The sequence below is a fragment of the Mus musculus genome, chromosome 7 (assembly GCF_000001635.26).
Source record: "Mus musculus strain C57BL/6J chromosome 7, GRCm38.p6 C57BL/6J".
In the NCBI taxonomy this organism is placed as follows: domain Eukaryota; kingdom Metazoa; phylum Chordata; class Mammalia; order Rodentia; family Muridae; genus Mus; species Mus musculus.
Genome location: NC_000073.6, coordinates 32,869,178 through 32,941,266, shown reverse-complemented (window position 1 = coordinate 32,941,266; position 72,089 = coordinate 32,869,178). Strand labels below are relative to the sequence as shown.

Sequence of the window (72,089 nt, the reverse complement as noted above, 5' to 3'; positions counted from 1 at the left end):
AACAGGTTCTCTTCCAAGAATCTTTCTGAGTTAACACGGAACTGTGATTTTCGCGAGTTCCCACTAAAAGGCTGAAGATATCTACTTGTAAGGAACTTCCTTGGCCAGGGACAGGCCTCCCCTTTTTTTTATAAAGTGTGTTTGCTGACATTAAAATTGAATCTTGAACAGAAAGCTTGTCTTGGTTCCTTCCTTATCTCGCACAGCCCAGCCCTTCTTCTCTTCCAGGTTTCCAAAATGCCTTTCCAGACTAGAACCCAGGTCTGAGATCTGCTGGCTGGTCACAACATTTGGCGAAACAACGCGGGACTGAGAAATGGTAGAGGACATTTGGAAGAGACACTGCTGGTTTGGAGCTCCATAGAAGAAGAAAATAATTAAAGAAAATTAATACTGGAGAAGGTCGGTATGGGCTAAGCTGAAACAGTGTTAAAACCAGAGCACTGGTTCACTTAGGCTCAGCAGTGAAGCTTAACAGGAGCTGGGAACTATAACAGGCGGTAGGCCGTGGATACCCAAAGCTACATTTTTAGGCGTGAAAAAAGAAACAGTTTATTAAAAGGAAATTAATAATCAGGCAGATTGCATCATGAGGGAGGAAATTGTCCCAAAAAGCAGAGAGAAATTTCAGGAGTGCCATATTTTGTTCTCTCTGGGCCTTATAGCAGGAGTACTCTGTCCCCTTTTGTGTCTTGTCTAATGTCTGGTACACCAATCTTTTCTCATGTTCAATTCATGTATGTTCGTGTCCAGTCTGTATGAATGAATGTTCTATGTTTTATTTTGGACAATAAAGATGGTATAAAAAACTTTATCTATAAAGCTGAGAGCTGCAACATGCTTCATCCAGGAATCAGATACATGGCAGGAGGGTCCCTGCTGGAAAAACTGTTCATTTTAGGAAAAAAGGGCAAGTCTACAGCCTGTTAGTTTCAGGGTAAAAAAGCTGATAAATGGTTCATGATTAATGTGTTTGACAAATGTTAAAGTGCCTTTTATTCTATGATTGTAGCTACAAAAATTAATATTCTCTGATTGGTCTAAATGTAATTGCTTCATTTGGTTCCTTTTTATTGGTAATATGCTCTGCATGTTTTCACATTCAGCTCATAAGTTGTTGGTTGAGATTATTAATTGTTACATTGCTACAGATGGTTAGTGTTAAATTTGATAATTCAAGTTTAGAGTCCTTCTGACACGTGGCATAAGGCAGGCCAAGAGGCTGGGTCTCTAAAGATATTTCTAGTTTAGATAATAGTTAATGTGGTTCCTATCCTAAAAAGTAAAAATTTAAGGTAAGATTTAAAGCAATGCCTCTTTATTAAAGTATTAAAGCTTACAGGTATTCATAAATATTAATTGGTAGCTGAATTTCATAATATGATAATGCTTCTAATATTGATTTTAAAGATGATAAATTGTTTTAAATTTGGGTTTTGCTTTCCCAAGGTTGTAGATATTATCCTAACATTACAAAAGAAACTTGAAAATTATGGTTAAAACTGCCAGTGTTCCATTGACTGCAGCTTGCAGTTTGATTGCAAATTTAAGATTTTCTACTCATCCTTATATTGTTAATTAAGATTATTACAAGACTAATCAACTTATGAGAGCGCTAATACAGCTCACTTCATACAAAACTATGAAAGAATTATCTAGTTATGTTTGTCTTTGTGCATAAATTAGACCCTCAAACAATCAGTTTGGCTATAACTGGCAAGAAACTGCAATACGGGCAATTTTTTCACAACACTAAAGTTGTGAAGAACGTTTTAACTGTAAGTTATCCTAAAAAAGAGTATCAAAAATTAGAAACATAGACAGTTGGATTGTTCCTCTAGAATCAGTCCTTATTGCAAGGAGGGCCAAGATGCTCAGATTAAAAAATATTTTACATTTGAATCAATACAGGGCTCAGGGGAGCCCCAGAGGGGCTTGTGGCCTTTCTTTTGTTTTGCAAACAGTACCTAAGAAGGTTTTTCCCTGTGTTCAAGGAAATTTCTTTTTAAGAGTTACAGATCTATTCAGATGTTTAAATTAATGGTCAAATTCAAAGAATTTTGCTTCTAGTAAACTGATAATCACTAGAAAATTTTGCCTCTAGGTATGGCTAATATAGCTTTACATTATGTAAGAATTTTTATCATTTCTGCTTCTATACAAGAAGCCAAGAGTTTTAATCTTTCAATGTATATTTTTTTCCTAAGTGAAAAATGTTTTATTAGCTAATGCCCCTCAAGAGAAGTTTACTTAAAACCTTAACTAACCCTAGACAGAGCCACTTTATCCTTACTGTAAACATTTATCTGGCTCCTGTTAATTCTTTTGAAGTCATTCCTTTGTTTCCTGTCAGGTAACTTCTAGTATTTTGCATGCTGTGACTTCCTACCCCCTTTTATTATCTGTATTCTTTGGCTCCAGCATCTGCTGGGGGCTGTGGGGCAGAGCCTTGAGACACACAGTTTCCCCTGTTTCAGTACAAATAATCTAGTTGTGTGCTGTAGATGGTTTTTTAAAATACTAACAATCAAACCTTAATTTGTATACTAATAGTCAATGCTATGTCTCTGAGCTCATAATTGCTTAAGATTGTTCGTCCCTCAGATGCAATTAATTCTCAAATTTGCAATTGCTTATGTGTATACAACTCATAGAAATAATGCTGTTGTTTTAAGAAGGTGGTTTTTAGACATTTATTAAATTGTCCTAATTGCCTGGACATGTTTAAAACAATGCCAAAAATAAATTTATATCTCAGACAGTCCAAAGGTCATCCATATAAATAGGTTGGATATATAACCTTGTTCTTTATATATTCATAACATTTATGGTTTAAGATAATATTTTCGAATTCTTCTTTAGTATATTTTAGTATTCTATTGTGCATATATAATTCCTTTTAGTGTCCTAAAACACATGGAGCAGAGACAGCCAGATCAATAGTAACATGTAAGTATCTCGGGGAATGTTATTGAAAGGTAGGCATTTTAGCTTAAAGAAATAGAGCAGATCAATAGCTACCCACTTTTTCTGCTATGCTTGATTAAATAAATAGAATGGTTTCTGTCTCAATTATTTGGAAGATAGCCAAGATATACAAGAAACAGCTCCATTAAAGATTGCATTAACAAAAAGCCCAACTTCCTTGGTTCTGAAGAATTCAGTAATTCTCTTATTTACCCATGAGCTTATCTCCCTGCCCAAGTTCAGATCTCCACATCCCACTCAGGGTCACCACAACAGTATGGAGAATATTCACAGGTATAGGGCCTTGCCTCACAGTCACCTGCTTCACAGTCACTGTCACCTGCCTCCCATTCACCTATCTTACAGTCACCTACCTCACAGCCCCTGTTACCTGCCTCACAGTTAGTCACATGCCTCAGACTCACTGTCATCTACCTCACAGTTATCTTCATCACAGTCCCTGTCACTTGCCTCACAGTCACCTGCCACACAGTTAGTCACCTGACTGAGACTCATTGTCATCAACCTCACAGTTATCTTCATCATAGTCCCTGTCACTTGCCTCACAGTCACCTGCCTCACAGTTAGTCACCTTCCTCACCATTCATTACCTGCCTCACAATTAGTCACCTACATCATTGCCACCGACCATTATGACTGTTCTGATTCATACTCAACCCAGGGCCAGTGTCTCTTGGCAGCCCTGGTCCCTTGCCAAACATCATTCTAACACATATACTTGATAAAACCTCATATGTCATTGTGACAGCCATCTCAGTCTAAGAGAGGAGTCCAGTGTTATTAAGTGGACCACCCCCTTCCTTAAAATTAGCACCACTGCCATATCCTATGATTGTTTCCTTCCCTAAAAATAACCAACTTCTACTTCCATCCTATAATACATCACCAAAATATCCAGTTGGTCTTTATTTGGAATCTTGGTCCTGAATTTCTCCAGACTTGTGTCCAGACTCATGGCCTTCATTCAGACTTCTCTAGGACTGTTCAGATTCAACAAAGCTCTAAACCTATTTCTTAACATTCCTTATAAAAAATTATGCAACTGATCTCTCCACATCAGCAGACAACATTTTCTTCTGTTTAGCTATAGACATCAAAAGCCTCAGGTGGGCTGTGTCCCCTCTTTGCCTCTAATCCCATTGGACTCTCCCAGACCAACAGAAGATATTCCTTTTCTCTATACCTGAAATCACAATGATGATCCATCCAGAGCCCTGGACTTTGGCCTTCACTGGCACTGTCCCAGAAGCTACTGTTTTAAGCCTATCTTCTGCTCTCCACTCCTGAGCCAGTGAATATATGCTGTTCCAACTCTGTTCACCTATAATGGTGGGAACGTTTGATGTGTGTATATGTGTGAGAGAGGAGGGAAGGAGAGGAAGAAAGTGAGAGAAACCTCAAGCAGCAGTGAATACATTGAGAACACTCTTGGAAGACATGCTTCCCTGAGACAGGCCATTTAATTGGGTGGGAAAACAGGTATTGAAATATTTGGGGGTGAGAGATGGCTTCGATGGTGAATGTATATCACTGGTTGGAGCCATGGTGCTAGAAATGCCTCATATGCAGATGCTGTTGAACTTGATCTTGTAAGGGGGAACAACGACCTCTAACCTGGTTACTGGGCTATGTTACATCCTCTGATGGGGCAAAGGTGGAGGCCCAAGTCTAGACAGTCTAGGACATGCAGTCCTAGTACTGCTCATTTCAGGACAATACTCCGAGGATTTGTACATGCCTTGATCCCACTCTTGCTCCAAGTTTGCTTCTCACATCTCCAGAGTTCCATTGGTCGCAAAGATGTCCAGTAAAACATGATTCTGAAGACCTTCCCCACAAACTCTAAAGCTTCCACAGTCACTAAAACCCCATAACCAACTCAGCTGCCACTCTAGTCCTGGGTCCTGGATCTTAGCTCTCTGATCCTGCAAGACATGGTACTGAAGTACAACCTACTGCCAGCTGTCTCACCTCAGGATGTGCACACATCAATTCAGGTACCTGTTATACTTCCTAAATGACATGCTACTGGTAGTCAGATACTGGGATATGTCCATACATCTGGTGTTGTGGATTGAGTATCTATGTCTGATCAGAATACAGGTCTAATAATCAGAGATAAAGGCAAGTTATTTCAAGACTAATTTCTAGTTAACATACGAGTGGGATATTTATGGCAAGATAACATGAGATACCCTCTCATTATATCTGCTTAGCTCATGAGTGTCTGAAGCTATAGAAACCTGTGATGGAGTGACATTGTGAAAGAACCCATACTTGTTGCAGGATATCTGATCACACTGTGAACAAGACTGAATTTTTTAAAATTCTGTTTCTTGTTTTGGTGTGGTTCAGCTCTAGCATACATCTTTAAACCAAGAGCATTCTGTAAGCAAGAGCTAAATTATGTCAACAATAGGTGAAGAGGCAGTAAGAGCAACCAGTTGTCAGGGAGTAAACATAAGAAAACTCAGGAAAGATGAAGGAGCATCTTTGAGTTGAAGGAGATTTAAGAGAGCAAGGGAAAGGAGATGGTGAGTTTTCCTTCTGGGATATCAGTGGAGTATGAAGGTCAGCTGGCTGCTTTCTCTGCTACTAGGAAGCAGGTTTCCACTACAGTGACTGGCTCCCAAGTCAGAAAATTTGGAATTTTATAAAATTCTGTGGTAGAAGAGAGATTGTGAGAGTACAACCACCCGCTGAGGGGCAACAAAAGTCCTGGTGTACCTCCATCCCTGCCCTGCAGCACAGTAGCCTAACTTCTGTGTTTTACATATACATCTATACATAGATGAACAAAACATATAAAACCATATACTTGTAAAAATCTCATAACTAGAATAATGATAATAATAAATTTAAAAATAAAGTTCACAAAACTACCTCCACAGTGGAGGCCTCCCTCACACTCAATTCCAAGTCCTTTTTCCCTCTGAGCAAACTCTAAAGATATTTTCCAACCCTGTCTAGGAAGAAGTCTCCTCAGCTCATCGTGATGGCACCTGCTCCCTCAGAATTAAAGTCCCTCTGCTCAAAAGCTCAGTTTCCATCACTCTTCACATGAATCTTCAAGTATCTCCACATGAAACTCTCTTGCTGCAGAGAAAACTTCTCAGGCCCTACTTGCACTTGGTGACAGAAACAATGAAACTTACTCAAGGGAGTCTCCCTGGTCCTGATCATCTGGGCAGAGTTTAAAAGACCTGGGCAGGCACAGCTCTGACTTCTAATGTGCACTTGTCTGCAGTCAAGTGCTTCCTGGGGCCACAGCACCTTCCCAGGTAGTATGTCCACATGGCAGCCACCTACATACCAGAGACTGAGCAAGTATTTTCAGGCTGTGTCCCAAACGAAGCACTGTCAGCCTGTACAGCAGGCACTTATGCAGCATCCTCCTGAAACTGACCTACATAATATTGTTGAGTTTCTGATTTCCTTAACTCTGTGCAGTAGCCCAAACTCAGGTTCTTCAAATTCCATACATACAAAGCCTCAGCCTGACAAAAACTTGAAGTTTCACCCTCGGACGTCAAGCTGAGTCTTATGGGCAATGAAGTTCACAAGGCGTGACCTTCATAGGCATGAACACCATCATGTTGCAAAACAGATACATACTTGGCGGCCATACTTGCTGGTGTTCCAAAGTTCTGTTTCTTCTCCTGCTACAGTGGTGTGCAGAGATTAACATAGAATGGACTGAAACAATGCACAGGAAACCTTATTTCTGATATTTTTCAATGCTATGAGACCATATGAAAAAGGAAAATATATGCTCACCCAAAGAAATTGAAATTAGTACTATACCCTTACTTCTATTCATATGCATGTGGGCTGACCTTTTAATATGTCAGCTGTGGGATTGGTACTGTGGATCAATAGCTAACGGCACTTGTTCCCCAATGTGGCAACCTGAGTTTAAACATTAAGACCTATGTGGTAGAAGAGGACCAAACCTACTCCTATAGGTTTTCATTTGACCTTTACTCATGACCTTAGGAAGAAAGAAAGAAAGAAAGAAAGAAAGAAAGAAAGAAAGAGAGGGAGAGAGAGGGATGGGGAGGAGGAGGAGAGAAAGACAGAGAAAGAAAGAAAGAGAGGAAGAGAGAGGAGGGAAGGAGAGAGAGAGAGAGAGAGAGAGAGAGAGAGAGAGAGAGAGAGAGAGAGAGAGAGAGAGATTAAAGGCAGTTGTGTAGGGTATTGTATGTTAGTGCAATGAAAAAAAATTCCAAGTAGAATCATGATTTTATGATTGGAAAGACTGGGGGAAAGCTGTTGAGTTGAGGAGATGGAGACACCAACTCTAAGCAATCTTAGATTCCCATAGAAAACATGTCTCTGTAGTCAGTCATTTTCAAAGTAACAGGTATTCATATGAGTTGCTGATGCAGAATGTTTGCAAAGCAGTAAGTTTTTACTGTGAGAGTGTAGATTTGTGTTAAATGCTATTTAAAAAGTACATTTATTTTAATTCTATATTATGTTTGCATGAATGTCTGGTTACCATGAGACTGTCTCTGTGAGCTAGAGACCAGAAGAGGGTCTCCTTGGATCCTCTGGAACTGGACATAAAGACAGTTATAAGCTGTAGTAGGTACTGAGAATCCTTGTCCTCCGGTAGACCTCTTAGTCACTGATGCATCTCTGCATACCAGGATATTTTCCCCACTAGAAAGTGACTATACATTCACTGGCAATTGTGGTTGAAAGAATCTATATCAGGAGTAAAGCTTATCTAAGAAAATCAGTTGTGCAATACAAAGTAACTAGAAACAAAGTTATTCACTCAGTTATGCCCAGTATGGTCCTGAGACAACATTATTGGTGAAATGTATAAAAATCTAGAATCTCCATATTGTAATCAAGGGGCTCTGATATAGAAAAAGTGCAAGAAAAGTTGGTGGCATAAGGGTGAACCCTGGTTAGCTGGCTTGCAATGACTGTAAAACTTGTTCTCTTCTGGCCTCTCAAGTACATAACCCTTCCATCTCTATACCTATAACTAATGGTAAAACAACCATTTGAATAAAAATACAACAGAACTTTTGACTTTATCTTCTGAGTTACTGGTTAAAAGTAAAAGGATCTTTTTACTATGCCAGACCACATGAATTCATGTTTTATGACCCCATTCCTTGGTTGGTCTGCACTAAATTACGATTCAGCCATAGATGTGATAACTTACTCTGAGGGACAGTCTACGAGTCAGTTCTGAGCTCCACTGAGAGATACTTGCCCATCATAGCTTCTGTGTTTTACTCTCATGAAGCAATCTGAGCTACATGGTAAATGTACTTGCAAGTTACATGGAAATACACCTTCTAGCATAAATTGTGTGATCAGATATTGTAGCACTGTATATTTCAGGAGGCTTCAACCTTGGTTTAAGTGTGGGGGTTTGTTGAGGTTTGGTCTTTCTGTCAATAGCTGAGCATAACAGGCATAGATGGAGTATAGGTTTCTCAGGCTTGGGGTCAGAAGAGGACCATGAGAAGAAAGTGCAGGAGGAAGAAGGAGAAAACACCATGGCATTTGTGAACCAGAAAAATGTGGTCTTGAGGGCTGGCCAATTGGTGAGCCCAAAAGAAACACACTAAGTAGTAGTTAATGATTCAGGAACGTAGATTCTAATAACATAGAGGATAGTTATCTGTCCAGTTCTAATGTTGACTAAAGCTTATGGTAAATATACAGATTGTGTGTGTATTTTATCCAGGAACTAAAGAATCAAAGCCTGGGTGGAAACCCCAGGTTGAAATTAAAATTTTCTATAACTTATTGGAACATCAATATCTAGCAAAAATTCACTTTTAAAAAAATTAGTGTCAGATTGCCAAACGGAAAACATACACTGTTATCTTTAGATTAGGTGGTGGGGAGAATTGGTTTTTTAGCTGTTTGGTTTTCCTTGAAGCTCTGTTAGGGATGGGAGGACTAGGACAAAAATACAAAATTGGCATGTGTGATTCTAAGTTAGGATGAAGTTGAGCCTCCCAAACCTAACTAAACAGCATGCTAATGTGCAGGCTTATTCTCCCATCTAACGTCTCTCAATGCTTCTCTGCTTTCTTGGAGATGCTGCTAATTCCAAAGATACTAAAGACCTTGCAGTGCAATGAAGCAGGAAAAGTCCTGCTGATCAGAGGAGAGAATACAAGGCTACATGTCTTCCAAAATGAAAAAAATTATAGAAAATAAATGGAAATGTGAGATTTCAATGCCATCTTATCATAATAATCATACACACACATTCTTTTCTCTGTCAGGCCTTGTCAGGGTACGGACTTTGGCCACATCAATGTCATAGAGTTTCTTCACGGCCTCTTTGATCTGCTGCTTGATGGCCTTAAAATCCACACTTTATCCACAGAGATATTAAACTTCATAAAATTGAGAAATAAATTAAAATTACTGTAAATTAGAAGAAATAGCCTTTTCACCAAGATGGCACCAAAAGCGAAGAAGGAAGCCATGGCCCTTCTCAAAGATGAAGCCAAAGCAACGGCCTTGAAAGCTAAGAAGGCAGTGCTGAAAGGCATCCACAGCCACAAAAAGAAGATCAGAACTTCACCTATCTTCTGGCAGCCCAAGTCCCTGTGGCTCCAGAGAAAGCCAAAATATCTTCAAAATAGTGAGCCCAGGAGAAACAAGCTTGACCACTATGCTGTCATCAAATTGCCTCTGACCACTGAGTCAGCCATGAAGAAAATAAAGGATAACAACATGCTTGTGTTCATTGTGGATGTCAAGACCAACAAGCACCAGATCAAAAAGGCCGTGAGAAAACTCTATGACATTGATGTGGCCAAAGTCCATACCCTGACAAGGCCTGACAGAGAGAACAAGGCGTGTGTTTACTTAGCTCCTGATTGTGAGGCTCCAGATGTTGTCAACAAGATTAGGGTCATCTAAACTGAGTCCAGATGGATAATTCTAAATATACACTTTTTTCATCATAAAAAAGAAGGGAGAAATAATAGAAATGTAAGATGTCAATGCTGTCTTAAGCAACTGGATTCTTTCAATGTGGGATCCAGGGGAACACTGGGACAGGTTATCCTAGCACATGAATATATCTATATATATCTATATATATTTATATATATATATCTATATATATTTATATATATATCTATATATATTCCTTAAAATAGGCTTATACCATAAATATAAAGAAATTAAAATGAAGTGAATTTTAGGAAAAATATTAATTAAATTTATATAGAGGTAAAGGGGATATTTGTATTTCTGAAAAAATAAGATAAAGTGGAAAGTGTACCTTTCCTGGGCATATATCCAGAAGATGTTCCAACAGGTAAGAAGAACACATGCTCCACTATGTTCATAGTACCCTTATTTATAATGGCCAGAAGCTGGAAAGAACCCAGATGTCTCTCAACAGAGAAATGGATACAGAAAATGTGGTACATTTACACAATGGGGTACTAATCAGCTATTAAAAAGAATGAATTTATAAAATCTCTAGGCAAATGGATGGATCTGGAGGGTATCATCCTGAGTAAGGTAACACAATAACAAAAGATCTCACATGATATGTACTCACTGATAAGTGGATATTAGCTCAGAGACTTAGAATACCCAAGACATAAGATACAAGTTGCAAAACACATGAAACTCAAGAACAAAGACCATAGTGTGGACACGTTGCCCCTTCTTAGAAATGGGAACAAAACACCCATGGAAGAAGTTACAGAGACAAAGTTTGGAGCTGAGATGAAAGGATGAACCATCTAGAGACTGCCACACCCGGGTATCCACCCCATAATCAGCCTCCAAACTCTGACACCATTGAATATGCCAGCAAAATTTTGCTGAAATGACCCTGATATAGCTGTCTTTTGTGAGGCTATGCCGGTGCCTGGCAAACACAGAAGTGGATCCTCACAGTCAGCTATTGGATGGAACAGAGGGTGTCCAATTATTGGAGCTAGAGAAAGTACCCAAGGAGCTAAATGTGTCTGCAACCCTATAGAACAAAAATATGAACTATTCAGTACCCCCGGAGCTATTGTCTTTAGCTGCATATGTATCAGAAGATTGCCTAGTCTGCCATTATTGGGAAGCAAGACCCTTGGTCTTGCAAACTTTATATGCCTCAGTACAGAGGAACACCAGGGCCAAGAAGTGGGAGTGGGTGGGTAGGGGAGTGGGGAGGAGGGTATGGGGGACTTTTGGGATAGCATTTGATATGAAAATGAAGAAAATACCTAATTAAAAATAATCTCACTTTACACAAACACACACAAAAAAAACAATTACTGGATAAGAAGTGACTGAAGGAACTCAGACAAACAGCCTTTCTTCATGCATGGAAGTGTTTAAGAAGAGCATTTGGCGATTTTGGATGGACTCAGCAATCTGTATTTTGTTCAACAAAAATAATTGTAAATATTTTTACAAGTATGTATAATTAAATATACATATTTACATAAAATAAACAGCAACATTCTCTGTTACTATGAATTATTCATTGCATATTATTGGCCATTATGCCTCTTTGTGTATGAGGTACTAGGAGACCCCGACTTAAAGTGTTTCTCCCTGGAATGTAAAGCCGCTGAATGTTCCCCCAAGCCTGTTTTTCCCGATCTCTACAAATACAGCCAGAAAGAAGCTCTTTGTTCTCTATAGCCAGCAAAAAGCTTTTTTTTTGTTTCAATACCTTACAATCAGAGATGTGATAATTGTAAAAAAGACCTAGCCAGGGGCTTGCCTGGATTCCTGTGCTAAGGACAACCCTCCCTCCCCTGCCAGAGAAGAGTGGTAGCCAGACTCCTCCCAACTCCTCCCAATTCCTCACTTTACCTTTAAAAGCCCCCTGCTGTTGCCAATGGGGGTCAAACTCCCCAGCCCTGCATGGTGAAAGGAGGTCCTCCTCAGCTATCTGACAATAAAGCCTCTTGCAGTTTGCATCAGGTGTGATTTTCTCTCCAGTTATTGGGGTGCAGGCCAGCTCATCCCGGGATTTGAGCAGAGGACTCCACAGTTTCGGGGGTCTTACAGTACATGGCTACTTTGTCTTTTTCTTTTTTTTTCTTTCCATTTTTTATTAGGTATTTAGCTCATTTACATTTCCAATGCTATACCAAAAGTCCCCCATACCCACCCACTCCCACTCCCCTACCCGCCCACTTCCCCTTTTTGGCCCTGGCGTTCCTCTGTTCTGGGGCATATAAAGTTTGTGTGTCCAATGGGCCTCTCTTTCCAGTGATGGCTGACTAGGCCATCTTTTGATACATATGCAGCTAGAGTCAAGAGCTCCGGAGTACTGGTTAGTTCATAATGTTGTTCCACCTATAGGGTTGCAGATCCCTTTAGCTCCTTGGGTAATTTCTCTAGCTCCTCCATTGGGAGCCCTGTGATCCATCCATTAGCTGACTGTGGGCATCCACTTCTGTGTTTGCTAGGCCCCGGCATAGTCTCACAAGAGACAGCTACATCTGGGTCCTTTCGATAAAATCTTGCTAGTGTATGCAATGGTGTCAGCGTTTGGATGCTGATTATGGGGTGGATCCCTGGATATGGACCATCCTTTCATCTCAGCTCCAAACTTTGTCTCTGTAACTCCTTCCAAGGGTGTTTTGTTCCCACTTCTAAGGAGGGGCATAGTGTCCACACTTCAGTCTTCATTTTTCTTGAGTTTCATGTGTTTAGGAACTTGTATCTTATATCTTGGGTATCCTAGGTTTTGGGATGATATCCACTTATCAGTGAGTACATATTGTGTGAGTTCCTTTGTGAATGTGTTCCCTCACTCAGGATGATGCCCTCCAGGTCCATCCATTGGGCTAGGAATTTCATAAATTCATTCTCTTTAATAGCTGAGTAGTACTCCATTGTGTAGATGTACCACATTTTCTGTATCCATTCCTCTGTTGAGGGGCATCTGGGTTCTTTCCAGCTTCTGGCTATTATAAATAAGGCTGCTATGAACATAGTGGAGCATGTGTCCTTCTTACCAGTTGGGGCATCTTCTGGATATATGCCCAGGAGAGGTATTGCTGGATCCTCCTTTAGTACTATTTCCAATTTTCTGAGGAACCGCCAGACCGATTTCCAGAGTGGTTGTACAAGCCTGCAATCCCACCAACAATGGAGGAGTGTTCCTCTTTCTCCACATCCTCGCCAGCATCTGCTGTCACCTGAATTTTTGATCTTAGACATTCTGACTGGTGTGAGGTGGAATCTCAGGGTTGTTTTGATTTGCATTTCCCTGATGATTAAGGATGTTGAAAATTTTTTCAGGTGCTTCTCTGCCATTCGGTATTCCTCAGGTGAGAATTCTTTGTTCAGTTCTGAGCCCCATTTTTTAATGGGGTTACTTGATTTTCTGAAGTCCACCTTCTTGAGTTCTTTATATATGTTGGATATTAGTCCCCTATCTGATTTAGGATAGGTAAAGATCCTTTCCCAATATGTTGGTGGTCTCTTTGTCTTATTGACGGTGTCTTTTGCCTTGCAGAAACTTTGGAGTTTCATTAGGTCCCATTTGTCAATTCTCTATCTTACAGCACAAGCCATTGCTGTTCTGTTCAGGAATTTTTCCCCTGTGCCCATATCTTCAAGGCTTTTCCCCACTTTCTCCTCTATAAGTTTCAGTGTCTCTGGTTTTATGTGAAGTTCTTTGTTCCATTTAGATTTGACCTTAGTACAAGGAGATAAGTATGGATCGATTCGCATTCTTCTACATGATAACAACCAGTTGTGCCAGCACCAATTGTTGAAAATGCTGTCTTTCTTCCACTGGATGGTTTTAGCTCCCTTGTCGAAGATCAAGTGACCATAGGTGTGTGGGTTCATTTCTGGGTCTTCAATTCTATTCCATTGGTCTACTTGTCTGTCTCTATACCAGTACCATGCAGTTTTTACCACAATTGCTCTGTAGTAAACCTTTAGGTCAGGCATGGTGATTCCACCAGAGGTTCTTTTATCCTTGAGAAGAGTTTTTGCTATCCTAGTTTTTTTTTTATTCCAGATGAATTTGCAAATTTCTCCTTCTAATTCGTTGAAGAATTGAGTTGGAATTTTGATGGGGATTGCATTGAATCTATAGATTGCTTTTGGCAAGATAGCCATTTTTACAATGTTGATCCTGCCAATCCATGAGCATGGGAGATCTTTCCACCTTCGGAGATCTTCTTTAATTTCTTTCTTCAGAGACTTGAAGTTTTTATCATACAGATCTTTCACTTCCTTCGTTAGAGTCACTCCGAGATATTTTATATTATTTGTGACTATTGAGAAGGGTGTTGTTTCCCTAATTTCTTTCTCAGCCTGTTTATTCTTTGTGTAGAGAAAGGCCATTGACTTGTTTGAGTTAATTTTATATCCAGCTACTTCACCGAAGCTGTTTATTAGGTTTAGGAGTTCTCTGGTGGAATTTTTAGGGTCACTTATATATACTATCATATCATCTGCAAAAAGTGATATTTTGACTTCCTCTTTTCCAATTTATATCCCCTTGATCTCCTTTTGTTGTCGAATTGCTCTGGCTAATAATTCAAGTACTATGTTGAAAAGGTAGGGAGAAAGTGGGCAGCCTTGTCTAGTCCCTGATTTTAGTGGGATTGCTTCCAGCTTCTCTCCATTTACTTTGATGTTGGCTCCTGGTTTGCTGTAGATTGCTTTTATCATGTTTAGGTAAGGGCCTTGAATTCCTGATATTTCCAGAACTTTTATCATGAATGGGTGTTGGATCTTGTCAAATGCTTTTTCTGCATCTAACGAGATGATCATGTGGTTTTTGTCTTTGAGTTTGTTTATATAGTGGATTACATTGATGGATTTTCGTATATTAAACCATCCCTGCATCCCTGGAATAAAACCTACTTGGTCAGGATGGATGATTGCTTGAATGTGTTCTTAGATTCGGTTATCGAGAATTTTATTGAGGATTTTTGCATCGATATTCATAAGAGAAATTGGTCTGAAGTTCTCTATCTTTGTTGGATCTTTCTGTGGTTTAGGTATCAGAGTAATAGTTGCTTCATAAAATGAGTTGGGTAGAGTACTTTCTACTTCTATCTTGTGAAAAAGTTTGTGCAGAACTGGAATTAGATCTTCTTTGAATGTCTGATAGAACTCTGCACTAAACCCGTCTGGTCCTGGGCTTTTTTTGGCTGGGAGACTATTTATAACTGCTTCTATTTCTTTAGGGGATATGGGACTGTTTAGAAGGTCAACTTGATCCTGATTCAACTTTGGTACCTGTTATCTGTCCAGAAATTTGTCCATTTCGTCCAGGTTTTCCAGTTTTGTTGAGTATAGCCTTTCGTAGAAGGATCTGATGGTGTTTTGGATTTCTTCAGGATCTGTTGTTATGTCTCCCTTTTCAGTTCTTGATTTTGTTAATTAGGATTTTGTCTCTGTGCCCTCTAGTGAGTCTAGCTAAGGGTTTATCTATCTTGTTGATTTTCTCAAAGAACCAACTCCTCGTTTGGTTAATTCTTTGAATAGTTCTTCTTGTTTCCACTTGGTTGATTTCACCCCTGAGTTTGATTATTTCCTGCCGTCTACTCCTCTTGGGTGAATTTGCTTCCTTTTTTTCTAGAGCTTTTAGATGTGTTGTCAAGCTGCTAGTATGTGCTCTCTCCCGTTTCTTCATGGAGGCACTCAGAGCTATGAGTTTCCCTCTTAGAAATGCTTTCATTGTGTCCCAAAGGTTTGGGTACGTTGTGGCTTCATTTTCATTAAACTCTAAAAAGTCTTTAATTTCTTTCTTTATTCCTTCCTTGACCAAGGTATCATTGAGAAGAGTGTTGTTCAGTTTCCACGTGAGTGTTGGCTTTCTGTTATTTTTTTTGTTATTGAAGATCAGCCTTAGTGCATGGTGATCTGATAGGATACATGGGACAATTTCAATATTTTTGAATCTGTTGAGGCCTGTTTTGTGACCTATTATGTGGTCAATTTTGGAGAAGGTACCATGAGGTGCTGAGAAGAAGGTATATCCTTTTGTTTTAGGATAAAATGTTCTGTAGATATCTGTCAGATACATTTGTTTCATCACTTCTGTTAGTTTCAGTGTGTCCCTGTTTAGTTTCTGTTTCCATGATCTGTCCATTGGTGAAAGTGGTGTGTTGAAGTCTCCCACTATTATTGTGTGAGGTGCAATGTGTGCTTTGAGCTTTACTAAAGTTTCTTTAATGAATGTGGCTGCCCTTGTATTTGGAGCATAGATATTCAGAATTGAGAGTTCCTCTTGGAGGATTTTACCTTTGATGAGAACGAAGTGCCCCTCCTTGTCTTTTTTGATGACTTTGGGTTGGAAGTCAATCTTATCAGATATTAGGATGGCTACTCCAGCTTGTTTCTTCATACCATTTGCTTGGAAAATTGTTTTCCAGCCTTTTATTCTGAGGTAGTGTCTATCTTTTTCTCTGAGATGTGTCTCCTGTAAACAGCAAAATGTTGGGTCTTATTTGTGTAGCCAGTTTGTTAGTCTATGACTTTTTATTGGGGAGTTGAGACCATTGATGTTAAGAGATATTAAGGAAAAGTAATTGTTGCTTCCTGTTATTTTTGTTGTTAAAGTTGGCATGCTGTTCTTGTGGCTGTCTTCTTTTAGGTTTGTTGAGGGATTACCTTCTTGTTTTTTCTAGGGCATTGTTCCCGTTCTTGTATTGGTTTTTTTCTGTTATTAACCTTTGAAGGGCTGGATTCGTGGAGAGATAATGTGTGAATTTGGTTTTGTCGTGGAATACTTTGGTTTCTCCATCTATGGTAATTGAGAGTTTGGCTGGGTATAGTAGCCTGGGCTGGAATTTGTGTTCTCTTAGTGTCTGTATAACATCTGTCCAGGCTCTTCTGGCTTTCATAGTCTCTGGTGAAAAATCTGGTGTAATTCTGATAGGCTTGCCTTTGTATGTTACTTGACCTTTTTCCCTTACTGCTTTTAGTATTCTATCTTTATTTAGTGCATTTGTTGTTCTGATTATTATGTGTCGGGAGGAATTTCTTTTCTGGTCCAGTCTATTTGGAGTTCTGTAGGCTTCTTGTATGTTCATAGGTATCTCTTTCTTTATATTTGGGAAGTTTTCTTCAATAATTTTGTTGAAGATGTTTGCTGGTCCTTTGAGTTGAAAATCTTCATTCTCATCCACTCCTATTATCCGTAGGTTTGGTCTTCTCATTGTGTCCTGGATTTCCTGGATATTTTGAGTTAGGATCTTTTTGCATTTTCTATTTTCTTTGATTGTTGTGCTCTATGGAATCTTCTGCACCTGAGATTCTCTCTTCCATCTCTTGTATTCTGTTGCTGATGCTCAAATATATGGTTCCAGATTTCTTTCCTAGGGTTTCTATCTCCAGTGTTGCCTCACTTTGAGTTTTCTTTATTGTTTCTACTTCCCTTTTTAGGTCTAGTATGGTTTTGTTCATTTCCATCACCTGTTTGTATGTTTTTTCCTCTTTTTCTGTAAGGACTTCTACCTGTTTGATTGTGTTTTCCTGTTTTTCTTTAAGGACTTGTAACTCTTTAGCAGTGTTCTCCAGTATTTCTTTAAGTGATTTATTAAAGTCCTTCTTGATGTCCTCTACCATCATCATGAGATATGCTTTTAAATCTAGGTCTAGGTTTTCGGGTGTGTTGGGGTACCCTGGACTGGGCGAAGTGGGAGTGCTGGGTTCTGATGATGGTGAGTGGTCTTGGTTCCTGTTAGTAGGATTCCTACGTTTACCTTTCACCATCTGGTAATCTCTGGAGTTAGTAGTTATAGTTGACTCTGTTTAGAGATTTTTCTTCTGGTGATTCTGTTACCGTCTCTCAGCAGACCTGGGAGACACTTTCTCTCCTCTGAGTTTCAGTGCTCAGAGCACTCTCTGCTGGCAAGCTCTCTTACAGGGAAGGTGCGCAGATATCTTGTTTTTGGACCTCCTCCTGGTCGAAGAATAAGGCCCAAAACAGGGCCTCTCTCAGAAGCTGTGTTGCTTTAGCAGTTCCCCGAAGCTGTCAGCTTCTGTGGCAGACTCTCACCTGTGCAGACTAAATTCCTAAGTTCCAGGGAGTCTTGGAACCAACATGGCGACCACTGTTCCTGAGGCTGAGGCCGCCTCCCGAGCCAGGCGGACACCTGTCCTCTGGTCTGGATGGTGGCCGGCTGTCTGCAGCCTGCAAAGGGTACTGCCTCAGCGGCTCTGTGCTTCCGCCTGTCCCAGAAGCTGTCCGGTTCTCTGGCGCACCCTCTAACCTGTTCAGACTAATTTCTTAGGTCCCGCGGAGTCCCGGAACCCAGATGGTGACCGTTGGTGCTGAGGCTGAGGCCGCCTCCCAAGCCAGGCGGACACCTGTCCTCTGGTCCGGATGGTGGCTGGCTGTCTGCGGCCCGCCAAGTGTGCTGCCTCAGCGGCTCTGTGCTTCTGCCCATCCCAGAAGCTGTCCGGTTCTCTGGCGCACCCTCTAACCTGTTCAGACTAATTTCCTAATTTCTCACTTTGTCTTTTTCTAAATTGCACCATTGATAAAAGCTAAATTTCTCCTTATATCTACTGTTAAAAGATTTGTAGAACAGAATTTTAAAATAAACATTAGTTTCAGATTCAAATTAAAAAGAAAAAGAAAAAGAAAACATACCAATATAGCTACCCCATATTTAATTAAGATTCCCATAGTATACATCAGAGAAAAGGCAGGCTCTTCAACAAGGGCATCTTCTTGATTAATGATTAATATGTGTGAGACCAACCCACTGTGAGTTTGCGTTGCTACACTTGGGCAGGTGGTTCTGTGTTGTACAAAAAGTAGGCTGAACAAACCATGCATAGCAAGCCAGAAAGTATTTTCCCTCTTCACCCTCTGCTTTAGTTCCTTCCCTGAATTCCTCAACCTGAATTTGAGCCAGCTGAAAGTTGAACTCCTTTAACCCTGAGTTGCTTATGGTTATGGTCTGTACCACTGCAAATAAAAAACAAACTAAGATCAAAAGGTAGCCAGTGAATTTTGAATTTCTTGTACTTTGACATTGAACTAGGTATGTAGCCTGGACCAATTCTAGGGTGGGTTTTCCAATGGGGTATCATTCACTCAGGTTGATGATCAAACAAGATAATGCTACTCAAATTCACTACTGTATCTCTAATAATGTAAGGCCCGAATCAACACAAATCCTCAATGGGTTCTATGTGGTATTAGGAGAATAAAGAACTAACATGGATGCATATGTTGTAGTCCTTCAGCTTCATAACACAAGAGCCCCGATGGAGCAAAAACCTTCAAGGTTGGGGCATGTCCCTCCTTCCAAGCCAATCATCTAGCCACCTCAGCATAATGCCTTACAGAAGCTGTCCCATTGGCAGCTCCTGTTAAAATGAAGCCACCATACCATTTCTTTATTTTCAGGCCTCATAGTAGTTGCAGAAGATGTATGCAAAAAATTGACATAGTAACTTGCTAGGGTCAGCTAGAGCAGCACAGGAGCTATCCAAGATTACAGCAATTTCTTTCAGGGCTTAGGTTTCAGCTTTCATGAAACACCACTGCCGGAGCTGTACTATAGGAGCTGTCTAAAGCAGCATAACCTCCTGTCCAACCTCTCCCTCATCCCACCCCCACCAAAGCCTCAAAGAGATGGCACATAAGACAAAGTAGTCTGCAGACAGGAACGACTTCCCACTCTAACCCATAGGCCTATTGCAGGGAGAATATAAACCCATAGTTCCAGGAAAACGAAAGTCCACCAATCACTGGGCTTACCACAAAAACTCATTAATCCCAAAACAGGAAAGCTACAAAACCCTGAGCTCGCCAAGCTTAGAACTTGAAATACCATCAATCCTTATTCCTGGAAACCTCTGCCCTTAGAAGCTTCACCACCTCAGAAATCCCATATAGGCATGGTAACTTTGCCTGGAATAGAGGGCAGCTGTCCAGGCTTTATGCCTCCACAACACGGACCCTAAAATAAATTTATTTTATGAGATTTTCTGCCTGGCATGACTCTCATCAGAAGAAGGAATGAAGAAAAAAAAAAAAGCAAAGAAGAGAAAAAGCAAAGACATGGAACAGAGCTTAGTCTCCTGAGCCCCTCAGCCCAGCTGGGGATACCTTTCCCTGGCTGTAATGCCTCTGCTGAGACTTCCTTTTAAAGCTATGTGGTTCTTGACCTCCCATGTCTCAGGATGCCTTTCCATGGGCATACATTTTCCCTATGGCTCCTAGGCTTCCTAGTGCCAGGATACCCAACTATGCTAGCAGAAGCACTTATCACCCCCTCTACCATAGCAACTTGCATTTACACTCAACAATCAGACATGTTTGGAAAATATTTACCTATTGCCTGCTTCTCTTATCACTTTCCAGAGTTTCATCTCCTAAAGTCTTTCTACACTTGGGTGTGTGTGTGTGTGTGTGTGTGTGTGTGTGTGTGTGTGTATGTTTGCAGTATCAAGGGTCCGTAACTGAGTGAAATCATTCAGTATTTGTCATTCTGAGTCTGATTTATACACTGTTAAAACAGGGCATGCATACACAATAGACTTCTGTAAACCATGAATAAGAAAGTTATCTCATTTGCAGAAAATAAGTGAAACTACAGATCACACTGAATCTGGTAAGCTGTTTTATCTGTCTAGCCTATTTACTCATTTCTAAAGTATGCTTTGGAATTCATCTATATTATTTTTTATTATTTTTTGTGTACAGGTGTTTACCCAGCATGTATGTATGTGCACCCTTTGATGTTTGTTGACTGTGGAAGAAAGGAGAGGCCATCAGATTCAGTGGAACTGGAGCTATAGTTGGATTGGTAAATGTTGCTTTGGTAAATAAGAACAAAGTGTACCCATTTTGTGCTAGCTTTCTGATGCTCAGTGCAAGATGGACGACTCCCTTCATTTGAGTGGCTTTTCATTTTCTGACCTTTGTCTTGGAAATTCAAACCTCAACAAAAACGTCTACTTGCATAATTCCACATAACAATGGTTAAGATTGTAAGTTCAACTTCCTTCTGATAAAATCCATTCATGTAGCACCTGAGATTCCTGAAATTATTCCCCATGCTATGAGGTATTTAGTACCTTCAGCCTTCCACCACTGACATTTTCCCATGCTGGATGTTTCTGCCCCTCTCTCTTCTAAAACTATGAAATCCTTAAATAACCCCAAGTAATATTGATCTACTTCCTGGCAGTTGGTCCTGGTATTTTTCCACTACGAAACACATTCACAGAACTTCTGAACACCTCAGTCTGCCACATCTGCACCTTTTGCCCTCATGGACCAATATCAGCCTAAATCCCCATGGGCAGAGGGAGTCAAAATTATATATTATCTATTATTGTGTATTATGATGTATTATATCAACTTTTTCACAGTAGGTGGTAAGCTGCCATGTGAGAGCTGGGAATCAAACTGAGTCCTCTGAATGACCAGCCAGTATCCTTAACCATGAAGCCATCTCCTTAAATTCATGAACTGAGGTTTCTAAGAATTACATTTTTATGACAAGTTGCTCCAGCACAGGGTAGCCTCTAAATTACTACGTGGCTGAGGATGACACTGAATTTTTTTATCTTCCTTTTTCCACCTCTAAGTGCTGATTATTCTGGTGTATACCACCATCATCACAGTTTTGTGCACTGCAGAGCATCAAATCCAGGGTCTCAAAAATGCTCAGCAAGCACTTTATCCATCTAGTTACATTTCCATCCCAAGAGTTAAATAACATCTGATGTTAAATATATTATAGTTTATCTAATAGTTGAATATAACATTGTTATATTTATAACTGATAATAAATAAGAGTTAAATCATATATATATACATATATATATATGTATATATATATATGTATATATATAAATACATGTACACATGAACATATACATAAATACACACAAATGTGTGTGTGTGTTTGTGTGTGTCTCTCTGTGTGTGTGTGTGTGTAATGTCAGGCTCATCTCCACCAAAACATAAAGTAATATGGATGTCCATAGGCAGAGAATATGGTTTCCTTCATTTAAGGCCACCAATACATTCAGGGGACTTTAGTTCAACTCCCCTCAATATCCATTAATATCAAGTAGCATTTGCTCTTTAATACTGCTTACTGAGGGTTCTGTCCCAATTGTATAACTCGGTATCATGGTTGCTTTTGCAAAGGTGGACAAGGATATGCAGGGTTCAATTGTGCTGCATTTATGAGGAAATTAAGAACACAGACACCTCCAATGAAATACATTCTTTTTAGGTTTAGTGCCCATGTCTTTCAGGAGACCTCCAATGCTCAGTTCTAATCTTTATGAGTTTTGCTGGCATCCACATCTTTTTATTTCACAAAGAAATATAACAACATCTGTGTCCCTGATGCAAAACTTTTGAGGAACTTCATTCTGATGTTAACACATCTTTATAGCATATAAAATGATTTAATTTCACTATTTTTCCTATAACTCGTTGTCTCTTGGGTACTGTTGTTTCTTTCTCATTAATATTGAAAACTTTTTATTTGAGAAAGCACTATATATTCTGTCTCTGAGGAACTTTATTCTTTTTTGTTTTATAATCATTCATTAAGGTGTGATTAAATCTTTCTACAACTGCTTGTACTGTATGGTTGTATTGTGAACCACCAATATGCATATTATAATAAGCAAAGAATTGCTTCATCTTATTGGGGGATATTTGTCAGCCTCTATTGTACAGGTAATTTCACAATAGCCTTACTTGCTGTAATGTACAATTACAGAATCAGCCTTCTCAGAACAGTTACTCATTGAAACCCTGAATACGCATCAATGGTACACAACAACATAATTTAGTTATTTAAATTCTGAAAAATAAAAAAACATCCATGTGCATGATTTTATTTTATTTTATTTTACTTTATTTTATTTTATTTTATTTGGTACCTGTATGGTTACTCCTGGCAGAACATCTGCTGATGTCCACTCTCCTTAGGTGGTTCTACATTGTATCAAGTTGACACCTGAAGCTGACAATGACACCACCCTCCAATGCAACTTCATCAAGCACAAAGGCACCCCACCTCCTGTTGCTATTGTCAAATAATTTCTTCTCTAATCAACCCGTTGGTGATGGTGGCAGCAGCTTTGGATGTGGTGGTGACAGCAGCTATTGCCACTTAATTTCTTCTCTGCAGAGAATACTCTGACCACTGAGATTCAGGAGAGAACAGGACTCCAGGACTGCTGACAGAGGCTAACAAAATCACAGGAGAAAACAACTCCAACAAGAGACAACTCTAAGAACTAACACCAGAGATTACCAGATGGCAAAAGGCAAACATAAGAATTTAACCAACAGAAACCAAGACCACTCACCATCACAAGAACCCAGCACTCCCACCTCAGCCAATTCATGGATACCCAACCCACCCGAAAAGCAAGACTCAGATTTAAAATCATATCTCATGATGCTGATAGAGGACATCAAGAAGGGCATTAATTACCTATGGATAATAGGAGTAGATGAGAATGAAGATTTTCAACTTAAAGGGCCAGCAAATATCTTCAACAAAATTATAGAAGAAAACATCCCAAAACTAAAGAAAGAGATGCCCATGAACATACAAGAAGTCTACAGAACTCCAAATAGACTGGACCAGAAAATAAATCCCTCCCGATACATAATAATCATAACAAAAATTGCACTAAATTAAGATAGAATATTAAAAGCAGTAAGGGAAAAAGGAAAAGTAACATATAAAGGCAGACCTATTAGAATTACACCAGATTTCTCACCAGAGACTATGAAAGACAGAAGATCCTGGACAGATGTTATGCAAACCCAAAGAGAACACAATGCCAGCCCAGGATAGTATATCCAGCAAAACTCTCAATTACCATAGATGGAGAAACCAAAGTATTCCATGATAAAACCAAATTCACACAAACTCCTTCCATGAATCCAGCCTTTCAAGGGGTAATGTATTAGTCAGGGTTCTCTAGAGTCACAGAACTATGGATAGTCTCTAGATAGTAAAGGAATTTATTGATGACTTACAGTCGGCAGCCCAATTCCCAACAATGGTTCAGTCACAGCTGTGAATGGAAGTCCAAGGATCTAGCAGTTACTCAGTCTCACGCAGCAAGTAGGCAAAGGAGCAAGAGCTAGACTCCCTTCTTCCAATGTCCTTATATTGTCTCCAGCAGAAGGTGTAGCCCAGATTAAAGGTGTGTTCCTTAAACTCGGAGATTCAATCTTCTGGAATCCATAGCCACTGTGGCTCAACATCTTCAAACCAAGATCCAGATAAGGATCTCCAAACCTCCAGATAAGGGTCACTGGTGAGCCTTCCAATTCCGGATTGTAGTTCATTCCAAATATTGTCAAGTTGACAACCAGGAATAGCCACTACAATCCACCCCTTGTCAACTTGACACAAATAATACCTCATGTTCACATGAAACAATAACAAGGTTGTAAATATGCCTAACATGATATAACTATCCCTCGTACAATCTCAAACACATTAGTAAATTTACAGTGGGTATTCATAGTACTTTATAATCCTCGTTTCTGCAACTGGTTATGTGGCCTTATTTGGTATTTATAACTACCTTCCTCTACTACCCATTCTGTATTTCCTTCTCCTTCAGCCAGCACCTCAGCAGGTCTTGGCTCTTTTCCTGGAGGATTGACCCATACCTTCATTCCTGATGGGTCTGCGTCCTTTGTCATCCTGCTTGGATTAGGCTGTTGTAGTTTCCCATTGACTTTAATCACAGGACATGGTAGTACTAAGAGATGCCCTAAGGGATCTCCTACACTCCAGACATAATCTTGCTTACCACCATTGTAAAGAGGTAATCCAATTTCCCCAAGGTAACTGGATCTATCACCCCTCCTAACACTGTTATTCCTTTTTTAGCCTGTTGGTTTAAGGGCATTAGAAGCCCAAAATGACCAGGGGGAAGTCTGAGCTTCCAGTTCAATGGAATGTTTCTTGTAGCTCCTGGTAGGAGCATTCCCCTCTCTGGAGCCAAAACTTCTAGGCCAGCAGAACCTAGAGTTATGGGGACAGGAAGCAAAAATTTTCCTAGAGGGTCACAAGGAGTGATAATAAGTGGAACTATTCCCTTTTTCACCCCTTGATTTCTGGACCCATGAATCCTGGCTATGGGTGAAACTGTACCATATATCGAGCGCTGCTTCAAAGCATATACTGCCTTCTGAAGAACTCTGCCCCAGCCTTCCAAGCTGTTACCACCTAATTGGTGCTGTAACTGTGTCTTCAAAAGGCCATTCCATCTTTCTATCAGCCCAGCTGCTTCAGGATGATGGGGAATGTGGTAAGACCAGTGAATTCCATGATCGTGGGCCCACTGTCGTACTTCTCTGGCTGTGAAGTGAGTTCCTTGGTCAGAAGCAATACTGTGTGGAATACCATGATGATAGATAAGGCATTCTGTCAGTCCGTGAATGGTGGTTTTAGCAGAGACATTACGTGCAGGAAAGGCAAATCCATAACCAGAATAAGTATCTACTCCAGTAAGAACAAAATGCTGTCCTTTCCATGAAGGAAGTGGTCCAATGTAGTCAACCTGCCACCAGGTTGCTGGCTGGTCACCTCGAGGAATGGGGCCATATCTGGGGCTCAGTGTTGGTTTATCAGACTCCGCAAAATTAATTTCCGCATGTGGGGAAGGCATTATTTCAAGGGGTGGGGCTGAGGGTACTACTTCCTCAGGTGGGGCAAACCCTTGAGAATCTGAAGATTCAAAATTCTCAGCTTCAACATGGTCTTCCCACACATCCCCGTCCCATGTTGTAGGATCCCATTCTTTGCCAATTAGAGCCCTTACTTTAACTGTCGACACACTCTGAGGCTGAGACTTGAATTTTCGCTGTAGTTCAGCCAACCTTACAATGAGAGTTTCTGTTTGATTTTCTGCAACTTGAGCTCTATTGCTACAAGAGAGAAGATTTTCTTGAAGGACACACTTAGCAACTTTTACATCGTTTACTTGTGTCTGGAGCCTTTCGATTTTATCACACAACTCCTTCCTTTCATTCATCATTCTTTCCACAGATACTAAGAGCAGCCAGCCAGTAAAATCATTTTCCGATTTTTTCCCCATCTTGTAGAAAGCTTTGTGCACTGAATCACCTAATTCATTAAGAAAATCAAGGGCATTAGCTTCTTTAAGTTCGGAATATAGTTTCAACCATGGGTCTTCAAAATTCTCTGAGCTCCCAGGAGGGAGAGAATCTGGAGAGGTTTCATTAGTTGAAAGTGCTGGTGGATCAACAAGCCAATTCCAGTATTTTAAAAGATTCATCCTTGTACTTCTGTTACTCTAGAACCACTCCTGGTACCAATTTCTGTATTAGTCAGGGTTCTCTAGAGTCACAGCACTATGGATAGTCTCTAGATAGTAAAGGAATTTATTGATGACTTACAGTCGGCAGCCCAATTCCCAACAATGGTTCAGTCACAGCTGTGAATGGAAGTCCAAAGATCTAGCAGTTACTCAGTCTCACGCAGCAAGTAGGCGAAGGAGCAAGAGCTAGACTCCCTTCTTCCAATGTCCTTATATTGTCTCCAGCAGAAGGTGTAGCCCAGATTAAAGGTGTGTTCCTTAAACTCGGAGATTCAATCTTCTGGAATCCATAGCCACTGTGGCTCAAGATCTTCAAACCAAGATCCAGATAAGGATCTCCAAACCTCCAGATAAGGGTCACTGGTGAGCCTTCCAATTCTGGATTGTAGTTCATTCCAAATATTGTCAAGTTGACAACCAGGAATAGCCACTACAGGTAATAAAGGGAAAATACCAACACAAGGACAGAAACTACACCCTAGAAAAAGCAACAAACCTAATATAAGACAGCTGCAAGAACAGAATCCCAACTTTAACAACAAAAATAACAAAAAGTAAAAATTACTTTTCTTTAGTTTCTCTTAACATCAGTGGACTCAATTCCCCAGTAAAAAGACATAGAATAATATACTGGCTACACAAACAGGACTCAACATATTACTGCTTACAAGAAACTCACCTCAGGGAAAAAGACAGACTCTACCTCTGAGTGAAAGGCTGGAAAACAATTTCCAAACAAAAGGTCCTAAAAAACAACCTGCAGTAGCCATTCTAATATCGAAGAAAATTGACTTCCAACCCAAAGTTATCATAAAAGACAATGAGGGGTACTTCATACTCATCAAAGGTGAAATGTACCAAGATGAACTCTCAATTCTGAATATTTATGCTCCAAATACAAGGGCAGCCACATTCATTAAAGTCACTTTGGTAAAGCTCAAAGCACACATTACACCTCACAAAATAATAGTGGGAGTCTTCAACACCCAACTTTAACAAATGGACAGATCCTGAAAACAGAAATTAAAGAGAGACAGATGAACACTAGAAGAAGTTATCTCTGGGCATCTTCCCTGCAACAAGAGACCTTGCCTGCAGGGAGTGCTCTGACCACTGAAACTCAGGAGAGAGCTAGTCTCCAAGGTCTGCTGATAGAGGCTAACAGAATCACAAGAGGAACAAGCTCTAACCAGAGACAACTATAACAACCAACTCCAGAGAATACCATATAGCCAAAGGCAAACGTAAGAATCTTACTAACAGAAACCAAGACCACTCACCATCATCAGAACGCAGCATTCCCACCTCACGAGTCCTGGGCACCCCAACACACCCGAAAACCTAGACCTGGATTTAAAAGCAGAATTCATGATGATGGTAGAGGACATCAGTTGGGACTTTCATAACTCACTTAAAGAAATACAAGAGAACACTGCTGAAGAGTTACAAGTCCTTAAAGAAAAACAGGAAAACACAACCAAACAGGTAGAAGTCCTTAGAGAAAATCTGAAAACACATCCAAAGAGGTGATGGAAATGAACAAAACCATAATAGACATAAAAAGGGCAGTAGACAAATGCAAAGTGAGGCAATACTGGAGATAGAAATCCTAGGAAAGAAATATGGAAACATAGATGTGAGCATCAGCAACAGAATACAAGCGATGGACGAGAGAATCTAAGGTGCAGAAGATTCCACAGAGAACGTCAGTAAAACAAGCAAAGAAAAATGCAAAATGCAAGAAGATCCTAACTCAAAACATCCAAGAAGGCCAGGACACAATGAGAAGACCAAACCTACAGATACTAGGAGTAGATGAGAATGAAGATTTTCAACTTAAAGGGCCAGCAAATATCTTCAACAAAATTATAGAAGAAAACTTCCCAAACCTAAAGAAAGAGATGGCCATGAACATACAAGAAGCCTACAAAACTCCAAATAGACTGGATCAGAAAAGAAATTGCTCCTGACACATAATAATCAGAACAACAAATGTACTAAATAAAGATAGAATATTAAAAGAGGTAAGGGGGAAAAGGTCAAGTAACATATAAAGGCAGCCCTAACAGAATTACACCAGACTTTTCACCAGAGACTATGAAAGCCAGAAGTTCCTGGACAGTTGTTATACAGACTCTAAGAGAACACAAATGCCAGCCCAAGCAACTATACCCAGCCCACCACACAATTACCATAGCTGGAGAAACCAAAGTATTCCACGAAAAAACCAAATTCACACATTATCTCTCCATGAATTTAGCCCTTCAAAAGATAATAACAGAAAAAAAAAAAAACAAAACAACAACAACAAAAAAAACAATACAAGGATGGAAACCATGCCCTAGAAAAAGCAAGAAAGTAATCATCAAAAAACCAAAAAGGAGACTGCCAAAAGAACAGAATGCCAACTCTAACAACAAAAATAATAGGAAGCAACAATTACTTTTCATTAATATCTCTTAGTATCAATGGACTCAATTCCCCAATAAAAAGACATAGACTAACACACTGGCTACACAAACAGGACCCAACATCTTGCTGCTTACAGGCAACCCATCTCAGGGAAAAAGACAGACACTACCTCAGAATGAAAGGCTGCAAAACATTTTCCAAGCAAATGGTCTGAAGAAACAAGCTGGAGTAGCCATTTTAATATATAATAAAATCAAATTCCAAACTAAAGTTATCAAAAAAGACAAGGAGGTACACTTCATACTCATCAAAGGTAAAATCTTCCAAGAGGAACTCTCAATTCTGAATATATATGCTCCAAATGGAAGGGCAGCCACATCCTTTAAAGAAACTTTAGTAAAGTTCAATTCATGCATTGCACCTCACACAATAATAGTGGGAGACTTCAACACACCACTTTCATCAATGAACACATCGTGGAAACAAAACTAAACAGGGACACAGTGAAACTAACAGAAGTTATGAAACAAATGGATTTAAAAGATCTACAGAACATTTTATCCTAAAACAAAAGGATATACCATCTTTTCAGCACCTCATGGTACCTTCTTCAAAATTGACCATATAATTGGTCACAAAACACGACTCTACAGACACAAAAATATTGAAATTGTCCAATGCATCCTATCAGATCACCACGGACTAAGGCTGATCTTCAATAACAGCATAAATAATAGCCAACATCATTCACATGGAAACTGAACGACACTCTTGTCAATGATACCTTGGTCAAGGAAGGAATAAAGAAAGAAATTAAAGACTTTTTAGAGTTTAATGAAAATGAAGCCACAACATACCCAAACTTATGGGACACATGAAAGCATTTCTAAGAGGTAAACTCACAGCTCTGAGTGACTCCAAAAAGAAACTAGAGAGAGCACACTCTAGCAGCTTGACAACACACCTAAAAGCTCTAGAACAAACAGAAGCAAATTCACCCAAGAGGAGTACACAAGAGGAAATAATCAAACTCAGGGGCGAATTCAACCAAATGGAAAGAAGAATTATTCAAAGAATCAACCAAACGAGGAGCTGGTTCTTTGGGAAAATCAACAAGATAGATAAACCCTTAGCCAGACTCAGTAAAGGGCACATGGACAGCATCATGATTAACAAAATCAGAAATGAAAGGGAGACATAACAACAGAGCCTGAAGAATTCCAAAACACCATCAGATATTTCTACAAAAGACTATACTCAACAAAACTGGAAATCCTGGATGAAATGAACAAATTTCTAGAGAGATATGAGGTGCCAAAGTTAAATCAGGATCAGGTTAATGATCTAAACACTCCTATATCCCCTAAAGAAATAGAAGCAGTCATTAATTGTCTCCCAACCAAAAAAAGCCCAGGACCAGATAGATTTAGTGCAGAGTTCTTTTACAACTTCAAAGAAGATCTAATTCCAGTTCTGCACTAACTGTTCCACAAAATAGAAGCAGAAGGTACTCTACCCAATTCATTCTATGAAGCCACAATTACTCTGATAGCTAACCCACAGAAAGATCCAGCAGAGATAGCGAACTTCAGACCAATTTCCCTTATGAATATCGATGCAAAAATACTCACTAAAACCGAATCCAAGAACACATTTAAACAATCATCCATCATGACCAAGTAGGTTTTATTCCAGGGATGAAGAGAAGGTGTAATATATGGAAATCCATCAACATAATCCATTATATAAACAAACTGAAGTACAAAAACCACATGAACATCTCATTACATTTAGAGAAAGCATTTGACAACATTTAACACCCATTCATAATGAAAGTCTGGGAAAGAGGAGGAATTCCAGGCCCATACCTAATCATAATAAAAGTAATCTACAAAAAACAGTAGCCAACATCAAAGTAAATGTTGAGAAGCTGGAAGCAATCCCACTAAAATCAGGGACTAGACAAGGCTGCCCATTTTCTCCCTACCTATTCAACATTACTTGAAGTCCTAGCCAGAGCAATTCGACAACAAAAGGAGATCAAGGAGATACAAATTGGAAAGGAAGAAGTCAAAATATCACTTTTTGCAGATGATATGTTGTATATATAAGTGACCCTAAAAATCCCGCCAGAAAACTCTCTTAAACCTGATAAAAAGCTTCGGTGGAGTAGCTGGGTATAAAATTAACTCAAACAAGTCAATGGCCTTTCTCTACACAAAGGATAAACAGGCTGAGAAAGAAATTAGGGAAACAACACCCTTCTCAATAGTCACAAATATTATAAAATACATTGGCATGACTCTAACTAAGGAAGTGAAAGATCTGTATGATAAGAACTTCAAGTCTCTGAAGAAAGAATTTAAAGAAGTTCTCAGAAGATGGAAAGATCTCCCATGCTCATGGATTGGCAGGATCATTATAGTAAAAATGGCTATCTTGCCAAAAGCAATCTACAAATTCAATGTAATCCCCATTAAAAATTCCAACTCAATTCCTCGATGAATTAGAAAGAGCAATCTGCAAATTCATCTGGAATAACAAATAACGTAGGATAACAAAAAAAAATTTTCAAGGATAAAAGAACCTCTATTGGAAACACCATGACTACCCTAATGATGTTCTATATCGCAATTGTGATAAAAACTTCATGGTACTGGTATAGGGACACAAAAGTAGAACAATGGAATAGAAATGAAGACCCAAAAATGAACCCACAGACCTATGGTCACTTGATCTTTGACAAGGGAGCTAAAACCATCCAGTGGAAAAAGACAGCATTTTCAACAAATGGTACTGGCACAACTGGTGGTTATCCTATAGAAGAATGTGAATTGATCCATTCCTATCTCCTTGTACTAAGGTCAAATCTAAGTGGATCAAGGAACTCCAACTAAAACCAGAGACAGTGAAACTTATAGAGGAGAAAGTGGGGGAAAACCTTGAAGATACGGGCACAGGTGAAAAAATTCCTAAATAGAGCAGCAACGGCTTGTGTTGTAAGATGGAGAATTGACAAAGGGGACCCCATAAGATTGAAAAACTTCTGTAAGGCAAAAAGACACCGTCAATGAGACAAAAAGCCCACAAAAGGATTGGGAAAGAATCATTACCTATCCTAAATCAGAGAGGGAAATAATATCCAATATATATAAAGAACTCAAGAAGGTGGACTCCAGAAAATCAAATAACCCCATTTAAAATAGGGAGCTAAACAAAGTATTCTCACCTGAGGAATACTGAATGGCTGAGAAGCACCTGGAAAAATGTTCAGCATCCTTAATCCTCAGGGAAACGCAAATCAAAACAACCCCGAGATTCCATCTCACACCAATCAGAATGGCTAAAATGAAAAATTCAGATGACAGCAGTTGTTGGTGAGGATGTGAAGAAAGAGGAACACTCCTCCGTTGTTGGTGGGATTGCAAGCTTGTTTAATCAATCTGAAAATTGTTCTGGCAGTTCCTCAGAAAATTGGACATAGAACTACTGGAGTATCCCGCAATACCTCTCCTGGACATATATCTAGAAGATGTTCCAACTGGTAAGAAAGACACATGCTCCACTATTTTCATAGCAGCCTTATTTATAATATCCAGAAGCTGGAAAGAACCCAGATGCCCCTCAACAGAGGAATGGATACAGAAAATTGGTACATTTACACAATGGAGTACTACTCAGGTATCAAAAACAATGAATTTATGAAATTTCTATGCAAATGGATGCACCTGGAGAGCATCATCCTGAATGAAGTAACCCAGTTACAAAAGTACTCACATGCTATGTACTCACTGATAAGTGCATATTCGCCCAAAAGTTAGAATACGCAAGATATAAGATACAATTTGCAAAACACATGAAACTCAAGAAGAACGAAGACCAAAGTGTGGATACTTTGTCCCTTCTTAGAATTGGGGACAAAACACCCATGGAAGAAGTTACAGAGACAAAGTTTGGAGCTGAGACAAAAGGATCGACCATCTAGAGACTTCCTTATTAGTGGATCCATCACATAATCAGCCTCCAAACCTAGACACCATTGCATACACTAGCAAGATTTTCCTGAAATAACCCTGATATAGCTCTGTCTTTTGAAACTATGCTGGGGCCTAGCAAACACAGAAGAGGATGCTCACAGTCAGCTATTTGATGGATCACAGGGCCCCCAATGGAGGAGCTAGATAAATTACCCCAGGAGCTAAAGGGATCTGCAGCACTATAGGTAGAACACCAATATGAACTAACCAGTACCCCCGGAGCTCGTGTTTCTAGCTGCATTTGTATCAGAAGATGGCCTAGTTGGCCATGAATGGAAAGAAAGACCCATTGGTCGTGCAAAATTTATATGCCTCAGTACAGGGGAATGCAAGGGCCAAGAAGTGGAAGTGGTTGGGTAGGGGAGTTGGGGGAGGGTATGGGGGATTTTGGAATTGCATTGGAAATGTAAATGTGGAAAATACCTAATATAAAAAAAAAAGCCAACATTCACGTGGAAACTGAACAACACTCTACTCAATGACTTCTTGGTCAAGGATGAAATAAAGAAAGAAATTAAAGACTTTTTAGAGTTTAGTGAAAGTGAAGCCACAACATACCCAAACTTATGGGACACAATGAAGGCAGTCCTAAGAGGAAAACTCATAGTTCTGAGTGCCTCCAAAAGGAAACTAGAGAGACCATACACTACCAGCCTGACAGCACACCTGGAAGCTATATAAGTAAAGGTAGCAAATTCAACCAAGAGGAGGAGACGGCAGGAAATAATCAAACTCAGGGCTAAAATCAACCAAGTGGAAACAAAAAGAACTTATAAAAGAATCAACCTAATCAGGAGCTGGTTCTTTGAGTAAATCAACAACATAGATAAACTCTTAGCCAGATTCACTAGAGGGCACAAGGAGAGTATCCTAATTAACAAAATCAGAAATGAAAAAGTTGACATAACAACAGAACCTTAGGAAATCCAAAACATCATCAGATCCTATTACAAAAGGCTATACTCAATAAAATAACTGGATGAAATGGACAACTTCCTAGACAGGGTCCAGGTACCAAAGTTAAATCAGGATCAGATTATCAATCTAAACAGTCCCATTTCCCCTAAAGAAATCGAGGCAGTCATCAAGAGACTCTCAAACAAATAAAGCCCAGGACCAGATGGGTTTACTTTAGAATTCTATCAGAGTTCAAAGAATACCTAATTCCAACTCTCCTCAAACTATTCCACAAAATTGAAACAAAAGTTATTATACCCAATTCATTTTATGGAGCCACAATTACTCTGAAACCTAAACCAAACACAGATCCAACAAAGAAAAAGAACTTCAGACCAAATTCCGTTATGAATATCGATGCAAAAATACTCAATATAATCCTTTTCAAACCGAATCCAAAAACACGTCAAAATGATCATCCACCATGATCAAGTAGGCTCATCCCAGGGGTGCAGGGGTGGTTTAATATGAGGAAACACATCAACGTAATTCACTATATAAACAAACTCAAGGACAGAAAACACATGATAGTCTTGTTAGATGCGGAGAAAGCATTTGACAAAGTCCAATACCCCTTCATGATAAGAGTCTTGAAAAAATCAGGAAATTAAGGTCCATACATAAACATAATAAAAGCAATATACAGCAAACCAGTAGCCAACATCAAATGTAAAGGGGAAAAACTCGAAGCAATCACACTAAAATCAGGGACTATACAAGGCTGCGCACTTTCCCCTACCTATTCAATATAGTGCTTGAATTCCTAGCCAGAGCAATTAGACAACAAAAGTAGATCAAAGGGGATACAAATTAAAAATGAAGAAGTCAATTATCACTATTTGCAGATGATATGATAGTATATATAAGTGATTCTAAATATTCCACCACAATACTCATAAACCTGATAAACAGCTTCAGTGCAATAGCTAGATATGAAAATAACTCAAGCAAAAAAATGGCCTTTGTCTACACAAAGGATAAATGGGACGAGAAAGAAATTAGGGAAACAAAACCCCTCACAATAGTCACAAATAATATAAAATACCTTGGTGTGACTCTAACTAAGGAAGAGAAAGATCTGTATGATAAGAACTACAAATCTCTGAAGAAAGACATTGAAGAAGATCTCAGAAGATGGAAAGTTCTCCCATGCTCATGGATTGGCAGGATTAATATAGTCAAAATGGATATCCTTTGAAAGCAATCTACAGATTCAATGCAATCCCATTCAAAATTCCAACTAAATTCTTCATTGAGTTAGAAAGGACAATTTGAAAATTCATCTGGAATAATAAAAACCTAGGATAGCAAAAAATATTTGCAAAAATAAAAGAACCTCTGGTAGAATCACCATGCCCGACCTCAAGCTGTACTTCAGAGCAATTGTGATAAAAACTGCATGGTACTGGTACAATGACAGACAGGTAGAACAATGGAATAGAATTGAATCCACACACCTATGGTCACTTGATCTTGAACAAGGAACTAAAACCATCCAGTGGAAAAAATGACAGCATTTTCAACAAATGGTGCTGGCACAACTGGCTGTTATCATGTAAAGAATGTGAATTGATCCATTCTTATCTCCCTGTACAAAGCTCAAGTCTAAGTGGATCAATGACCTCCAGAGAAACCCAGAGACTCTGAAATTAATAGAGGAAAGGGGGGGCATTGAAGATATGGGCACAGGGTAAAAACGCCTAAACAGAACAGCAATGGATTGTGCTGTAAGATCAAGAATTGACAAATGGGACCTCATAAAATTGAAAAATTCTGTAAGGCAAAAGACACTGTAAATAGGCCAAAAAGGTCACCAACAGAGTGGCCTAAATCTGAGAGGGGACTAATATCCAATTTAAACAAAGAACTCAAGAAACTGGACTCCAGAAATTTAAATAACCCAATTAAAATTGGGGTACAGAGCTAAGCAAAGAATTCTCAACTGAGGAATACCGAATGGCTGAGAAGCACCTGAAAGGCAATTTGCAAATTCATCTGGAATAATAAAAAACGTAGGATAGCAAAAACCTATTCTCAACAATCAAAGAACATCTGGTGAAATCACCATGCCTAACCTTAAGCAAGATAAGTTTCAAGAAGCCTGTAATCAGCAATCGCCCCAGATGTCCATCCCTTTCTCTGTATTTTATTATGACCTTCAACCCCCCCCCTCCCCCCATTTTCTCTCACTGTGTGCTTATAATCAGTCTCCTAGCCTTCATTAAACAGACCTTGACAACTCTTTGCTTGGTCTAGATCTCCTTTGTCCGATCATTTCAGGCCCTGTTCCTCCTCAACCCACGGAATAACTAAGTCCTGTTGGACAGGACAGGGCCTCAAACTAAACTAAGAATTCTCACCTGAGGAATACGAAATGGCTGAGAAGCACCTGAAAAAAAATGTTCAGCATCCTTGATCATAAGGGAAATGCAAATCAAAACAACCCTGAGATTCCACCTCAGACCAGTCAGAATAGCTAAGATCAAAAAATCATGTGACAGCAGATGCTGGTGAGGATGTGGAGAAAGAGGAACACTCCTCCATTGTTGATGGGATCCAAGCTTATATAACCACTCTGCAAATCAGTCTGGCGGTTCCTAAAAAATTTGGACATAGTACTGCTGGAGGATCCAGCAATACTGCTCCTAGGCATATATCTAGAAGATGTTCCAACTGGTAAGAAGGACACATGCTCCACTATTTCCATAGCAGCCTTATTTATAATAGCCAGAAGCTGGAAAGAACACAGATGTCCCTCAACAGAGGAATGGATACAGAAAATGTGGTACATTTACACAATGCAGTACCACTCAATTATTTAAAAAAATGAACTTATGAAATTTCTAGGGAAATGGATGAACATGGAGGTCATCATCCGGAGTGAGGTAACCCAATCACAAAAATACGCACATGATATGTATTCACTGAGAAGTGGACATTAGCCCAGAAACTTAGAATACCCAAGATACAAGATACAATTTGCAAAACACATGAAACTCAAGAAGAACGAAGTCCAAAGTGTGGACACTTTGCCCCTTCTTATAATTGGGAACAAATCACCTATGGAAGGAGTTACAGAGGCAAAGTTTGGACCTGAGATGAAAACATGGACTATCTAGAGACTTCCATACCCGGGGATCCATCCCATAACCAGCCTCCAAATACTGACACCAATGCATACACTCCCAAGACCTTGATGAAAGGACCCTGATATAGCTGTCTCTTATGAGGCTATGCCGGGACCTGGAAAACAAAAAAATGGATGCTCACAGTCAGCTATTGGACTGAAAACAGGGCCCCCAATGGAGGAGCTATAGAAAGTACTCAAGGAGCTCAAGGGGTCTACAACCCTATAGGTGGAACAAGAATATGAACTAATCAGTAACCTCTGGAGCTCATGTCTCTAGCTGTATATGTATCAGAAGATGGCCTAGTCAGCCTTCTTTGGGAAGAGAGGTCCCTTGGTCTTGCAAACTTTATATGCCTCAGTACGGGGGAACGCCAGGACCAATAAGTGGGAGTGGGTGGGTAAAGAGAGTGGCAGAGGAGTCTGGGAAACATTGGGATAGCATTTGAAATGTAAATGAAGAAAATGCCTAATTAAAAAAAATTAAAAAGAATATCAAAAAGTGTTTTAAGTTCTCCTGAGATAAGCTTAAGATAACCCCTTAGCCAATTACCATTCCCTAACAGCTTATGAAAAGGATTTAAAGTAAGTAAATTATCTTTTCTTATATGACTACTCTGTACCAAAATTTGTTTAGGATATAACTGATGTCACAAATATTGAAAGGGGTATAGTTTTTTAATCCTTTCTGGAGCAACTTTGAATCACCAAGTTTTCAAAATTTGTTTTTTTTTCCCATTTTTTATTAGGTATTTAGCTCATTTACATTTCCAATGCTATACCAAAAGTCCCCCATACCCACCCACCCCCACTCCCCTACCCACCCATTCCCCCTTTTTTGCCCTGGCGTTCCCCTGTAATGGGGCATATAAAGTTTGCAAGTCCAATGGGCCTCTCTCTCAAGTGATGGCCTATTAGGCCATTTTTTGATACATATGCAGCTAGAGACAAGAGCTCCGGGGTACTGGTTAGTTTATATTGTTGTTCCACCTATAGGGTTGCAGTTCCCTTTAGTTCCTTGGGTGCTTTCTCTAGTTCCTCCATTGGGGGCCCTGTGATCCATTCAACAGCTGACTGTGAGCATCCACTTTTGTGTTTGCTAGGCCCCACATAGTCTCACAAGAGACAGCTTTATCTGGGTCCTTTCAGCAATATCTTGCTAGTGTATGCAATGGGGTCAGCATTTGAAAGCTGATCACGGGATGGATCTCTGGATATGGCAATCACTAGATGGTCCATCCTTTCATCACACTTCCAAATTTTGTCTCTGTAATTCCTTCCATGGGTGTTTTGTTTCCTATTCTAAGAAGGGGCAAAGTGTCCACATTTTGGTCTTCAATCTCTTGAGTTTAATGTGTTTAGCAAATTGTATCTTATATCTTGCGTATCCTAAGTTTCTGGGCTAATATCCACTTATCAGTGAGTACATATTGTGAGAGTTCCTTTGTGATTGGGTTACCTCACTCAGGATGATGACCTCCAGGTCCATCCATTTGCCTAGGAATTTCATAAATTCATTCTTTTTAAGAGCTGAGTAGTACTTCATTGTGTAAATGTACCACATTTTCTGTATCCATTCCTCTGTTAAGGGGCATCTGGGTTCTTTCCAGCTTCTGGATATTATAAATAAGGCTGCTATAAACATAGTGGAGCATGTGTCCTTCTTACTGTTTGGGATATCTGGATATATGCCCAGGAGAGGTATTGCTGGATCCTCCGGTAGTACTATGTCCAATTTTCTGAGGAACCGCCAGACTGATTTCCAGAGTGGTTGTACAAGCTTGCAATCCCACCAACAATGGAGGAGTGTTCCTCTTTCTCCACATCCTTGCCAGCATCTGCTGTCACCTGAATTTTTCATCTTAGCCATTCTGACTGCTATGAGGTAGAATCTCAGGGTTGTTTTGATTTGCATTTCACTGTTGATTAAGGATGTTGAACATTTTTTCAGGTGCTTCTCTGCCATTCAGTATTCTTCGGGTGAGAATTTTTGTTCAGTTCTGAGCCCCATTTTTTTATTTGATTTTATGGAGTCTACCTTCTTAACTTCTTTATATATATTGGATATTAGTCCCCTATCCGATTTCAGATAGGTAAAGATCCTTTCCCAATTTGTTGGTGGTCTTTTGTCTTATTGACGGTGTCTTTTGCTTTGCAGAAGCTTTGCAATTTTATGAGGTCCCATTTATCGATTCTCGATCTTACAGCACAAGCCATTGCTGTTCTATTCAGGAATTTTTCCCCTGTATCCATATCTTTGAGGATTTTCCCTATTTTCTCCTCTATAAGTTTCAGTGTCTCTAGTTTTATGTGGAGTTCCTTAATCCACTTAGATTTGACCTTACTACAAGGAGATAGTAATGGATCAATCCACAATCTTCTACATGATAACAGCCAGTTGTGCCAGCACCATTTGTTGAAAATGCTGTCTTTTTTCCACTGGATGGTTTTAGCCCCCTTGTCAAAGATCAAGTGATGATAGGTGTGTGGGTTCATCTCTGGGTCTTCAATTCTGTTCCATTGGTCTACTTGTCTGTCAATATACCAGTACCATGCAGTTTTTATCACAATTGGTCTGTAGTATAGCTTTAGGTCGGGCATGGTGATTCCACCAGAGGTTCTTTTATCCTTGAGAAGAGTTTTTGCTATCCTAGGTTTTTTGTTATTCCAGATGAATCTGTCGATTGCCCTTTCTAATTCGTTGAAGAATTGAGTTGGAATTTTAACGGGGATTGCATTGAATCTGTAGATTGCTTTTGGCAAGATAGCCATTTTTACTATATTGATCCTGCCAATCCATGAGCATGGGAGATCTTTCCATCTTCTGAGATCTTCTTTAATTTCTTTCTTCAGAGACATGAAGTTCTTGTCATACAGATCTTTCACTTCCTTATGTAAGAGCAAAGGCTTGTAATACAATGCCTGCAGATAAATCATCTAATATAATACCATCCATATAATGAATAATATACACCAAAGATTCAAAGGCCTAACTTCTTGTATTGAAGCAGCAACAAATTTTTGACATAATGTAGGGCTATTGACCATTTCTTGAGGCAAAACTTTCTAATGATATCACTGCAAGGGTTCTTTAAAATTACAATCTCAGTAAATGTGAACATCCCACACTCAACAGGATGCAAAGGATTAGTATAAAAACAATCCTGCAAATTGATAATAATTCTATCTGCATTACCTTAAAGGCAGCTGGAGTATGCAAGTTAAGCTATAATATCTTCATAAGTTGCATAGCCTCATCAACTCTTCACAAAGCCTGATTTATTCTCCTAATTTCAAATATGTGTGAGTAAGAATCCTGAGCCTGGGATCAAACTGCAAACTGCAGCCAATAGAACACTGGCAGTTCAAACACAATCTTCAAAGTTCCCTTGCAACGTCAGAGTACAACCACAACTTTGGAAAGCAAACTCAACCTCAAACAGACAATCCAATCTCTCCAAAATCTCTGAGGGCATCACCCCCGCTACAGAGTTTGGCAGTCAGTTCCTGGAGACGAAGGCATAATGGTGCAGCCTCTAAGACCTTACCACAGAGACATGGCCTTACATCCTATGTTTTATAAGTCTGGTTTCTAGGATAAGAATTACATACAATGTTGCCCAATTTAGATGTGTCTTTGAAGTTTTGTTTGCCTGGTCTACAAAGCTCATGCCACGTGTTGTTTTTCTTTCTTTTTTTTATTTTTTCATTAGATTTATTTATTTATGTTATTCATATGAGTACACTATAACTGTCTTCAGATACACAAGTAGAGGGCATCAGATCCCATTACAGATGGTTGTGAGCCACTATGTGTTTGTGAAGAATAAAGATAATAAATTACTGAACTCTTCCTCACCCCAGAGCCCGACCCCTCACATCTAGAGATTGTTCCCAGAATGCATTCCTGAACTCTTCACCCCAGAATGCATTCCTGAACTCCTCACCCTAGAGTTCGAACCCTCCCAACTAAAGATTGTTCCAAGAACATTTTTGAGATAAGGGCCTCCTGGAACAACCTTAGAATGAACCGGGTACATTGCCAAATAATAGGACATGACCCCTTAGTTACGTAGAATTCCCTTGGCAGAACCCCTTGTCCCTTGGCAGAACCCCTTAGTTATGCAAACTTGTACTTTCCCTGCCCCGTTCTCCCCCCTTGAGTTTTTCCTATATAAGCCTGTGAAAAATTTGGCTCGAGGTCAATTCTCCTCTACACCATACTAGGTGTATGAGTTTCGACCCCAGAGCTCTGGTCTAATGTGCTTTCTTGCTGTTGCTTTATTAAATCTTGCCCTCAACATTTTGAGTTCGGTCTCAGTGTCTTCTTGGGTCTGCGGCTGTCCCGAGGCTTGAGTGAGGGTCTCCCTTCGGGGGGTCTTTCATTTGGGGGCTCGTCCGGGATCAGGGCGACCACCCAGAGGTCCTAGACCCACTTAAAGGTAAGATTCTTTGACCTGTCTTGGTCTGGTGTCTGTGTTCTGTTTCTAAGTTTGGTGTGATCGCAGTTTCGGTTTTGCAGACGCTCAGTGAGACCGCGCTCCGAGAGGGAACGCGGGGTGGATAAGGATAGACGTGTCCAGGTGTCCACCATCCGTTCGCCCTGGGAGATGTCCCAGGAGGAACAGGGGAGGACCAGGGACGCCTGTTGGACCACTTTGGAGGCCAAGAGACCATCTGGGGTTGCGAGATCATGGGTTCGAGTCCCACCTCGTGCCTTGTTGCGAGACCGTGGGTTCGAGCCCCACCTCGTGTTTTGTTGCGAGATCGTGGGTTCGAGTCCCACCTTGCGCCTTGTTGCGAGACCGTGGGTTCGAGTCCCACCTCGTGTTTTGTTACGGGATCGTGGGTTCGAGTCCCACCTCGTGCAGAGGGTCTCAATCGGCCGGCCTTAGAAAGGCCATCTGATTCTTTGAGTTGCTTGTGGTAGACGCGAAGTCGCCGCCGTTTTTGGTTTCTTTTTTGTCTTAGTCTTGTGCTCGCTCTTGTTGTGTCTACTATTATTCTAGAAATGGGACAATCTGTGTCCACTCCCCTTTCTCTAACTCTGGAGCATTGGAAGGATGTGCAGGTCAGAGCCCACAACCAGTCGGTGGAGGTCAGAAAGGGTCTGTGGCAGACCTTTTGCACCTCCGAGTGGCCGACGTTTAGAGTGGGCTGGCCACCAGAAGGTGATTTTGACTTGTCACTAATCGCCGCCGTCAGGTGAATTGTTTTTCAGGAGGAAGGGGGTCACCCTGATCAGATCCCCTACATTGTGACCTGGCAGAATCTCGTCCAATTCCCACCTCCGTGGGTCAAGCCTTGGACCCCAAATTCTTCGAAACTGACGGTCGCGGTTGCCCAGTCTGATGCAGCCGGAAAGTCCGGCCCGTCAGCACCCCCCAAGATTTATCCAGAGATTGACGACCTCCTCTGGATGGACTCCCAACCTCCCCCTTACCCCCTGCCCCAGCAGACACCTGCAGCCGCCCCACCACAGGGACCAATAGCGAGAGGGGCTCAGGGACCGGCGGGGGGGGACTCGGAGCCGCCGAGGCCGAAGCCCCGGGGAGGAAGGGGGGCCGGATTCAACAGTTGCCTTGCCACTTAGAGCACATGTGGGAGGACCAGCACCAGGACCTAATGATCTCATTCCTTTACAGTACTGGCCTTTTTCCTCTTCTGATTTATATAATTGGAAAACTAACCACCCTCCCTTCTCAGAGAACCCCTCTGGGCTTACTGGGCTCCTTGAGTCACTTATGTTCTCCCATCAACCCACTTGGGATGATTGTCAGCAGCTTTTGCAGGTTCTTTTCACCACAGAAGAAAGAGAAAGAATCCTGATGGAGGCGAGAAAAAATGTTCTAGGAGAGGACAGCACACCCACTGCCCTCCCTAACCTCGTGGACGAGGCTTTCCCCTTGAACCGCCCCAACTGGGACTACAACACCGCGGAAGGTAGGGGACGCCTCCTTGTCTATCGCCGGACTCTAGTGGCAGGTCTCAGAGGGGCCGCTAGACGGCCCACCAATTTGGCTAAGGTAAGAGAGGTCTTGCAGGGGCAGACTGAACCACCCTCAGTCTTTCTTGAGCGTCTCATGGAGGCATATAGGAGGTACACCCCTTTTGACCCCTCGTCAGAGGGGCAGAAAGCCGCTGTAGCCATGGCCTTCATTGGTCAGTCCGCTCCCGACATTAAGAAAAAGCTGCAAAGGCTGGAGGGGCTCCAAGATCATACGCTCCAAGATTTAGTAAAAGAAGCAGAGAAAGTCTATCATAAGAGGGAAACAGAAGAAGAGAGGCAGGAGAGAGAGAGAAGAAAGAAATGGAGGAGAGGGAAAATAGACGGGATCGCCGTCAGGAGAGAAATTTGAGTAAAATTTTGGCGGCAGTTGTAAATGATAGACAGTCGGGAAAAGGTAAAACAGGGCTCCTGGGCAACAGGGCAGTGAAACCGCCAGGTGGCAGAAAGATACCACTGGAAAAAGACCAATGCGCCTATTGCAGAGAGAAAGGACACTGGGCTAGAGATTGCCCTAAAAACCGGGAGCGATCCAAGGTCCTGACCCTAGAAGATGATTAGGGAAGTCGGGGCTCAGACCCCTTCCCTGAGCCTAGGGTAATTTTGTCCGTGGAGGGGACTCCCGTCAACTTCCTGATAGACACCTGAGCAGAGCATTCAGTACTCACTAGCCCCCTAGGCAAGCTAGGCTCTAAAAAGACCATGGTGATTGGAGCCACTGGTAGTAAATTTTACCCTTGGATGACCGAACGAGCCCTACAGATAAACAAGAACATAGTGACCCACTCCTTCCTGGTGATACCTGAGTGTCCTGCTCCCCTCTTGGGGCGCGATCTGCTAACCAAGCTAAAGGCTCAAGTCCAATTTACTTCAGAAGGCCCACAAGTAAGCTGGGGAAAAGCCCCCGTTGCCTGCCTTGTCCTCAACACAGAGGAAGAGTACCGGTTGCATGAAGAGCAACCCAAAAATGCAGTCTCTTCAGGCTGGCTAACTGCGTTCCCCAATGTCTGGGCAGAACAAGCAGGAATGGGGTTGGCTAAACAAGTGCCTCCGGTTGTGGTAGAACTTAAAGCTGATGCCACCCCCATCTCGGTAAGACAATACCCCATGAACAAGGAAGCTAGGGAGGGCATCCGGCCTCATATCCAGGGGTTGCTAGACCAAGGAGTTTTAGTGGCCTGTCAGTCCCCCTGGAATACACCACTTCTGCCAGTTCGAAAACCAGGGACCAATGACTATCGCCCGGTGCAAGACCTCCGGGAAGTTAACAAAAGGGTCCTGGACATTCACCCCACAGTCCCGAACCCGTACAATTTATTAAGCTCTCTCCCACCCGAGAGAACATGGTATACAGTCCTGGACTTAAAAGATGCCTTCTTTTGCCTGCGCTTGCACCCTAAGAGTCAGCTCCTGTTTGCCTTTGAATGGAGGGACCCAGAGGGCGGACAGACTGGTCAACTAACTTGGACTAGGCTACCACAGGGGTTCAAAAATTCCCCCACCCTGTTTGACGAGGCCCTCCATCGGGATCTCGCGCCTTTTCGCGCTCGAAACCCTCAGCTTACCCTACTACAGTATGTGGATGATCTCTTGGTCGCGGCGGCCTCGAAGGAGCTGTGTCACCAGGGAACTGAGAGGCTCCTCACAGAACTGAGTGACTTGGGGTATCGAGTTTCGGCTAAAAAGGCACAAATCTGTCAAACTGAGGTAACCTACCTGGGGTATACCCTCCGAGGGGGTAAAAGATGGCTCACAGAAGCCCGGAAGAAGACTGTTATGATGATCCCATCGCCAACCATCCCACGGCAAGTACGTGAGTTTCTGGGGACTGCTGGCTTTTGTAGACTCTGGATTCCAGGCTTTGCAACCCTAGCGGCACCTCTATATCCTTTGACTAAAGAAGGGGTTCCTTTTGAGTGGAAAGAAGAGCACCAAAGAGCTTTTGAGGCTATCAAGTCATCTCTAATGACTGCCCCCACGCTAGCATTACCAGTCTTGACTAAGCCTTTCATCCTATATGTGGACGAGAGAGCGGGTGTAGCCAGGGGAGTGTTGACACAAGCACTGGGACCCTGGAAGAGACCTGTAGCCTATCTGTCAAAAAAATTAGATCCCGTTGCTAGTGGATGGCCCACATGTCTGAAAGCTATTGCAGCAGTATCCCTGCTGATCAAAGATGCTGACAAATTGACAATGGGACAGCAGGTGACTGTTGTAGCCCCTCATGCCCTGGAAAGTATCGTGCGGCAGCCACCTGACAGATGGATGACAAATGCCCGAATGACACACTATCAGAGCCTGCTGCTAAATGAGCGTGTAACCTTTGCGCCCCCTGCCATCCTCAACCCAGCTACCCTTCTCCCTCTAACAAATGATTCCGTCCCAGTACATCAATGTACAGACATCCTCGCTGAAGAAACTGGGACCAGAAGGGACCTGACTGACCAACCCTGGCCTGGAGCTCCCAGTTGGTATACTGACGGCAGCAGTTTCCTGATAGAGGGGAAGCGAAAGGCTGGAGCTGCGGTGGTGGACGGGAAAAAAGGTAATTTGGGCAAGCGCTTTGCCTGAAGGAACATCGGCACAAAAGGCTGAACTTATAGCGCTTATACAAGCCCTCCGAGAGGCTAAAGGTAAGATCGTTAACATCTACACTGACAGCCGCTATGCTTTTGCTACCGCACACATCCATGGGGCCATCTACAGGCAGCGAGGGCTATTGACTTCGGCTGGTAAAGACATTAAAAACAAAGAAGAAATTCTGGCCCTGTTGGAAGCCATACATGCACCTAAGAAGGTAGCCATCATCCACTGCCCCGGCCACCAAAGAGGAGAAGACTTGGTGGCCAAGGGCAACCAAATGGCAGACTCAGTGGCAAAACAAGTTGCTCAAGGGGCCATGATCTTAACTGAAAAAGGTGATCCGCCCAAAAGCCCTGAGGATGAGAGGTATAACATAAAAGAGCTATTGTGGACCAGTGATCCCCTCCCATACTTTTTTGAAGGGAAAATAGAATTGACTCCCGAAGAAGGAATAAAATTTGTGAAAGGACTACACCAATTCACCCACCTGGGAGTTGAAAAAATGATGAGACTAATTAAAAATTCCCGATACCAAGTCCCCAACCTGAAGTCAGTGGCTCAAAAGATTATAGACTCCTGCAAACCATGTGCATTCACTAATGCGACTAGAGCCTACAAAGAACCTGGAAAGAGACAACGGGGAGACCGTCCTGGAGTGTATTGGGAGGTAGATTTTACTGAAGTTAAACCTGGAATGTATGGTAACAAGTATCTGTTAGTATTTGTAGACACCTTTTCAGGATGGGTTGAGGCGTTTCCCACTAAAACTGAGACTGCCCAGATTGTGGCCAAGAAGATCCTTGAAGAAATCCTGCCAAGATTTGGAATCCCTAATGTAATCGGGTCCGACAATGGACCAGCCTTTGTTGCCCAGGCAAGTCAGGGCTTGGCCACTCAGTTGGGCATCGATTGGAAATTAAACTGTGCTTACCGCCCTCAAAGCTCAGGACAGGTAGAGAGGATGAATAGGACCTTAAAAGAGACCTTGACTAAATTAGCCATTGAGACCGGCGGGAAAGACTGGGTGGCTCTCCTCCCTCTTGCACTCTTCCGAGCCCGAAACACCCCTGGACGTTTTGGGCTCACTCCTTTTGAAGTTCTGTATGGAGGACCTCCCCCCTTAATGGAAGCTGGTGGAACATTGGTTTCCGACTCTGACCCTGTCTTACCCTCCTCTTTGCTTATTCATTTAAAGGCCCTAGAAGTGATTAGGACCCAAATTTGGGACCAACTGAAGGCAGCCTATACCCCAGGGACAACCGCAGTACCCCACGGGTTCCAAGTTGGAGACAAAGTCTTGGTCAGACGGCATCGAACCGGCAGCCTCGAGCCACGGTGGAAGGGACCCTATTTGGTGTTACTGACAACCCCTACTGCGGTAAAAGTTGACGGGATTGCCTCCTGGATCCACGCCTCCCACGTCAAGAGGGCCGCCAGTCAAGATGAAGAAAACCACAAAGACAATTGGACAGTGGCAGCCACTGACAATCCTCTTAAGCTTCGTTTGTGCCGCAGGCACCACCCTGAGCCTAGGGAACCACAACCCTCATGCTCCAATTCAACAGTCCTGGGAAGTGCTTAATGAGGAGGGAAACATTGTATGGGCAACCACTGCAGTCCATCCCCTCTGGACTTGGTGGCCTGATCTCACACCTGACATCTGTAGGTTAGCGGCAGGATCCCCCAATTGGGACCTCCCCGATCATACTGAACTTAGCAACCCACTCTCTGAACAGCGGTGTGTCCTGGGCGGGATAGGGAACTCGTATGGATGTTCGGGACAGTTCTATCGAGCTAATCTTAGAGCTGCACAATTTTATGTTTGCCCTGGTCAGGGTCGGAGCAAAAGGCTTCAACAAGAATGTGGAGGGGCATCAGATTACTTTTGTGGTAAATGGACATGTGAAACGACAGGGGAAGCTTACTGGAAGCCCTCCTCTGACTGGGACCTAATCACGGTAAAACGAGGTAGTGGCTATGATAAGTCAAACCAAGGAGAAAGAAACCCCTATAAATATCCAGAGAATGGGTGCGCTTTTAAAAACAGCCCCCCAGGATCATGCAAAGGTAAATATTGCAACCCCCTACTTATAAAGTTCACCGAGAAAGGGAAACAACACCGTCTGAGTTGGCTTAAAGGAAATAGGTGGGGTTGGCGAGTATACATTCCACTAAGAGACCCTGGGTTCATTTTCACGATCAGACTGACAGTGAGAGACCCGGCGGTGACACCCGTAGGGCCCAACAAGGTCCTTATAGAACAGAGCCCCCCAGTCGTACCAGCTCCCCCAAAGGTCCCGGCCGTACCAGCTCCACCAACTCCACAGCCCAACACGGTGGTACCCTCCCTAGAGACTAATACTCCCCTCATAAAGCCTACCTTGGCTTCCCCACTGCCCCTAGATACAGAGAGCCGTCTGGTCAGTCTAGTCCAGGGAGCTTTTTTAGCTTTAAATAGGACTAATCCTAATATGACTCAATCATGCTGGTTATGCTATGCCTCTAGCCCCCCTTATTATGAAGGAATAGCTCAGATCAGGACTTATAATATTACTTCAGATCATTCTCAATGCCTTTGGGGAGAAAACAGAAAGTTGACTCTAGCAGCAGTTTCAGGAAGAGGGCTTTGTCTGGGCCAGGTACCTCAGGATAAAGGGCACCTCTGTAATCAGACCCAGAACATCCAGTCTAGCAAAAGTGGTCAGTATCTAGTGCCCCCCCCTAGACACAGTGTGGGCTTGCAATACCGGTCTCACTCCTTGTGTGTCTATGTCTGTTTTTAATAGTTCCAAAGATTTCTGCATTTTGGTTCAGCTTATTCCTAGACTCCTGTATCATGATGATAGCTCCTTTTTAGACAAATTTGAGCATCGGGTCCGCTGGAGAAGAGAACCCGTTAACTTAACTTTGGCAGTTCTATTAGGATTGGGAGTAGCGGCTGGAGTAGGTACAGGAACCGCTGCCTTAATTAAGACCCCCCAATACTATGAAGAACTACGTGCAGCTATGGATGTTGATCTTAGAACTATAGAACAGTCTATAACCAAATTAGAAGAATCTTTAACTTCCCTGTCCAAAGTGGTACTACAGAATAGAAGGGGATTAGACTTATTATTCCTTAAAGAAGGAGGACTCTGTGCTGCCCTAAAAGAAGAATGTTGTTTTTATGTTGACCATTCAGGAGTAATCAAAGATTCTATGGCCAAACTTAGAGAACGCCTAGATATACGTAAAAGAGAAAGAGAAAGCCAACAAGGATGGTTCGAAAGCTGGTTTAATAAGTCCCCTTGGCTCACCACTCACCTCTCCACCATAGCAGTACCTTTAATTACACTTATGCTTTTGCTTACTTTTGGCCCCTGCATCCTTAATAAGTTGGTAGCTTTTATTAGAGAAAGGATAAATGCAGTACAAGTTATGGTACTAAGGCAACAATATCGGGTCCTCCAAGAGGTTGAAAACTCGCTCTAAGATTAGAGCTATTTTCTAAAAGGAGTGGGGAATGAAGAATAAAGATAAAAAATTACTGAACTCTTCCTCACCCCAGAGCCCGACTCCTCCCATCTAGAGATTGTTCCCAGAATGCATTCTGAACTCTTCACCCCAGAATGCATTCCTGAACTCCTCACCCTAGAGTTCGAACCCTCCCAACTAAAGACTGTTCCAAGAACATTTTTGAGATAAGGGCCTCCTGGAACAACCTCAGAATGAACCGGGTACATTGCCAAATAATAGGACATGACCCCTTAGTTATGTAGAATTCCCTTGGCAGAACCCCTTGTCCCTTGGCAGAACCTCTTAGTTATGCAAACTTGTACTTTCCCTGCCCCGCTCTCCCCCCTTGAGTTTTTCCTATATAAGCCTGTGAAAAATTTGGCTCGAGGTCGATTCTCCTCTACACCATACTAGGTGTATGAGTTTCGACCCCAGAGCTCTGGTCTATGTGCTTTCTTGCTGTTGCTTTATTAAATCTTGCCCTCAACATTTTGAGTTCGGTCTCAGTGTCTTCTTGGGTCCGCGGCTGTCCCGAGGCTTGAGTGAGGGTCTCCCTTCAGGGGTCTTTCATTTGCTGGAAATTGAACTCAGGATCTCTGAAAGAGCAGTTAGTGCTCTTAACCACTTAGCCATCTGTCAACTCCCATGTTATTGTTCTGAATGACTTCAACACTGAGTTACCAATTTAATCCAACTTTCTCTTACCAACATTACAAATTTTTAATCATCCCCAATAATTTATAAGACAGTAATATATAGCCAAGACATGCAGAACATATTTTAAAATTAGTCAGATGTTGCAGGACTTTCCCTGTCCAGACACATTAGGGCAGTAGCAGTCCTGTGATTAGACAGGAAAAGGGAGGCAGAGCAAGGAACTGGGGATAGAGATAGAAATGTAACAGGAGGAGTGAGAAAAGCCAACATATAGACAGATGAACAGGTAGAAAATCCTGATTTTTTGAAATTACCTTCACGTGGTGATATAAAGCCACAAGTAGTTAAGATTTTCACAAGGTTATAAAAGTTGGGTTAAAGCTGTATCTTTATCACTTGGCTCAGAAATTATTGTATTGGCATCTGGTAAATTTTGATCTTATTGCTTAAAAAATCTGATTGGATAATTAAACTTTGAGAGACATGTTTCTATTTGGGTAATTGGGTGTTGAGGTGGCTGAAAATGGATGTGTGGGCAGCTGTACGGAAACTAGATAAACTCGCTAGATGGGAGAGAGTAGCTCAGAGGTGAGACTACGTGGAGCATGACCCCACGGGAACATAGTCTTGTGGTCTGCCAGCACCAGTATTAGAGTGGGAATGTGGATCCAAGGGACAGTAGAGATGGCAGGTTGACATATTAAATATTTTCTGCAACAGTCAGAAATAAAACTGAAGTAGCTTAATATATTTATTATGTAGACAAAACAAAATTTTCTTAATTTTCCTAGCTGTAATATCAAGAGAGGAACACCTTCTCATGTTATGAACCCAATAATGGCAGTCACAGAGATTCTTATAAAGGAAATAGCCATCAGCTTCCTTACCATAGAAGCTGAGAATCTGCTGGTCCTTTAAGACTTTAAGAGGACTTGTGCAGATAACCAGCTCCTAGCAAGGCTTCTCCAGCTGTGCAAGACTCCTAGCTACAGGTTTAGGAGTCCAAAGACCAACTGAGACTATTTTTTTTTCAGTGAGTTAAAAGAAAATCAAGGGGTGAACAACCAGCAGTTAAGTTTTAACATTTTTTTTCTTTTGGACATGAAACACAGTGCAACAAACAATGAAAGAAAAACACAGACGTAAACTGAAAGACATGGACAGATTGGCATGCCAAGGACAGACAACGGACAGAGAGGAGAGTACTTGATGTACCAAAGGGACTCAGATATCCTACCTAAAAGAACCAGAGGCAGAAAAAAGCATTCCTCCAGTAGGAGCCAGAGAGGATCATGATGTCTCCTGACCTCTGTCTGTCCCTAGAGGAGCTCTAAAACAGCATACATTCATTGTCAAACCATCCCGGGACAATTGGGAAGGACTGCTTTTCTGAAACCTATTCTCTCTCATGTCTAGGGTGAAAACTACCTCTAGTCAGGGTCCAAAGACCAAGACCATCTATGAGACTTATCATTGCTTCTCTGTGTTTTAGCAAAAACATACACACAAAAGGCATTTTATCATTAGTTTGTCCCAATTGACAGGGTTATGCCATCACTAAGCTAACTCTTCTTTACTTCCCTTCTCTGCACTTCCAATTCCCAAGATGTCCTTCATTTTATCCCTTTTACTAAAGCTCCAACGTTACGATGAGATCTGACAAAGTCAGCTCAGTCAAACAACAGGTTCTCCAGGGCAGGAGCAAGGATTAAAAAGAAAAAAAAAATAGACAACAGTATAGCATGACCCCAGCCAGTTCTGAGGATGAAGCAGCTCTTTTATTTCCCAAGTCTGATTGTATACAATTTTAATTACAGGCAAGTAATAGGTCAGTTCTAGGTTAAGGATCAAACAAGGCAATAAACACAAATAGTTAAGGAACAAGCAAGGCAGTGAACAAAGTCCCATGATCACTGTTTCTAGAGGCTTAACCGGATGACCAAGATATCTGAGCCTACTTACCTATCCTAGCTCAAGGTCAAATACTTGCCTGAAGAATAGTTCTTTGTCCAGGCTCAATGTCAAATTCTTTCCAAGTTACTAGAAGCAGGTCTAAACTCTCTATAACTTTCTGAGTCTGTTTTATGCAATGGTAATGCATGGCATGCATATGCAATAGGCTTAAACAAACTCTTCTCTACCTTGTCTAGAAATTCAAACCTCACCCATACCTCTACTTGCAGAATTCCTTATGACCATGATTAAGATTTCAAGTTTAACTTCCTTCTGATAAGAAACCATTCATCTAGCACCTGAGATTCCTGAAATTATTCCCCATGCTACAGGGTATTTTGGTACCTCTAGCCTTCCAGTAATGACCTTTGCCAAGATTTTTCTGCTTCTAAATGTAAATTAGTGTGAACATCCATAGGCATTTTGGGATTTTCCTTTCCCTGATGGTCACCCAATAATTCAGGGGGTTCTAGAACAACTCATCTCAATATCCATCAATATGCAGGTGACATTTGTCGTTTTATTCACCTTCCTGAGGATGCTGACGAACATGTATAGGTCAGTATCATGGCTGCTTTTGCAAAGCTGGAGGAGGATGTGTAGGGCTAAAGAATACACAGGAACAGAAGCAGAGCTACACCAATGGATTCTCTCTGGCACAGAATTTTGTCTATGGAAAAAGATTTGATCCTTTTCAGGCAACTTCCAAAACATTCAAGAAAAATAATAATGTTGTAGGATGTGGCTGAAAAGTAGGAATGTAGTTAGGCTTATAAGAAGCTACAGTGGAACAGCTGTGGCTTCAAAGTTTCATGCTCCTTGAAACTTTCCACACAAAGTCACATCTAATGGGGCAGTATTAGGAGATGGGGCTATTGGTGTGTGATAAGAATCCACTGTACATTTTGTTAGCTACTGTGTGGGTTCTTCTTTCTTCCACACTCCCTCATCCTCTTTCTTCCACCATTTCAAACTCCTAACACTAGATGAGAGATTTTTTTGTTTGTTTGTTTGTTTGTTTTTCTTTTTTTTGTTTGTTTTGAAAACAACATGGAGGGGAAGGAAATAGATCCCAGAATAAAGTCAGGGGTCAGAAAGGTGGCAATATTATTATTAGACTACTTCTTGATAATTTGGGCAATGGCCTCCATGAAGCAACGTTGATCTTTCTTGTCAGGATATATAATTTCTTCTTACTATTTCTATTTTGCACCTGACTACTTAAAAGACCATGACCAACAACAATCAACCACCCCTCTCAGGACCTAGCAATTATACAGCCTTAAAATGTCCCCAGAATTCTACACATCACAAATCACACATTCTATCTGCAGATGGCAAAATTATGCATGTTCTAGAGAGTGAAGCCAATCATAGTCACGACAGTGGAAAATGTGAGGCACCCCTCACATCCTACACCTGGGATTAAAATATCTCTGTGTTTTTTTTAAAGAACCAACATTTCAAAATTCTCATAATATTTATTTGTATCTGTTTTACGCAATTAATTCTGCAATATTCACAAAGAAATTGTAAACAGAGATGCTTTCACTAAAATAAGCACTTTTTTGATTTACTGAAGAAGGTTTTCAGAAGACCTTCCCCACTCAATTCAAATCTTTATGAGTTTTCATTGCATGCAAAGTTTTTCATTTCCTAAAGAAAATGTAAAAAAAAAAAAATTAAAATACTTTTCGCAGTGCAAAATATTTGAGGAATTTCATTCTGTGGTTAACATATTCTTTATGTATATAGGAAGATTTAATTCCACAGTCTTTTCTATAACTCATTGTCTCTTGGATGCTGTTGTTACTTTCTTAATAACATTTGTAAAATATAAAGTAAGCACAGCACTATTTGGTCTGTGCTCATGGATAAATTAGCCTTCAGAAAGAAGACAGCAGAGTGGACCCTTTTGTTTTCTTATTGCAGGCATTTTTTTTTGTTTGTTTGTTTCTCAGATCCCCATTTCCACCAGCAATTTTTCCAGAGGCTAAATCATTTCCCTAATCTTTCTTGACACAGGTTTAGGAAGAAGAAATAGAACAAAACAGAAAATCCCCTCTCTTAGTAGAATGGGAGATACACCACTAATTCTGGCCCCAGTAAAATTTTAATGGAGTCTCAAAAAATATCCATACCTTCATCTCTTCATCCCCTGCTTTTTTTCTCTACTGCAATCAAAATCACATTTGCCATTCTGCCTTACATCTATGCTGGGGATCACTATCTTTTGCTGGTTTATGGGTTCTTCTTTATTCCATTCTTTTCCCCTCACCTTCTTGCACTGTTTCAACCCCATAACACTAGAAAGAGGGGGAAAAGGAAAGAGAAAAGAAGACATCTCCAAATAAAGCCAGGTGTCTAAATGGGAGGATATGGTTTGTCTCCTTCCTGCTGATGAAGGGTGTCTAGTTCCTTAAAGCAAGTTTTGTTTGTTTGTTTGTTTCCTTGTTTTGTGGAAAAAGTCTGAGCTCCTACCATATTGCTTAGTCTTTTACAGTCCTTGGTGCCAAGTGAGTATTTGCTGTGCACTCTAGGTGCATAACACTAATAACACTGTAGTAAGCATGATCAAAATATTAAAAAAAAAAAAGCTGAGCAATGGAGGGAATGTCTTTAATCCAAGCACTCATGGGACAAATACATGTGAATCTTGGTGAGTTCATGGTCAGCATAATCTACACAGCAAGTTCAAGGCTGGCGAGGACTAAATACTGGTAATATCTGAAAAGAAGAAAGAAAAGGAGAGGAAAAACAGATGCATGAAAAGAGGAGGAAGAAGAGGAGTAACAAGAGGAGGAGGAAAATGACTAAAAGGAAGACAAAGAAGAAGAAATTTAAAGCCTGGGTCTTTGTGGTACATTTCTTAAATACTAGAACAAAGGGACACATGCAGACAGCTCTCTCAGCCTTTCAGCACAGCCTAGTCTATATTGTGACATCCTATCTCAACCAAAAAAATTCAAATGGGAAGTATCAAATAACATCAGGAATGAAGGAAAGAACATCACTTAAGTCCCAGTAGTCAAAGAATAACAAGTGATGATAAACACCTTTCTATGATGGAAATGAACACTGGCCAATCAAGTACATTAGAACAATATTTCTCTAACGTTAAATTCTTTCAATAAATGGAGTAAGGAAGCTTTCTTCTTAACTGTCTCAGGGAGACAAGAGTTACTACACCCAACAATAAACTAATTTGCAGATGAATACCCTACATGAAAGTATGTAGGAAAATCCACTAGAAATTAAGAAAGTCTCAGATAACCAAGTAGAGCTGTTCATCAAATGGCGGGGCTCGGGGTTTTTTAATCTGTAGAGAGAAGCATAGTAGGAAAGCCTTCTCTGACATACATGTGTAGTGCAGAGAGTTAGGTCACAGCATCTGCATAGTCCCTAGAGCACCCTTAGCTTCCATACGGCAGGAGACCTCCTTCAGAAGCAACCTCTGGCTAGACAATGGTTAGTTGTAGGTCAGGGCCACAGATATGAGGCCTCAGTCTATGTAAGATGGCCTCCTAATGTGCTGTGTGATTTAAATCTGATTCCATGTGTCCTGTGCTGGAAACTTGGTTACCATCATAAGGTCTCAAGATAAAATGTGATGGAGAACATGACAACTGAAAAGCTGGGGTGTTGCCATGGAAAGGGACAAATGCTATAGATTGGGTGAATACTGGAGACAACCCACACACTGACTTGGCAACAAGTCTCATGCAATTTTCTTTGTTTCTAATGGTAACAGGGTCCTCAAGAGAAGCTAAGAGGTTAGGCTACAGGACTGTGGACATGGAGCCTTCAAAATGATTACGTTTATATATATATATATATATATATATATATATACATATATATATATATATATATATATATATATATATATATATATATATATACATATATATATATATACTCAACCATGGTTATTTTATCATAGCCTTATGAAAAAGAATAATACATTTTACTCTTTCCAGCACATACTCTATAATGAGAAAGACTGTCTATGTTGGTCCTTCCATATATATATTCATTCTTCTGGTTATGCCTGATGGTGTGAGCCTGGGACCTATGTGAGGATCTGAATCATTGATGGAGCAGTAAGGCACATGACCTTGAGACAGGCCACAGAACAGCTATTTGGTGACTGGTGTGGGAAACGACTTCCTGCCATGTCCACAGAGAAGAGCCACAGGACAGATACCAAAGCCCTAAGACCATGGGTCCCCACTCCATGTAACATCCATTGGTGAAGTAACTGGGTTCAGAACTGGGTAGTTGATATTAGGATAACCTGAATTCTGTTCTGGCCACGTCCCACTCTGATATCCAGGCTGAAATTCTCTTCACTGTGAGGGGCAGGAAGCCTCACAAAAACTTTGGAAATAGGTAGTTTTATTTTATTTTCTACATGGACACATTGTGACTCACAAACATGCACAACTGGATCATGTACCAAACACTAGAGAGCAGGGACAGATTCTGCTATCTAAAGCCTGTGTGGTCCTCAACAGACCCTTGGTATTCCTGGTCCTACTCTGTTCCATGTTCCTGGGGAGTTCAGTCTGGGAGGTCATCTATGTGCCCTGTGGACCCTGTCCCAAGAGAGTGACAGGCACTCTAGAGTAATGACTATGGTGTCTTAGCATTCTCTAATGCATTCTGCATTGCATTTAGGCAACACCACAATTGAGCTGTGACACCTCAATGTCCCAGATGTTGTCCCTGCAATATCTTTCAATCAAATCAGACCCAACCTTGAATCCAAAAATCCAGACTCCCCAATGAATTGCAAGGTTATTATTGTTGAATTCTTGTTCTTAGACACCTGGAGGGAAGGGCTATAGCTTGCTGCATCTGTATGGGTGAGCAGGCAAATGGTTTCCTTGAGAGTAAAGTTGTAGCCATCGACATAGCAGCCTGTCTTCTATTTTTTCCTGCAAACAGAAGGCAAAGTGAGTCTTTGGGGGTGAAGCAGACCTAATGCCACACTGATCATGCACTGAGACACCTCCTAGAAAGACCTGCAGCCAATTTGCAATTGCTCTTATATCTGACCAGGACCAGGGAGCCTTTTCCCCAACCTGTTGAGACAAGCTCTGTAAAGAGCCCCAAATCCAGCCAGATGGGAGAAGCCACCTTGGGAGACAACATAGTCCCAGTGGGTCTGAATGGGGAGGAGCAGACAGAGACCCATGTGAGCCTCTGGGCAGCTGGGGCCCCACAAGCAAACTGACTCCTGTCACATGTTGATGATGACCCTCAAATATCTTCAGCTAAAGGCAGGGCTGTAACATACCTGCTCTAGGGACATGAGGGGGTTCACTTTAATTCTACCCTTGAATATTCACATGTGGACTCCACAACGTGGTCTTCAAAGTTCAGAGAACAGGATAACATATGACTTTTTTGGAGCTGGAGTGATAGCCTTGAAAATTGAAGATAAAAGACCTAGGCTAGAGAAGGGTGCCAGGTGCCAAGCTTCTGCAGCTAGACTTGGAAGGCTGTGTCAGGAAGTCTGAGGGAGGCCAAACTCAGGCAGGGTTCTATGGTGGCTTTGCTGAGCTGAGCAGCCAGGGCCAGCTCAGGCAGTCCTAGAGCTCCTTCCTGCCCCATCCTTCTGACATTCTCAATCAGGATTGTCACATATCTGGATTCTCAGTGAAGCTTCAGTGGTGTGCAAGAGCACAAGCATAGCCCCTAACCAGACATATAGAGACTCAGGATGAAAGCAGTTGCATGTGCCTTGTCTTTCTCTGTCAATGTGCTATCAACACATTGCTTGATTTTTTCAGTATTTTCCAGTATTTCAGGGTCATTTTTGTATTGTTTCACGTACTCAACATACTCTTCTGAGGTTCCATTTAAAAAGAGACAAACATCCTCTTTTATAGCTGGGCAAATGCCACAATCTGGAACACAAAGACAAGGTGACCCTCACTTGAATGACCTGCATCAGTATATCCCAGGGGATAGAGGGTGTGAGAGCCTAAATAGCTTGCATCCGTGACCCCAACACAGTAATACCCACCTCCCCCTGAAGTCAGGAGGAGGAGGGCAGCCCCGAGGATCACCACAGCACCAGCAAGCTTCATGATAATGGAGGCAGGTGTTCTTACACAGTTTGGTCCCCTTCTTTAACTGCCCTGTTTGGCTCAGTGGGCAGGGAGGGACCCGTGTCTGAGTCTCTCCATGCTACTCCCAGTACACATCTTGGAACTTACTGAGGGTGTGTGTTTGCATCATTGATTGATATGTATTTTGGCAAGATCCTGGTCAATAACCTATTTCAGCTTGTTTGCCTTCTTAGTGATCTTCTAAAGATATGACAACTGTCACTTGCCATTTGACAGCCAAAAAATAAGTATGACTAGGGAGAGGATTAAATGGTCTCTCAATCAGACTTCCAGAATGAGACCTGTGCCCTCCTCTCACAATGGAAACCTCAAGAGCCATACTCATAGTCAGTTCTAAACAAGCCAAACTTTAGACCACTGGCCATGGGACCCCTGCCCTGTCTTACTTCTTCCTCTAATTCCATATGCTTCGTGCCTTCCCTTGAACCAGGCTCTTCAACGCATGCTTATCCTGCTGTTGTAGGCATCCTTCAATTTGACCTTTTTGTTGTTGGTTGTAGGTTTTTTCTGAGATAAGGTCTCTCTACACAGCCCACACTTCCTAAAGAAGGAAAAAAGAGCTGTCAAAAGAACCCTTTCATGAAGCCTAAAATGGCAATGCCAGGGGTGGCTGTGTATCTCCTATCTGAGTGAATGGGCTTAAGCAGATTGCTTCCAAGGTGTGTGGAGCAGGGGGCCTACCTTCTAGGACCAGGCTGTCCTGAAAATATGTATATCAGGTTATCCTTGGACTCACAGAAGTCTTTGTGACTCTCTCCCATGTGAATAGTGGAATAAAAGGCAAGTAATTTCACTTCTGCCTAAACTTGACTTCTTAAACCCATTGTTGAGGTTTTCTGTTTTGTTTGTTTGTTGCTTTTTAGTTTTAGTTTTTGTTGTTGTTGTTGTTGTTGTTGTCTTTTAAAGAAGATCTTGCTCAGGTTGGTCTTGACCTCATAAACTTCCTGAGAAATGAGTGTGTGGTCCTGCCTGCATGCCTAAATATCTGTCTTCTGTCTGTCGGTCTGTGAGTCTGTCTGTATATCTGTCTGTTTATGTATATATGTTGTAGAGCCAACTTTATTTGGGCCAGGTGTAAATCATTATCAAAATCAGTTAGCAATGAACAGGTATGGTAATTCTCACCTTTGATCTTAGTACTTTGGAGGAAAAGCTTTCCTACCTTGTGAGTTGGCGGACAGTCTGGTCTACACAAAGGGTTGTAGGCTACCCAAAATTACACAAGAGGACCCTGTTAATAAACATCTTTAGTGTGTTCATTAAGTTCTCACTTCAAGTGCCTTGTGCTCATTTTCTCATAACTAAGCAAGGATATTTCAGTTCTGAGCTACCTGGCCCCCTAATTGGTCACTGCCAGACTATGTATTGCTGCTCTAGCTATTCTGACTACTGATCAAAAAGCCTGCATGATGGCCATTTTCAATATTCCACAGCTACCCTGTAAAAATTAGAGTCCAGTCTCAGCTGGAATCCCAAGCTCCTGAAGGCTCAGCATCAGTCCATCTATGCCAGTGTGTCCCATTGATCTTTGCTACCTTTGTGAGTTAGTGGACAGTCTGGTCTACACAAAGAATTCTAGGCTACCCAGATGACCCTTCAACCCCCTCTACCTGGGCCAGTAGGGGAGCATTTACCACTGCACAGTGACATAAGGCGACTGTTGGGAAGGGTGCTAAGAGTCAAGGTTGTGGTAGGCCCCCTGCTCCACCCATCTTGGAAGCAGACTGCTTAAGCTCATTCACTCAGAAAGGACATACACTGGCCACTCTGGCATTGCCATTTTAGGAATGCCATTTTCTTCATGAAAGGTTTCTTTTGACAGCTCTTTTGTCCTTCTTTAGGAAGTGTGGACTGAACAAATAACAATGGAGGAGGCTTAAGACAGCAGAGCAAAGCCTGAGGCAGACTTGTAAAGGCTGAAGGGTCAGCAGGATGAGCTGTGAAGTAGGCCAAGAGTCTTACTGCTCTATGGTAGCTTAAGCATTTGATGGGGGAAATGCAGGAGAGAGTAGGTAGGGTCATAGAATGAAGAGAGGGCAGAGGCAGATTCTGAAGAAGAACACAAGGTATCCAGAGGACAGGATAATTAGACCTCAATTGCCAGAAGTGGTCTAAGCAATTGTACAGTCTTTGGAGACTACACTAAGGCCTGGAGACTCATCATGGCAGAGTGCCAGAAAGGCTCATCTTCCTGTCCATGCTGTGGAGGATCTGCAGCACAGGTAGTCATCAGGGTCCCATGCTTTTAAGAGGAATTCTCAGGACAGTATACCACTGCTGCCTCTACAACCTGCTACCTGTTGGAGATAGTCCCTTGCTGCTGTCTATTCAAATGCTAAGTACTGGGACTCAGGGAATGGAACCCCCCAAACCTCCAACTTCTTGCCAATCTCTTTAACAAATTCTCACATACACCAGATGTTGCTTAGTAAATCAGTTCACCTAAATCTCTGACTATCTAAGAAAATGTGACTGCCAGGCAATGATAGAGAGAAGAGAGGTATGTGGGGCTTTTTTTCCCCCTGGGATGGGTGTCACATATAAGCATTATAAGGCAAGAGAAGAGGAGAGAATTAAAGGAAGAAGATGGAGACAGGGGAAGGCTCCACTAGGGCCTGATGACTCAGAAGCACATGACCAGGAGCTGTGGACCATGAGTACAAGCTGATGGAGCAGAAATAACCCTGGGCAACACTTAAATAGCAATTAACATCAGGCCTATAGATTGTATGCAAGTCAAAATAGTATACAACCTGTCTGATCTAGGTTTACAGCTCATCAAATAATATACAAATATTTGTGTGTTTTATAGAGGCTAGCTACAATATGTATTTCATTTATAGCCACATTCAGCTCCTTGTTGTGAAACATTGTGAGCAATGAAGACGCAGAAGCCAGCCTGGGAGAGCATCCCGCTACCTGAGCAAAAGTTTCCTTTGTGATTGAGGGGATCCCACACAGGTAACTGGGACACACCTGCCACAACTTCCCACAAGTGAGGACCACAGGTGAGAAGCACTGTTTTCATCTCTTTACTTTGGACTTTGCCAGTCATCTGATTGCTCTGTCTACACCTGAACCTGGAATTTACCATTTAACCAGTGTTTTTATTATTTATTGAGTCTCTACATTTGGTATGACACTACTTTTCCATAATTGTGACCCAAGAGGGAACCAGAGCTTTCATATGCTCTGCCCTCACTGCCTGAAATGCTTTTCCTTCATATTCCTGGAAAATCTGTCACCTAAATCCCCAGACTGCATCAATAACCAACATATCAGAGGGAAGCTACAGCTTTCGCCATGTTTAAGGCAAAAACCAAACACCCACATTGAGCCTTTGTCCCCACTGTGTCAGGACTGAGGAATGTATGTTAGGTCTTTGAGAAGGAATGTAGAGCCTCTGCTCTAAGTCTTCCACAATCCCATGTTGCCTTTCTGCAGTTCACCCTGTGTTCAGATAACACAATTCCCTGGCTACCTGAAGTTGCCCTATTCTCTACCTTCAAGATTCCAGGCCATGAAGCAAATTAAACTCTTTCCTATATACATGACCTAGTCTTGGGTCATTTGTCATAGCAAGACAACCTGAATTACAACCCTACAGTCCACATGGATCACTCATATATAAGAAGACACTTGACGTTCACCATACCAAAGGCTCTGAATCCTGTTTCCTCTTCTATAGCTCCCCTTTCCTTGGCTGATGTTTGGTGTTATTTAGATGTCTGAAGGCTCAGTAGAGCAAAGCTTTCCTCTCTCCCACAGTCAGCACACATAGGAGGTCTTCACAAATGCTGGTTAGACTGGCCAAAGGGCTATCTTACTTCTCTCAAGTCTATAAACAAGACCCTACTTAAAACACACAACACTATCTTGTCATATAATGCAGCCTTGGTTTCAAACTACTCTTCCCACATGCTTAGTTACATAAGTGTTTGTGCTTAAGTAGTTTGATTGGTATTTAATTTTAAAAGTAAAGATTATATGTGTTTTGATAAGGCACAATTAAGTAGTTTGTTGTAAAATGCACTTGACTGTCACAATCTATACAGCACACGGTGACAGAATGAACTTTGCAGAAGACTTAAAGAGTCCAACGCCTTTGAATTTTACTGGTTATCTGAACCAAACAGGATTTACCTCCTGTTACTGTTTGGTCAATTAGGTGCCAAGTACTGAGATCTAATTCTGAGCTCTCTGCTCGGTCTACTTGTTTTTATAACCTTGCATGTCCTGAGGGCTGAGATGGCCTGTAGAATGTGCCCACTGGGGGCTTCTCTGTTCTGCACAGGGATGGGAATGGAGACAAGGGCATCATGTGGTTAAGCAAGTGTCTAGTTCCTAGTGACCCGATGCTACTCTGATTTGATCATCGTGTTGTATCACTGTAACAGTAATCTTAAATAAGACACGTGACATTTATATCTGTATGAACAAAGTGGCCAGAGAAAGACAGTGAGGGCCTTCAGTTGCTCTCCACCATGACATGTGTGTATATACATTATATCTGTGTATTGATACATATATGCATATGTGTGTGCTTACTTGACATTTTATTTAGGTTGAATGTATGTGTATGGAGATTGTGCCTGCATGAGTGTCTTATGAAATACTGAATGCTTTCCCTGTGGAGGTCACAGTAAAGCACTGGATCCTCTGCAACTGGAGTTACAGATGGTTGTTAGCTATCATGTGAGTACTGGGAAGTAATTCTGTGTCCTTTTTATAGCTGAGACCACCTTATATTTTTTGAGACAGGACCTCTTACTGGAGCTTGCTAATGGCTAGATGGACTGGCCAGTAAGCTCTCTGGTGCTAGAGTTACAATGGGTCACTTTATGCCTAGCTGTCCTATAAGTTCATAGGGTTGGAAACCATGGATTCAAGAGTGTATGCCAAGCAACTACTTCACTTACTGACCTGTTCCCCAAGCTCACCCTGCTGCTTTCTTGAGAACATATAGCTCACAGTGTAGGACTGAAGAGGAGTCTGCTCCCAGGAGAAACATCTACAGATCCTCTGGAATTCTTCTGTGAGATGTAAGAACACTGACTTTCATCCATGCTCATTTATATGCCACAAAACCATTCACAACAGCATGGTTTTATAGGTTATTTCAAAATTCTAGTACAATCCAATATCATGTAGTTTAGTTGTTTTGTACAAATTGTTTTATATTTGTCAATTAGGAGCCAGTTCATGCCTCCTCATTCCAGTTTCCACAGAAAATTCTAGTTGTCTGTTCATGTGTTTGTTTACTTGTGTATTTGCCTGTGTGTGGACAGTGGTACTAAGATGTGTGTGTGTGTGTGTGTGTGTGTGTGTGTGTGCATGTATGCATGTGCATGTGAAGGTCAGATGATAATTTGGAGGAGTTAATTCTCTTGCTCTACCAGGTGGTTTCTGAGATTTGAACTCAGGTCATCGCCTTCAATCACTGCACCTTTAATCACTGAGCGATCTCATCTTTCCATACAATTTTTTGAGACCAAGTCTCTTATTGAACATGAGGCTCACATGGAATTAGACATGTATACCAACACTCTTATGGGTCCTAGGGATTTGAACAATGGACCTTATGCTTGTAAAATAAGCAATTGTACACTGAGCTATCTCTTTGGTGGCTAATGTTTATGTGTGCAATGCTGTAAGTTAATCCTAGGACTTTGCACATGCTAAAAAAACTATTCTGCCACTGTTGTAGAGAACTATTGACAAAATGACAGGTGAGAAGCAACATTTCTAATCACAGTTTGAAGAGGTACAGTTCATCACAGTCAGTTAGGCACAGTGAAGGAACTTGAGGTGGTTGGTCTCATCTATAATCAGGAGGCAGATAGGCATGAATGGTTCTACTCAGCTTGCTTACCTCTGTCTCTGAAACATAGTACATGCTTCCCCATAAAAGTAAGTCTACCTAACTCAATTGACCACGCATAAAAAAGCCCAGTCGGAACTTTGTTTCTATGCCAACATTCAACCCAGTCAGAATGATCATCAAGATTAACCATCACACACTGCAAACAGGGTGAGCCTAAATTTAAGATCTTCCTGTCATAAGAAACATGAACTACCACACAGAGATGTCAATCATATCTTTGCTGGAAATGTCTTCCTTAGGGTAAGTATGTTGTTCTAAACTTGAGACAGACTATGCACACAACACTTCCTGTGCCTGTGAAGCAGTGTAGTATACAGGCAGGCAGTTCATAGTAGCTTGAGGGGTGTTGGACAGCAGAGTTCATGTTCATGGTTGAATACCTCACTCTACCATGCACTGCTCTCATCACATGGACAATACTGTTCAAACCTCTTTAAGACATGGTTCCTAACAGAGCTGAGAGTGGACAAGGTGAACATGACAACAGGAATGAGCGACTATGCAGTGAAGCACAATTTGTGGTACAAAAGCATCATCAGCCCCCAAGGATGTTCACACTGCCAAAGAGCTGGTGACTACCCTGGCTGAGTGTCAAAGAGAGGTAGATGGTGCCTCCTTGTTCTAAGCTTTCCAATACAAAGGTCTCAGTAGCTTGGACAATGGGATCAAGCATAGGTAAGGAGTTTGACAAGGAAGCACAGGTGACAAGTGAAACAGGACCACATGTCATTTTGTTCAGCACATGGGCTGCTTGCAAAGATCAGCTTTAAACCATCTTTGGCAAAGGTACAAACAACTTCTCTCCAGAAACTGCTGACATCTGGCTGTCTCAGGTTGTTTGTTCTTCAGAATGGGAGAGGCCCCATGCTGCTGCCTCTGTGCAAGTTGAAAGGAGATCCACAGGTGCTAGGCTCTTTCCCAAATGGTGTTTGGAACTCCTGGAGGCATGTTTGTGGATGGGTGTGGCTGGGCTCAGAGCTATAATGGTTTATAAAGAAGAGGATCTGCACTGTGAGGAGCATTTAGCACTCTTGACCATGAATGGGACACTTCTTCTGCTGGACTTTCTGGTGACTGGAGAACTGAACTTCCAGACAAGTGAGAGTGGTACCCTTTTTCACCCCATTTCAGTCCCATGGAGATATCTAAATGTGGGCCTGAGACAGACCTAGGTGTCCTCCGGAGGCCACTGGCAAGGAGCTGCAAAAGCAATTCATGCTTTCTGCACTGAGTTAGAACTGTTAGGTTTGTGGGATATGGAGACAGAGGTATGCTGGTGATGATACTCATGATTAAGGGACCTTAAATGCACAGTTGTTGGTGAGGCAAGTGTTGGGCTTATGTGAAGGTCAGATATCAAGGTCTGTCCTTTATGGGTGTTTTTCTGCTAGATCTGTGTATCTCATGTAAACCATGTTTTTTCTGGGAGGCTGAAGCCTTTGGGAGGGTTTGAATATTGCCCGAGCTTTTGTCCCCGCTGGCAAGAACACACTCAGGACAACCGGAATCTTCTGCAGCAAAGCTTTATTGTTTACTTCTCAGGAAGACCCCGACCCCAGAAAATAAAGTCGCTGATATAGCCCTCAGCCATGGCGTTTCAGCACCTGATATGGCTTGTCAGCTCCTGATTTGTTGCTCGCCCATCACCCAATTACTACGCCCCAAAATGGGCAGTGACTAGGCGTGAGTTCACTATCACACCTGCATACAAGGCTTGTTTACTAGTTAGGCACAGCAGAGGCCAGCACCATCTTATAATGGCAATTTCACGTGGCTCGCGATTGCTTGCTGCGCGACTCTCCACATTTGACTATGAGAAAAGTCAGTTAAGGCATTTGTAGATGCTGCAAGGAACATTGACCCTCTGCTTTGACCATCCCATTGTCTTTTAATGGTGTTTTTCTCTCTGTGTTTGTAGCAGAAGCATGTGTTCCTTTCTTCTAAGTCTATTCAAGTGTTGTCTCTGGAAGTAGGCTGTGGATGTATCAAGAACTCCAGGCATTCAATGCTACTGCAGAGGAAAAGGTGGCCTTGGAAAAAATCCAGGGCTGCTATAGAGAGGAAAGTTTAAGAAACATACTTCTGAAGCACAAAATTATGGTAATTTTCTCCCTACCTCCACTCACCCATGCAACAGATGCTGTAAGGCTGTGTACAAGTGATAGATGCAACCATTACTACATGTCAGGTGACCTGCAACTGAGAACTGAAACCCTTGCCCCCAGTAGTACATGTAAAGCAGCATGCCATGTAAACAGCCAGCCTGTTCCTTGCATGATCCTGCAGCTCACTCCCACATGCTGGTTAAACATGGGGCTCTCACCCATGGTAGGTAGATGGAGTCCTTGGGATAGCCTCTGCACTGGTTTGGTACTCCCAGCTCTACACTAAGATGCTTGAAATTTCTCACCAGTGTCTTTTTTGGAACCTCTCTGGGGTCTATTATTCCCCAGCCATCGATGAATCCCATTTCTGCAGGCATCATCTGTGCTAAAACAAAACCTCCCACTATGTCTGAAATGCCACCCCATCCCAGGACTGCCTAAAGTTCCTCACCACTATTGTCACCTGTCCTTCCTTGTTTCAAGCATAACTAGATTGCAGAGATGTATATTTTGAACAGTGCAGCTCTCACCCTACTTCCCAAAGTATTTTACTTGAGTATCAGGTCTTGAAAAACAACAGTGCTATCCAAAATTATTTTTCTCTAGCAAGTCCAAATGGGGGGCATATTTTTAACATGGTTATGCAGCCAATGTGCCCGTAGAGAGGTGCTCAGGTATGTGAGATATCACCAAACTCATACTCAGCTGTACTGTCCCTCTCTAGAACTAGCCCCCACTATGCTTTCCAGAACCTTCTCCTCTTCTTCTCTGCCTGACTATGGTGGTTTTCAGGCTTCCTACTGAAGGGTGTGAGTGGGTTCCAATTCCCTTGCGGCAAAATGTGTTACTGGAGAGAGACCTGAATCACTGTATGGGATTTTCTTTGCTGTGCATGAGGATCAGTCTCCTTGTGGGTAGTTGGGGTACCCTGCTGAGGTCCTGTACCTTGCCTATAGCCAACACTATCCTGCTCTGCCTTATTGTTTTCCAGGAAGCCATGGACGCCAGCCCAGAATGCCAGGCACACTATAGAAGGGACACCGTAAAATCCTTTTTAGACTATCTTTTCAAGCTATTAGGATAATAGATGTTAATGTGTTTGGGGCAACCCATCTTTGCAACATGTCTGATCAAAGTGCCATCTTGCTGACCTGTCCTCTTTCTCTCCTGTAGTTGGATTCTTGATCCTGTACTTTCATCATCCAGTCTCTTAGACTGATTCAAATAAATGCTTGCAGCTCTGTTCTGTGACCTGTGTCTATGTGCTAAACAAGGTCTTCAGAGGATCTAGGAGATACTGAGATAAATGACTTGTATAGTCACTGAGAGCAGCGTGACTGCTCCTGATTAGCCAGGTGATCATGAGAGAGACTTTCTGGTCTCCTTTTTTGTTAATGTGTAGACCAGGCTAGCCTGGAACTTACAGAGATCCAAAACCCTCTTCCTCCCGAGTGCTGGGATTGTAGATGTGAGCCCCCATGCTCAGTTTACTGGAGTTCTGTGAGACTCTGGAGACTGGGATTGTCTGAGGGAAAATAGCATGTAAGTAGCCACAGGATTCACCAGGTTGTCGGAATAGTAAAGAAATGGAGAAACACTTGCCTCATATGTTGTCCCCGGGCTGTATCACAAAACTATGAAATCCTTGTGTCCAGTTATAAAAGGAGAGTAACGCAGAGATCACAAGGGTGTGCTTCTCAGATAATCTTGGTCTGATAGTGACATTTACCATTTGTCACACCCTGGCCAATATAGCAGTTTCTAAGACAGTGATGGTTACACTCTGAGACCCTACCTCGAAAACAAAACCAAGGGTCTGAAGAGTTGACTCAGGAGTTAAGAATGCTGGTTGCTCTTCCAGAGGTCCCAAGTTCAATTCCCAGCAACCACATGAAGGATCAAAACCATCTGTGACCCACTTCATGTGTGTCTGAAGACAGCAACAGTTTACTCATATTCATAACATAAATAAATAAATCTTTAAAAGAAACCCAGAACTTAATAATATACAAAAAAAATTCAATGAGGAAAGAAACAGGAGTCAATGCCCAACATGAGGAAAGAGTGAAGCACTTGGAAGAAGGTTCAATGGGTAGAGTGCTTCAGTGCATTATTGGGATCCTGAGTTTGACTCCCAGAACCCATGTAAAGTCAGACTTGTTAGCATGTGCCTAGAGTCCTAGTGCTCCTGTTGAGAGATTAGAGGGCTCAGGTAAATTATCAAAAGTTTGTAGAACACCTACCCTGGCATTCCACAATATCAGAAATCCAGAGGCCTGTACTAAACAATGGCTCAAAATTGCCCTACGATCTCTACATGCATGCTGTGCCATATGTATGCCTGCTCCTTCTTATACACTCAAACACAAAACAGCAACCCAACAAGTAAAAGGGAGAGAGGAATGGAGAGCTGTTTAAATTAAAATGATGAACTCCATTTGTTAAAATTGGCATACAACATAGTAACACAACTCTTATTCTGTATATTAGCGGCAAAAATGGAGAAGACACATTGAAGAGAGCAAGTGCTGTTGAGCAGGCTGAGGGACTGAAAATTATACAAAAAAGACACATTGGTCAGTGTTTAAGACTGACAAGCATGGAGCCATTGCTCTGTCCATCTGTTTCCTGATGTGACATGACAACACCTAGGGCTTTCTAAAGAAGGCTGACTTACCCTTACCCTGTGGAAGGTCAAATGGCCTTCCCAGGGTCAAAGCTCTCTAGGCAAACCAATGACTCTGAGAAAACAGAACATCTTCACTTTTAACACCCTATCCAGTATTTTTCCAAAATACCACCTCAGGACTAAGCCTGGTCCCAAATCTGAAACCTGTTTAGCTTATTCAAACCAGTAAATCCAAGAACAGTTTCCTGTGCCCAAGGAGTCCCCAGGAAAGGGGGAGGCCTCTTCCCCATGTTTTTCTGTCTCCCACTCAACAATATTGTGCCTGACATAGCATTGCGTGGCATGACATATGTACCTTCTCTTGATATATGTAGGTAGTTTGTTCCTTCCTTTTTGACTTGCTTGTTCCATCATATCTAGAAGATAAACTCTCACATGTACAAATGAGCCATGCAGGCCTTTGATGCCTGAATATTGACACACAGAAGAGAGAAACAGGTTAATGAATGCACAGAGCAGCTTTATTTACAACAGTCCCAACCTGAAGGCAGCAAAAGCCCTTGGACTAATGACAAAGGGGAAATCACCTTACAATACACAATCCCACACTTATATTAATGGAAAATCCTCATGGTTGTACACAAATCAGTGATAATTATTTTATTTTCAAGATCTTCTGAAAGGGGAAAACAAATCAATGAATACCCTGATGGGCAGTTAGGAAAGGGGTGACTATAAGGGGTCACATTAGGAGCAGTGAAATTGATCATTATCAGGACTACAGTGATTTCTTGTTTTTGTACATTAAATAACACCTACCATGCCAGTCAGTGGTGGAGCAGGCCTTTAATTGCAGCACTTGGGATGTAGAAGCAGAAAAATCTCTGTGCTTGTGTCCAGCCTGGTCAATAGAGAGACTTCCATGGAAGCCAGGGCTACACATAATCACCCTGACTCACAATACAAAACCACTAACACCATTAACATGTCTCTCATATTTTATAATTTATACACAGTAGAAGGCACAGAAATTCTGCCTCAACCAAGCTTTAATAAAAGAAATGTTTCAGTACAAAAGAATTATTTTTAAAACCATCACAAGAATCTGATTTCTTCTATCTATTATAAAACCAGAGTTTGACCAATGCCACTGCTCCTACTATTGGAAGAGATTCCTACTTTGACCAGAGCAAAGCATCATGAACAGTAATAACTGACTTTGAATTCCAAGTCAAGGGAGAACAGAATTAAAATCAAATATAATTAGCCCCAGGGCTATCTATAACAGCCTTCTTGGTTTTGCTGCCCTCAATTTTTACTAATTAAACATTGTGTTTGGATATATTTGTGTCAAGCTGTAATGTGCTTATTCTATACCTGATATCATTGAAGGAATATACATGAAGTCCTATGTGTTAGGTTTCAAATACTGTTCAACATGATACATACCAGGTCCCAGGAGTGAGCAAGCTTCAGTCACAGGATTTATAGTGATAGACCTTTTGAGGGGGTTTTATGCAGATTACAAGAGCAACATGGCTAATAACCCCTCTCACATATATGACCTCCATAGCTTATATCTCCATGCTTATGTCAATATATGGGTGATGGCTATATAACAAAGGCCACTTTGGCAATCATTTTTGCTTCCAGGCATTAAGCTGTCTCTATAGGTCACACACTCCATGAACTTCAAGGTCTTACTCCAAAGTAAATCTTCTCCCATCGAAGGAGGGAGAGCCAGTACCTCAAGGTCTCCTTCAGTGTGAGCTCTTTAATATATGAAGAGGATGACTTTTTGTGATGGTTTGTATATGCTTGGCCCAGGGAGTGGCACTATTAGTAGGTATGGCTCTGTTGGAGTAGGTGTGGTCTTGTTGGAGTAGGTGTGTCACTGTGGAAATGGGCTTTAAGAATTCATCCTAGCTGTCTTAAAGCCAGTATTGTGCTAGCAGACTTTAGATGAAGATGTAGAACTCTCAGCAACTCCTGTACCATGTCTGCCTGAATGCTGCCATGTTCCTACTTTTATGATAATGGACTGAACTTCTGAACCTGAAAGTCAGCCCCAATTCAGTGCTGTTTTTATAAGAGTTGCCTTGGTCATGGTGTCTGTTCACAGTTGTAAGACCCTAACTAAGACACTTTTAAAACAGAGACATGGGTGTGATGTGGAGATGGAGCAGAGACTGAGGGAATGACCAACCAATAATGGGTACAATTTGAGATCCATCCCATGGGCAAGTATCAGTCACTCACACTATTAATGATATTCTAATCTGCTTGCAGACACGAGTCTAGTACAGCTGTCCTCTGAGAAGGTCCAAATAGCATCTGACTCTTACAGGTTCAGGCACCCACAGCATAACAGTGGATGCTTCTTGGGTACTCCTATAGAACAGGAGGAAGGAATGCTGGGAAGGTACAGAATTGTAAACTCATTAAGTTATCATAGACGAGAAAATAAATTGCCAATTATAACAGACTGGATATTATAGGTGTATATAATACCTTATGATTTTCATAATTGTCATAATGTTATTCAATTTATATCTATGAGAAAGGAGCCATTTATTCAACAAAAAGGTGAATTTTTGAGGTTTTGTCTTGCTGTCTGTTGTAATGCTAAGGGTAGACTCTCCACCCACCCAAGAACTGGAGTCTGCATGTAGACCTGTGATTCTCCCCCCAAGTTATTTCTGATTGGTAAATAAAGATGCCAACAGCCAATAACTGAGCATAAGAGACATAGAGGTGGTTTGGGTTTCATTGGATTTGGACTGGAAGAGGATCTATGGGAGAAGAGATGATGCAAGGGAAGAAGCCGCCACATCCAAGTTTTCCCCAATGTATGAGTAAGAAACTCAACCTCAGTGTCCTCATAGAGTCCAATAGAGAACAACTTTGCTGACTGACTACCTTAAAACCAACTAAGAAAAAAAATCCGTTTTGTTTTGTAATACTGCTTGCCACTGATATTTTTGAACATTAATTAAAAAAAAGCAATCTGAAAAAAAGTCCAGAAGACATCCTTGTGGAGAGCTCTTAGGACCACTTCTAGAAACTTGGCAGTAATTTTATATTGGATAAGGACAGAAAAGTAGACTCAGATATGTTGATCATACTAATATGCCCCTAGAAACAGTGATGTTGGTACTTTTCTTTATTACCTTACTTTTTCCTTAACCTTGAACATATCTTATTACTTGCATATCATTAAAATGGTATATAAAATCAGACTGGGAAAATATAAACTTACTCCAGCATCAGAATTGGCTGCAGTCATGTTATAATGTTGTCTAATTGTCTTTTGTTCTTTTTTGGTCATCACTCCCTCCCTGTAGAACCCATTGACTATCTGAGGTGGCTTGGTCACGTACTTAGACATAATATAATTCCAAGACACCATGTTCCTCTTTGCTAAGCAATGTCTAGAAACAACTGTTCTGTGGGGACTGGGTCTGCATCTTTTTTAGTTTCCCTTTTTCTTTATTGAGACAGGGTTTTTTTATGTAGCTCAGGCTGTCTTGGAACTCACCACAGATACCTTGATGAACTCAAAATCACAGAGATATTCCTTCCTCTCCATAATGGTACTGGGACTAAGGGTGTGAACTAATACTGACTGCCAGAACCTTTTGTTATATCAAGGTCATGATAACATTGTATACAGAACATTGATCCTGGCATATTCACTTGAGGTATGTAGCTTTATTTGACATTTTGTTTCTTTGTTTGTTTGCCTGATGTATTTTCATTATTGATTTTCAAAAGATTTTTTTAAATATATGTTTGTCTAGGTTGTGGTGGTACAAGC

The 72,089-nt window shown here is 41.5% G+C and overlaps 2 pseudogenes; both read left to right on the top strand.

Moving 5' to 3' along the window:
• The first annotated feature begins 9,429 nt into the window (after nt 1-9,429).
• On the top strand, nt 9,430-9,897 carry Gm9156 (annotated as a pseudogene).
• A 54,678-nt stretch (nt 9,898-64,575) lies between these two features.
• Nucleotides 64,576-66,727, top strand: Scgb2b16-ps (annotated as a pseudogene).
• The last annotated feature ends 5,362 nt before the right edge of the window (nt 66,728-72,089 follow it).